This window comes from Aegilops tauschii, chromosome 6 (genome assembly GCF_002575655.3).
Source record: "Aegilops tauschii subsp. strangulata cultivar AL8/78 chromosome 6, Aet v6.0, whole genome shotgun sequence".
Lineage (NCBI taxonomy): Eukaryota > Viridiplantae > Streptophyta > Magnoliopsida > Poales > Poaceae > Aegilops > Aegilops tauschii.
This window is the reverse complement of record NC_053040.3, coordinates 331639114-331711202: the sequence shown is the minus strand read 5'-3', so window position 1 is coordinate 331711202 and position 72089 is coordinate 331639114. Positions and strand designations below refer to the sequence as shown.

The 72089-nt window shown below is 44.4% G+C and overlaps 2 protein-coding genes across 3 annotated transcripts; both read right to left on the bottom strand.

Annotated features, from left to right (window-relative positions):
- Positions 1 to 28903: 28903 nt before the first annotated feature.
- Positions 28904 to 32523, bottom strand: LOC109746318 (bifunctional nitrilase/nitrile hydratase NIT4). Of its 2 annotated transcripts, XM_020305437.4 has the most exons (5): positions 32089 to 32523; positions 30912 to 31103; positions 29827 to 30120; positions 29356 to 29637; positions 28904 to 29226 (listed from the first exon to the last, which is right to left on the bottom strand). In XM_020305437.4, exons 1-5 carry the CDS (start codon positions 32231 to 32233, stop codon positions 29057 to 29059), a joined length of 1083 nt encoding a protein of 360 aa, XP_020161026.1. In that variant the 5' UTR covers positions 32234 to 32523; the 3' UTR covers positions 28904 to 29056. The 2 variants fall into 2 exon arrangements, with proteins under 2 accessions (XP_020161026.1, XP_073357634.1); XM_073501533.1 differs by having other exon boundaries at positions 28904 to 29637.
- A 518-nt stretch (positions 32524 to 33041) lies between these two features.
- Positions 33042 to 36710, bottom strand: LOC109746316 (bifunctional nitrilase/nitrile hydratase NIT4). Its single transcript, XM_040392584.3, has 5 exons — positions 36226 to 36710; positions 35063 to 35242; positions 34108 to 34401; positions 33584 to 33865; positions 33042 to 33361 (listed from the first exon to the last, which is right to left on the bottom strand). The coding sequence occupies exons 1-5, from the start codon at positions 36362 to 36364 to the stop codon at positions 33231 to 33233; spliced, it is 1026 nt and encodes a 341-aa protein (XP_040248518.1). The 5' UTR covers positions 36365 to 36710; the 3' UTR covers positions 33042 to 33230.
- Between the last annotated feature and the right edge of the window lie 35379 nt (positions 36711 to 72089).

The following is a 72089-nucleotide window of genomic DNA, read 5'->3' as shown; positions in this document are numbered from 1 at the left end:
CGGCGGTGGTCTTGTTTTATAGAAACTATTGTTCTCTCATGCTTCACTTATATTATTTTGAGAGTCCTACAAAACATCGTGGTAATTTGCTTAAATTGAGAAGGTAGTCCTAATATGATAGGCGTCCAAGATTAGTAAAAACTTTCTTATGAGTGCATTGAATATTATGAGAAGTTTGATGCTTGATAATTGTTTTGAGATATGAAGATGGTGATATTAGAGTCATGCTAGTTGAGTGGTTATGAATTTGAGAAATACTTGTGTTAAAGTTTGTGATTCCCGTAGCATGCACGTATGGTGAACCGTTATGTGATGAAGTCGGAGCATGATTTATTTATTGATTGTCTTCCTTATGAGTGGAGGTCGGGGACGAGCGATGGTCTTTTCCTACCAACCTATCCCCATAGGAGCATGCGCGTAATACTTTGTTTCGATAACTAATAGATTTTTGCAACAAGTATGTGAGTTCTTTATGACTAATGTTGAGTCCATGGATTATACGCACTCTCACCCTTCCACCATTGCTAGCCTCTCTAATACCGCACACTTTTCGCCGGTATCATACAGCCACCATATACCTTCCTCAAAACAGCCACCATACCTACCTATTATGGCATTTCCATATCCATTCCGAGATATATTGCCATGTAACTTTCCACTGTTCCGTTTGCTATGACACGCTTCATCATTGTCATATTGCTTTGCATGATCATGTAGTTGACATCGTATTTGTGGCAAAGCCACCTTTCATAATTTTTTATACATGTCACTCTTAATTCATTGCATATCTGGGTACTCCGCCGGAGGCATTCACATAGAGTCATATTTTTGTTCTAAGTATTGAGTTGTAAGTAAATAAAAGTGTGATGATCATCATTATTAGAGCATTGTCCCAAGTGAGGAAAGGATGATGGAGACTATGATTCCCCCATAAGTCGGGATGAGACTCTGGACGAAAAAAAAGAGATCATAAAAAAAAAGAGAAAAGGCCCAAATAAAAAATTGAGAGAAAAAGAGAGAAGGGACAATGTTACTATCCTTTTACCACACTTGTGCTTCAAAAGTAGCACCATGATCTTTATGATAGAGAGTATCCTATGTTGTCACTTTCATATACTAGTGGGAATTTTACATTATAGAACTTGGCTTGTATATTCCAATGATGGGCTTCCTCAAAATGCCCTAGGTCTTCGTGAGCAAGCGAGTTGGATGCACACCCCTTAGTTTCTTTTGTTGAGCTTTCATACACTTATAGCTCTAGTGCATCCGTTGCATGGCAATCCCTACTCACTCACATTGATATCTGTTAATGGGCATCTCCATAGCCCGTTGATACGCCTAGTTGATGTGAGACTATCTTCTCCTTTTTTGTCTTCTCCACAACCACCATTCTATTCCACATATAGTGCTATGTCCATGGCTCACGCTCATGTATTGCGTGAAAATTTAAAAAGTTTGAGAACGTCAAAAGTATGAAGCAATTGCTTGGCTTGTCATCGGGGTTGTGCATGATTAAATACTTGGTGTGATGAAGATAGAGCATAGCCAAACTATATGATTTTGTAGGGATAACTTTCTTTGGCCATGTTATTTTGAGAAGACATGATTGCTTAGTTAGTATGCTTGAAGTATTATTATTTTATGTCAATATTAAACTTTTATCTTGAATCTTTCGGATCTGAATATTCATACCACAAATAAGAGAATTACATTAAAAATTATGCTAAGTAGCATTCCACATCAAAAATTCTTTTTTTATCATTTACTTACTCGAGGACGAGCAGGAATTAAGCTTGGGGATGCTTGATCCGTCTCCAACGTATCTATAATTTTTGATTGTTCCATGCTATATTATATTATGTTTTGGATGATTAATGGGCTTTATTATACACTTTTATATTATTTTTGGGACTAACCTATTAACCGGAGGCCCAACCCAAATTGCTGTTTTTTGCCTATTTCAGTGTTTCGCAGAAAAAGAATATCAAGCGGAGTCCAAACGGAATGAAACCTTCGGGAACGTGATTTTTGGAACAAACGTGATCCAGAGGACTTGGAGTGGACGTCAAGCAACAGACGAGGAGGCCACGAGGTAGGGGGCGCGCCTACCCCCCCCCCCCCAGGCGCGCCCTCCACCCTCGTGGGCCCCTCGTGGCTCCACCGACCTACTTCTTCCTCCTTTATATACCTACGTACCCCCAAACCATCACAAGCACCCACGAAAACCTAATTCCACTACCGCAACCTTCTGTACCCGTGAGATCCCATCTTGGGGCCTTTTCCGGCGTCCTGCCGGAGGGGGCATTGATCACGGAACATCAACACCATAGCCTCTCCGATGATGTGTGAGTAGTTTACCTCAGACCTTCTGGTCCATAGTTATTAGCTAGATGGCTTCTTCTCTCTCTTTGGATCTCAATACAAAGTTCTCCTCGATTCTCTTGGAGATCTATTTGATGTAACTCTTCTTTTGCGGTGTGTTTGTCGAGATCCGATGAATTGTGGGTTTATGATCAAGAGTATCTATGAACAATATTTGAATCTCCTCTGAATTCTTTTATGTATGATTGGTTATCTTTGCAAGTCTCTTCAAATTATCAGTTTGGTTTGGCCTACTAGATTTATCTTTCTTGCAATGGGAGAAGTGCTTAGCTTTGGGTTCAATCTTGCGGTGTCCTTTCCCAATGACAGCAGGGGCAGCAAGGCACGTATTGTATTGTTGCCATCGAGGATAAAAAGATGGGGTTTATATCCTATTGCATGAGTTTATCCCTTTACATCATGTCATCTTGCATAAAGCATTACTCTGTTCTTATGAACTAAATACTCTAGATGCATGCTAGATAGCGGTCGATGTGTGGAGTAATAGTAGTAGATGCAGAATCGTTTCGGTCTACTTGTCACGAACGTGATGCCTATATACATGATCATACCTAGATATTCTCAGAACTATGCTCAATTCTATCAATTGCTCGACAGTAATTCGTTTACCCACCGTAATACTTATGCTATCTTGAGAGAAGCCGCTAGTAAAACCTATGGCCCCCGGGTCTATTTTCCATCATATTAATCTTCCGCCAATAAGCTATTTCTATTGCCGTTTATTTTGCCTTCTTTACTTTTACTCTTTATCATAAAAATACCAAAAATATTATCTTATCATATCTATCAGATCTCACTCTCGTAAGTGACCGTGAAGGGATTGACAACCCCTTTATCGCGTTGGTTGCGAGGTTCTTATTTGTTTGTGTAGGTGCGTGGGACTTGAGCGTAGTCTCCTACTGGATGGATACCTTGGTTCTTAAAAACTGAGGGAAATACTTATGCTACTTTACTGCATCACCCTTTCCTCTTCAAGGGAAAACCAACGTAGTGCTCAAGAGGTAGCAACCATCATAGAAAGATGAGCGGGTCTCCGGGATCCTCGAATCTGCAGCCAAACTCATCCTCTTGAATCTATATTCATACTCACAGTTTTGGTTTTGTAGGTCATAGATCTGGGCTTGGAGGTGCTCGATTTTCTCATGAAGCTTGAAGATGACCTCCTCAATGCTCTTGGGGTCCAGCTTGTGCTTGTTGGTGAACTCCACGATCATCATGTGGTTGCCGTTGAGTCCACGTTCTACCATCCCTTGACACTTGAAAACTTGCTGCTCCATTGCTTCGAGTCTTGTCTCCATGCTTCCGGTCTTCTTTGGCCCCTCAACATCATGGATGTGCAACACCCCTCATGCATCTCAACGGCTTGAGGGTGTCGCAGCACCTCCGCAAGGTAGGGGTTGATGACCTTCTAAAAAAACTTGTCCTTGGGGGCACTTGGAGACGTCATGGTGATCTAGATCTGTCAGAAAAACAATTCGAAACAAAAACAGGAGATATTGTCGTGGTACGGTGGTCAAAACCTTCAGGAAATTATATAATGAATTTTTACCGACCAAAAGAAGTATCATGCAAGAAAATGGAGTTCAGAGGGCACACACAAGGACGGGGGGCGCGCCCTCCACCCTTGTGGACGCCTCATGTCTCTTTCAGACTACTTTTAATTTTCCTAATTTTCTTAAATATTCCAAAACGGAGAAAATTTATCATTGAAAACATTTTGGAGTCGGTTTACTTACCGAGTTACCGTACCACATACCTATTCCTTTTTGGAGTCTGAAACGTTCTGGAAAGTGTCCCTTATGTACTCCTCCGGTGTTACGGTATTAATTATATGGGATTTTTATTTCTGTGCCCTTGGTTCGTTAGTTGTACTCATTCATCCCCACTCTGTTAACTTTTTCTCACTTTCCCCACTCCCTTGCCCGAAACACTCAGAACAGGTTACAACGAACGTTGCTGTCAGGTCAATGCCTTTGACCGTTAACTCTGACAAGTGGGGCCGCGTAGGGCCGAGTACACCTTTGACCGTTTACCCGTATAGTGGTTTCATATGCTGACCGTACAGTAGTATTCGTATATGTGGGCGCATGCAACTGACCGCGGTCGTGGGGTAGCACGTGTCCATGGGACATGCCCCGAAACGTCCCATCGTATAAAAGAGGGGGAACCACCTCGCGGCGCATCGCCCCTACCATTTCCCCCAGGGTTTCCCCCCAAATCCACTCCTTGCCGCATCGTCTTTCTCTCCCCCACCGGAGTCGTCTCGCTCTCCTCCACTGCCTCCACCGCACCGTCTCGCTCTCCCCCACCGCATCCTCTTCCTCACCTTCATCGCCTCCATCTATCCGATGGACGAAGCTCGTGGCGACGTCGGCGCAGCGGCCGGAGATGTGGTGGAGCTGCAGGGCGCGGTGACCGCGGATGTCGGCGACGTCCATGGCGGTGCGGGGAAACTCGCAACCGCTGCGGATGTGGAGAAGGAGGTGGCGGGCTCCGCCTCAGCGCTGCAGAAGGTGACAGCGTCAAGCGGTGCAGTCCATCCCGATACCCCCGATGCGCAGCCTGGCGAGGAGCAGGAGGTATTTGCACTTGCTTTAGGATATTATCTTGTAGAGTTAGTCCCTAGTTCCATTGGTTAGATTGTGATTCATACGGTAGTTCAGATGGTTAGAGTAGTTGGTTTGACGGATGGCCCGGGGTGTTCTGTATTGAGGGGTGGGGGTTTTTGTACTAGGGTTTGTTGGATAAATTCGTTGCAAAAATGATAGATAGATCTGTATGAGAGATAGGGATCTCTATGCTTCAATGCTACACAGATGTATGCTTATTAGATTTGTTTTTTATGCTCACAAATTGGGGTTTTTAATGCTACAGACATGTATGCCTATTAGATTGGGTCCCTATTAGATTTGTTTTTGAATGCTATTTAGGTTGGGGTTTTGAATGTCATATGCCCAAATGGAATCCATTGATTAAGAAGTTATTTGATTCATTAGTATATAAATTTGTCCACATTATGTAGTTATATTAGCTTTGTTGTTCAATGTGTGTGCATGACAATGGAAAATGCAAATAGGATCATAGTATATTGGGAGTATATTAGCCCTATGATCAATGTGTCATGTGTGCATATCTACATTTTCAATTGGCTTCTGTATTTACTATTGATGGATGTAATTGTATATTCAGGAGGATGATGGTTGGTGGGGGGGAGAGGAAGCTGGCCCAGTACGATCTAGAGTTTAGTGACGACGAAGAATATGAGGTAAGCCTACTTGAAATTTTGATTGTTCATTTAGTTCCTTTGACGTGGTGTATATGAATCTATAATGTACTAATGTAACTCATTCATGTGTGCAGTATGATTCTGGAGAAGATGTGTACAAGGGCAACGTCGCGTCCTTCACAGCCAAGGAGGTGGTGAAGATCAAGGCCAAGGGAGTTGCTTCCTTCTACAACCGCAAGATCAAGAAGTGGAACTGCCCCTACTGCACCACCAAGCCAAAGCCAAAGGATGGCCGCTTCGATCACCTTCTGTCTCATGCAGATGATGTAGCGATTCGCGGGGAGGACTACATGATCAGGGGGCAGCATGCTGCTCTCGCGAAGGCCCCGACTCCGGCGTGATGTGATGCTGTGATGAACTAAATCTTTATCTTTATCTTTTGGGTAAACTGAATGTGGCTGTTTATGGTGTGTTGAACTGAATCTATGGTGATGCTAGTAATGTATTATGCTATCTATATTTGGTTGTCCTTAAATTTGCCTATGGTGTATGGTTAGTTCTGTTTAGATGTTGTGAACTGTGAGTTTAGGTGTTGCAATGATCACACATGTTGTTTCAGTGTTGCTTCACTGATCAGACATGTTGTTTCAGTGTTGCTTCATTGATCACACATGTTGTTTTAGTGTTGCTTCACTGATCACACATGTTGTTTCAGTGTTGCTTCACTGATCACACATGCTTTTTCCCACCAGCATGTTTGTCTAATTATCTAATCATTTTTCTCATGTTTATTAATCAAATCAAATGCATGCCTTTTTCCCACCAGCATGTTTCATTATCCGATGTTTTGAACTGACATTCGACAGGACAATATAAATTCAAGAAAATGCAAAAAAAAACTTGGCAAACTATCTATGTTTGTGTAGGAGATCATGTGTGCAAAATTTGAGGTGATTTAGAGGAGGTCAAAGAAATTTGAATTTGAGAAATGTGCTCCAAATGAGCTCCCAGGCTAGGGTAAACAACCCATTTGTAATCAATTATTTTTGGACCTACTCTAAATGAGCCAAATGTTTTTATTAACACCTATTCAATCTATATAGTGTAGATTCGAAGTCTCACTATTTTTTGAATTAATCTTCATATTTTTACATTTTCTTTTAAAAAATATGCTTTAATATAAAAACTATTAAAAACACGTTTAAAATATGAAAATGGAAAACTAAGTTCAGATCCTTCTTATTCACTTTGAAATAAAGCTTTGTGATTTTTTTGATTTTTTTAAATTTTTCAAAAACAGAAGGTAACCCTACCTCCTCTCCTTGAACTCTATGAAATCTTGTATGTGATAGCTCATATGTGTGAAAGTTTTCTTATGAAAATGACCATAGACCAAGTTTATGATTTTTGGTTGGTAACATGTCACATAAGAGAACATTGTGCACATGTTTTATATATTTTTTTGATTTTTTTAAATTAATGGTGCTCATTTGACCTCGATCGTTCCAGCTAGGGTTTTTTTTCATGAAAATGACCATAGACCAAGTTTAGTATTTTTCCTCGTTAGTGTGTCTTACAAAACAACGAACGGTGAAGGTTTCATATTTTTTTGATTTTGTTTAAATTAGTTATGCTTAGTCAAAGCCTTCGAAACCCCGTTGACCAGCTCAAAACCCCTCTAAACCCTACGGGGTTTCGCCTAACCCTAGCTTCGAACGTCAGCCATCCGATCATACCCTGGCGCCAAGCGACAGCCCTCAGATGTGGTCTTCTAGAAGGAATTCGGTGGGCAGGCTGCATGCAGGCTCCGCGCCGTTGGATCACAAGGACGGCTCCGCATCGTTGGATCATGGGGCGATCCACGAGAGGCGATCCTGTTGGTTGTGCTCGGCTGCTCGCCCACCACTGACTCCGCGAAAAAAACATTGTTGTTGGGCCCAAAAGGAAACCAAGCTCTCGTTGGGCCGTCGAATTGCGTCATTTTTTTGCATCGTTTGCTCTGTTTTTTGTGAACGTGTTGGCTCTGTTTTTTTGCATCGCTTAAAATTACACAACAATTGACATTGCGTAGAAAATTTAGTTCTTTTTGTTCTATACAAATGCAAAATGACCAAATTTATAAGGGCCAAATTTATTTTTATCATGCAAAATGGCCACAAACTATTCAAAAATTGTCTCTTTTTGTTCATATAATATATATGACCACGGATTCCCACGCGTGCAATTACTTTCTTTTTCTTCTTCTTTTCAAACCACCATTTCCCATGCGTGTACACTCCTGATGCTGCGGTGGGATTGAAAACGGGCTACTTCACATTTGACCCCGTTATTACCACGGCCAAATAACACGTAGCACTACGGCTATTTAAGCCATCCTCTGCCTCTGTCATCCCTCATCCATCTCCCATCCTCTGCCATCTGCCCTTCTTGCTCTTCGATCCCTTCTCCTTCTTCTGCACATCCCTCAGCCATGGAGTACACCGGACCAACCTACCGCTTCCCACCCACCGTGCCAGAGAGGCTCTACCCTACCGGCGTGTACGTTGATCACACACTACGCGTGTGGGCGATATCAAGGTTGAGGACCGCAAGGAACTTCACCGAGTTCTTCCTCGCATCCGGCTACCACCACCTCCCGCGGGGATCTCCAACGATGTTCTGCTTCGAGGAGGTCATCCAAAACCGGGTGATGGTTGCTCTCCTTGCCCACTTCACCAACACATTCGACGCCTTCTACCTCCTCGGCCGGGTGTTTTGGTGTGGCTCCGAGTTCATCACTTTCACCACCCACAACAGGTTCACGGAGTACACCAACATCTTCCCCACCGTGACGCGCATGCACACTCTTTCGTACCCCATCGACAACGCCCCGGAGGAGCAGTGAAAAGGGCGCCCGGAGGAGGAGTGAGGTGGAGAAGGCGGCGGCTAGGGTTCTAAACCCCCTGCCTTTTTTTAGTCTATGTTATGTTAAGTTGTAATTGAACTATGTTGGAGTTGCTATGGGCTTGTTGGCCCTTTTATCATGTTCTATTATTAAGTTTTCTATCTATTCTATTATTAAGTTCTTCCTAGTTTGAACTATGAGATCATGCTATGGGCTTGTTGGCCCTATCTACATATCGGGACTACATATTTGTTGATTGTTTTCTTAGAGAGCTCGCTTTGTTTGTAGGGTTCCCTTGTTAGTAACCACCTAATGCATGCAGCCACAACGAAATCTTTTTTACACAAGGCACAAATATGTAGCCACCTAGCTAAAAGAGAGGAACCAGCGGCAGTGACCGTTGCTGCATCCGTGGCGGCTGGCAAGCAAGAAAGCTGCTCGGTCAGTGCATCATGGCGGATGCATCAGCACATGCAGGCTCGGTCGGCGCATCGTGGCATCGACGCATGTAGGCTCGATCGATGCATGCAGGCAGGCTTTGCTGGGTGCATGCATAGCAGGCTTCTGTCCTGGCAGCGCGCGCATGCGTTTAATGCAAGGGACGGCCCAACGAAACCACAACCCAATGGTCGAACAGTGACACCACCCAACGCGGCTCCACTTGTTAGGTCCAACGGACAACACAGTCCAGCGCGGCCCCACTTGTCAGGGTTAACGGCCAAGCCTTTTACCCAATGGCAACGTCTGTTTTAACCAGTTCTGAGGGTTTCTGGCAAGGGAGTGGGGAAAATTGAGCAAAATTAGGAGCGCGGGGATGAATGAGTAGAGCTAAGGAACCAGGGGCACAAATGTAAAAACCTAATTTTATTGGTCTCAACATTTATGGGAGTACCTGAGATATAATGCTTGATTTTTTGACCGTTTACCACCTTCGGATTTGTGCCTTTGTCATTGTTAATTTTTATGGCACCAGAACGATAGACCTCGTCGATAATGTATGGACCTTACCATTTAGAGAGAAACTTTCCTGCAGAAAATCTTAAAGAGAGTTGTATAGCAAAACATGATCACCTACATTAAACTCACACTTTTGTATCCTTCTGTCATGCCATCTTTTAACTTTTTCTTTAAAATACTTGGCATTCTCATAGGCTTGGGTTCTCCATTCATCAAGTGAGCTAATGTCAAATAACCTCTTCTCACCGGCAAGTTTAAAATCATAATTGAGATCTTTAATAGCCCAATATGCCTTATGTTCTAGTTCGAGAGGTAAAAGACATGCTTTTCCATAAACCATTTTATATGGAGACATACCCATAGGATTCTTATAAGCAGTTCTATAAGCCCACAAAGCATCATCAAGTTTCTTAGACCAATTGTTTCTAGATCTATTAACAGTCTTTTGCAAAATTAATTTAATCTCTCTATTGCTCAACTCTACTTGACCACTAGACTTAGGGTGATAAGGAGATGCAATTCTATGATTAACATCATACTTAGCAAGCATTTTACGGAAAGCACCATGAATAAAATGTGAACCACCATCAGTCATTAAATATCTAGGGACTCCAAACCTCGGAAGAATAACTTCTTTAAGAATCTTAATAGAAATGTTATGATCAACACTACTAGTTGGAATAGCTTCTACCCACTTAGTAACGTAATCAACAGCAACTAAAATATGTGAATACCCATTAGAGGAAGGAAAAGGTCCCATATAATCAAAGCCCCAAACATCAAATGGTTCAATAACAAGTGAATAGTTCATAGGCATTTCCTGACGTCTACTAATATTACCAATTCTTTGGCATTCATCACAAGACAAGACAAACTTACGGGAATCCTTAAAGAGAGTGGGCCAATAGAACCCAGATTGTACCTTATGTGCAATTCTATCTCCGGCATGGTGCCCTCCGTAGGCCTCGGAGTGGCACTTGCGTAGGATCTGTTCCTATTCATGCTCAGGTACACAACGTCTAATAACACCATCTACTCCTTCTTTATAAAGGTGTGGGTCATCCCAAAAGTAATGTCTTAAATCATAGAAAAACTTTTTCTTTTGCTGGTATGTGAAACTAGGTGGTATAAATTTAGCAACAATATAATTAGCATAATTAGCATACCACGGGGTACTATGAGAAGCATTTATGACATCTAATTGCTCATCAGGAAAACTATCATCAATAGGTAGTGGGTCATCAAGAAAATTTTCTAATCTGGACAAGTTGTCTGCAATGGGGTTCTCAGCTCCCTTTCTATCAATAATATGCAAATCAAATTCTTGTAGCAAGAGAACCCATCTAATAAGTCTAGGTTTAGCATCTTTCTTCTCCATAAGATATTTAATAGCAGCATGATCAGTGTGAACAGTTACTTTAGAATCAACAATATAAGGTCTAAACTTATCACATGCAAATACAACTGCTAAAAATTCTTTTCAGTGGTAGCATAATTTCTCTAGGCGCTGTCTAGAGTTTTACTAGCATACTAAATAACATTTAATTTCTTATCAACTCTTTGTCCTAGAACAGCACCAACAGCATAATCACTAGCATCACACATAATTTCAAAGGGTACATTCCAATCAGGTGGCTTAACAATAGGTGCAGAAATCAAGGCTTTCTTAAGTATTTCAAATGCTTCTACACAATCATCATCAAAAACAAAAGGACATCTTTTTGTAAGAGATTGGTGAGAGGCCTAGAAATTTTAGAGAAGTCTTTAATAAACCTCCTATAGAAACCAGCATGACCAAGGAAACTTCTTATACCTTTGATATCTTTAGGACATGACATCTTTTCAATAACATCTACTTTAGCTTTATCAACTTCAATACCTCTTTCAGAAATTTTATGCCCCAGGAAAATGCCTGCATTAGCCATAAAGTGGCACTTCTCCAATTCAAGACAAGATTAGTTTCTTCACATCTCTACAAAACTCGATCAAGGTTGCTTAAGCAATCATCAAAAGAAGTTCCGTAAACGGAGAAATCATCCATGAAAACCTCAACAATATTTTCACAAAAACCAGAGAATATAGCTATCATATATCTTTGAAAGGTAGTAGGTGCATTGCATAAACCAAAAGGCATACATCTATAAGCAAAGGTACCGAAAGGGCAAGTAAAAGTGGTTTTCTCTTGATCCTCTTTTGACACAGGTATTAGAGAGAAACCAGAATAACCATCTAGAAAGCAAAAAAGAGTATGTTTGGATAGTCTTTCTAGCATTTGATCGATAAAAGGTAGAGGGTAATGATCTTTTCTAGTAGCTTTATTCAATTTTTGAAAATCAATTACCATTCTATAACCTGTAACAATTCTTTGTGGAATCAATTCATGCTTATCATTAGGAACAACAGTAATACCTCCTTTCTTAGGGACACAATGAACATGGCTTACCCATTGACTATCAGCAATAGGATAAATTATACCTGCCTCCAGAAGCTTTAGTATTTCATTGCTTACCACTTCTTTCATCTTAGGATTTAATCGTCGTTGATGATCAACAACTGGTTTAGCATCTTTTTCCAATTTTATCTTGTGCTGGCACAGAGTGGGACTAATGCCCTTAAGATCATCAAGAGTATATCCAATAGTGGCACAATGCTTCTTCAGAGTTTTCAATAATTTCTTTTCTTCATGCGCTGAAAGGTTAGCACTAATGATAACAGGATATATCTTCTTTTCATCAAGATAAGCGTATTTCAGAGTATCAGGTAATTGTTTAAGCTCTAACATGGGGTCACCCTTAGGTGGAGGAGGATCCCCGAGGATTTCAACAGGCAAAGTGTGTTTCAGAATAGGTCCCTGATTAAAGAATACTTCATCTATGTCCCTTCTTTCATTCATAAACATATCATTTTCATGGTCTAGCAAATAGTGTTCTAATGGATCAGCAGGAGGCGCGACAATAGAAGCAAGACCAATAATTTCATCCTTACTAGGCAATTCTTTATCATGAGGTTGTCTATGAAATTTAGAGAAATTAAAATCATGAGACATATCTCCTAAACCAACAGTAACAATATCTTTCTCGCAGTCTATCTTAGCATTAACAGTATTCAAGAAAGGTCTACCAAATATAATGGGACAAAAGTTATCTTGTGGGGAACCAAGAACAAGAAAATCAGTAGGATATTTTATCTTCCCGCACAAGACTTCAACATCTCTAACAATCCCAACTGGTGATATAGTATCTCTATTGGCAAGCTCAATAGTAACATCAATATCTTTTATCTCAACAAGTGCAATATCATTCATAATTTCTTTATATAAGGTATAAGGAATTGCACTCACACTAGCACCAACATCACATAAGCCATGATAACAATGATCTCCTATTTTAACAGATAGCACGGGCATGCCCACAACAGGTCTATGTTTATCTTTAGTATCAGGTTTAGCAATTCTAGCGGCTTCATCACAGAGATAAATAACATGCCAATCAATATTATTAACCAAGAGATCTTTAACCATAGCAACACTAGGTTCAACTTTAATTTGCTCAGAGGGTTTGGGTGTTCTAATATTACTTTTGTTGACCACAGTTGAAGCTTTAGCATGATCCTTTATTCCAACAGGGAATGGTGGTTTCTCAATATACGCAGTAGGTGTTGGGTAACGTAGCAATAATTCAAAATTTTACTACGTGTCACCAAGATCAATCTAGGAGATGCTAGCAACGAGAGAGAGGGAGTGCATCTTCATACCCTTGAAGATCGCTAAGCGGAAGCGTTACAAGAACGCGGTTGATGGAGTCGTACACGCGGCGATTCAAATCGCGGAAGATCCGATCTAGCGCCGAACGGACGGCGCCTCCGCGTTCAACACACGTACAGCCCGGGGACGTCTTCTCCTTCTTGATCCAGCAAGAGGAGAGGAGAAGTTGAGGGAGAACTCCAGCAGCACGACGGCATGGTGGCAATGGAGCTCGTGGTTCTCCGGCAGGGCTTCGCCAAGCACTACGGAGGAGGAGGAGATGTATGAGGAGGAAGGGGTTGCGCCAAGGGAAGGGTGTGGCTGCCCTCCCACCCCCTCACTATATATAGGGGAAGGGGAGAGGGGGCCGGCCCCTCTAGATGGATCTAGAGGAGGAGGCGGCGGCCAGGGGAAACCCTAGATGGGTTTGGGCGCCCCCACCCCCGAGGAAACTTGCCCCCCAAGCCGGGAGGGGTGGCTGCCCTAGGGGTGGCGCCCCCACCTCTCCTGGTTACGTGAGAGGGGTTGGGAGGGGCGCACAGCCCCTTAGTGGGCTGGTTTGCCCCTTCCCCTTGGCCCATAAGGCCCCCCAATGCTTGCCGGGGCCTCCGAAACCCCTTTCGGACATGCTGGCCATAGCTTGTTACCCCCGGAACAATTCCGGACTCCAATACCCTTCGACCAATATACCGATCTTCACCTCTGGACCATTCCGGAGCTCCTCGTCATGTCCGGGATCTCATCCGGGACTCCGAACAACCTTCGGTAACCACATACTATTTCCCACAACAACTCTAGCGTCACCGAACCTTAAGTGTGTAGACCCTACGGGTTCGGAAACCATGCAGACCTGACCGAGACACCTCTCCGGCCAATAACCAATAGCGGGATCTGGATACCCATATTGGCTCCCACATGTTCCACGATGATCTCATCGGATGAACCACGATGTCGGGGATTCAATCAATCCCGTATACAATTCCCTTTGTCTATCGGTATGTTGCTGTCCGAGATTCGATCGTCGGTATCCCAATACCTCGTTCAATCTCGTTACCGGCAAGTCTCTTTACTCGTTCCGTAACGCATGATCCCGTGGCTAACTCATTAGTCACATTGAGCTCATTATGATGATGCATTACCGAGTGGGCCCAGAGATACCTCTCCGTCATACGGAGTGACAAATCCCAGTCTCGATTCGTGCCAACCCAACAGACACTTTCGGAGATACCTTTGATGCACCTTTATAGCCACCCAGTTACGTTGTGACGTTTGGTACACCCAAAGCATTCCTACAGTATCCGGGAGTTGCACAATCTCATGGTCTAAGGAAACGATACTTGACATTAGAAAAGCTCTTAGCAAACGAACTACACGATCTTGTGCTATGCTTAGGATTGGGTCTTGTCCATCACATCATTCTCCTAGTGATGTGATCCCGTTATCAATGACATCCAATGTCCATGGTCAGGAAACCATAACCATCTATTGATCAACGAGCTAGTCAACTAGAGGCTTACTAGGGACATGTTGTGGTCTATGTATTCACACATGTATTACGGTTTCCAGTTAATACAATTATAGCATGAACAATAGAAAATTATCATGAACAAGGAAATACAATAATAACCATTTTATTATTGCCTCTAGGGCATATTTCTAACAGTCTCCCACTTGCACTAGAGTCAATAATCTAGTTCACATCACTATGTGATTGTAATGAATCCAACACCCATGGGGTTTGTTCATATCTCGCTTGTGAGAGAGGGTTTTAGTCAACGGGTCTGAACCTTCCAGATCCGTGTGTGCTTTACAAATCTCTATGTCATCTTGTAGATGCAGCTACCACGCGCTACTTGGAGCTATTCCAAATAACTGCTCTACTATATGAATCTAGTTTACTACTCAGAGTCATCTGGATTAGTGTCAAAGTTTGCATCGACGTAACCCTTTACGACGAACTCTTTTACCACCTCCATAATCGAGAAAATTCCTTAGTCCACTAGTTACTAAGGATAAGTTCGACCGCTGTCATGTGATCCATTCCTGGATCACTCTTGTACCCCTTGACTAATTCATGGCAAGGCACACTTCAGGTGCGGTACACAGCATAGCATACTGTAGAGCCTACGTCTAAAGCATAGGGGACGACCTTCGTCCTTTCTATCTCTTCTGCCGTGGTCAGGTCTTGAGTCTTACTCAATACTCACACCTCGTAACACAGCCAAGAACTCCTTCTTTGCTGATCTATTTTGAACTCCTTCAAAATCTTGTCACGGTATGTATTCATTTGAAAGTACTATTAAGCGTTTTCGATCTATCCTTATAGATCTTGATGCTCAATGTTCAAGTAGCTTAATCCAGGTTTTCCATTGAAAAAACACTTTTCAAATAACCTTGTATGCTTTCCAGAAATTCTACATCATTTCTGATCAACAATATGTTAACAACATATACTCATCAAAAATTCTATAGTGCTCCCACTCACTTCTTTGGAATTACAAGTTTCTCATAAACTTTGTATAAACCCAAAATCTTTGATCATCTCATCAAAGCGTACATTCCAACTCCGAGATGCTTACTCCAGTCCTTAGAAGGATTGCTGGAGCTTTGCATACTTGTTATCATCTTTCAGGATTGACAAAACCTTCTGGTTGTATCACATACAACCTTTCCTCAAGAAAATCGTCGAGGAAACAATGGTTTTTGACATCCTATCTGCAAGATTTCATAAATAATGCAGTAACTGCTAATATAATTCCAACAGACTCTTAGCATCGCTACGAGTGAGAAAATCTCATCGTAGTCAACTCCTTGAACCTGTCGGAAAACATCTTAACGACAAGTCGAGCTTTCTTAATGGTGACACTTACCATCATTGTCCGTCTTCCTTTTAAAAACCATCTGCACCCAACAGCCTTACGACCATCAAGTAGTTCTTCCAAAGTCTATACTTTGTTTTTATATATGGATCCTCTCTCGGATTTTACGGCCTCGAGCCATTCGTCGGAATCTGGGCCCACCATCGCTTCTCCATAGCTCGTAGGTTCATTGTTGTCTAGCAACATGACTTCCAAGACAGGATTACGTACCACTCTAAAGTAGTACGCATCCTTGTCGACCTATGAGGTTTGGTAGTGACTTGAGCCGAAGTTTCATGATCACTATCATAAGCTTCCACTTCAATTGGTGTAGGTGCCACAGGAACAACTTCCTGTGCCCTGCTACACACTAGTTGAAGTGATGGTTCAATAACCTCATCAAGTCTCCACCATCCTCCCACTCAATTCTTTCGAGAGAAACTTTTCCTCGAGAAAGGGCCTGTTTCTAGAAACAATCACTTTGCTTCCGGATCTGAAATAGGAGGTATACCCAACTGTTTTGGGTATTCTATGAAGATGCATTTATCCGCTTTGGGTTCGAGCTTATCAGCCTGAAACTTTTTCACATAAGCGTCGCAGCCCCAAACTTTTAAGAAACGACAGCTTAGGTTTCTCTAAACCATAGTTCATATGGTGTCGTCTCAACGGAATTGCGTGGTGCCCTATTTAAAGTGAATGCGGTTGTCTCTAATGCCTAACCCATAAACGATAGTGGTAATTCGATAAGAGACATCATGGTATGCACCATATCCAATAGGGTGCAGTTATGATGTTCGGACACACCATCACACTATGGTGCTCCAGGCGGTATTAGTTGTGAAACAATTTCCACAATGTCTTAATTGTGTGCCAAACTCGTAACTCAGATATCTCTATGATCATATCATAGACATCTTATCCTCTTGTCACGACGATCTTCAACTTCACTCTGAAACTACTTGAACCTTTCAATAATTCAGACTTGTGTTTCATCAAGTAAATATTCTTAGCATCTACTCAAATCATCTGTGAAGTAAGAACATAACGATATCCACTGCGTGCCTCAGCACTCACTGGACTGCACACATCAAATGTATTACTTCCAACAAGTTGCTCTCTTGTTTCATCTCACTGAAAACGAGGCCTTTCAGTCATCTTGTCCATGTGTTATGATTTGCATGTCTCAAGTGATTCAAAATCAAGCGAGTCCAAACGATCCATCTGTATGGAGTTTCTTCATGCATATCTACCAATAGACATGGTTCGCATGTCTCAATCTTTTAAAAAACGAGTGAGTCCAAAGATCCATCAACCTGGAGCTTCTTCATGCGTTTTATACCAATATGACTCAAATGGCAGTGCCACAAGTATGTGGTACTATCATCACTATTTTATATCTTTTGGCATGAACATGTGTATCACTACGGTCGAGATTCAATAAACCATTCATTTTAGGTGCAAGACCATTGAAGGTATTATTCAAATAAACAGAGTAACCATTATTCTCCTTAAATGAATAACCGTATTGTGATAAACATAATCCAATCATGTCTATGCTCAACGCAAACACCAAATAACAATTATTTAGGTTTAATACCAATCCCGATGGTAGAGGGAGCATGCGATGCTTGATCACATCAACCTTGGAAACACTTCCAACACATATCGTCATCTCACCTTTAGCTAGTCTCAGTTTATTCCGTAGCCTTTTATTTCGAGTTACCAACACTTAGCAACCGAACCGGTATCTAATACCCTGGTGCTACTAGGAGTACTAGTAAAGTACACATTAATATAATGTATATCCAATATACTTCTGTCGACCTTGCCTGCCTTCTCATCTACCAAGTATCTAGGGTAGTTCTACTTCAGTGACCGTTCCCCTCATTACAGAAGCACTTAGTCTTGGGTTTGGGTTCAACCTTGGGTTTCTTCACCAGAGCAGCAACTGATTTGCCGTTTCATGAAGTATCCCTTCTTTCCCTTGCCCTTCTTGAAACTAGTGGTTTTACTAACCATCAACAATTGATGCTCCTACTTGATTTCTACTTTCGCGGTGTCAAACATCGCGAGTTGCTCAAGGATCATCATGTCTATCCCTGATATGTTATAGTTCATCACGAAGCTCTAATAGCTTGGTGGCAGTGACTATGGAGAACCATCACTATCTCATCTGGAAGATTAACTCCCACTCGATTCAAGCGATTATAGCACTCAGACAATCTGAGCACATGCTCAACGATTGAGCTTTTCTCCCTTAGTTTGCAGGCTTAAGAAACTTGTCAGAGGTCTCATACCTCTTGACGTGGGCACTAGTCTGAAATCCCAATTTCAGTCTTTGGAACATCTCATATGTTCTGCGATGTTTCAAAAACGTCTTTGGCACCTCAATTCTAAACCGTTAGCATTACGCACAGAACTATCACGTAGTCATCAAAACGTGTATGTCAGATGTTCGCAACATCCACAGACGACGCTCGAGGTTCACACACCGAGCGGTGCATTAAGGACATAAGCCTTCTGCGCAGCAATGAGGATAATCCTCAGTTTACGGACCCAGTCCGCATAATTTCTACTATCAACTTTCAACTAAATTTTCTCTAGGAACATATCTTAAACAGTAGAACCAAAGCGTAAGCTATGACATAATTTGCAAAGACCTTTTGACTATGTTCATGATAATTAAGTTCATCTGATTATTTAATGAACTCCCAATTAGATAGACATCCCTCTAGTCATCTAAGTGATACATGATCCGAGTCAACTAGGCCGTGTCCGATCATCACGTGAGACGGACTAGTTATCATCGGTGAACATCTTCATGTTGATCGTATCTACTATACGACTCATGTTCGACCTTTCGGTCTCTTGTGTTCCGAGGCCATGTCTGTACATGCTAGGCTCGTCAAGTCAACCTAAGTGTTTCGCATGTGTAAATCTGGCTTACACCCATTGTATGCGAATGTTAGAATCTATCACACCCGGTCATCACGTGGTGCTTCGAAACAACGAACCTTCGCAACGGTGCACAGTTAGGGGGAACACATCTCTTGAAATTTTAGTGAGGGATCATCTTATTTATGCTACCGTCATTCTAAGCAAATAAGATGTAAACATGACAAACATCACATGCAAATCATAAAGTGACATGATATGGCCAATATCATCTTGCGCCTTTGATCTCCATCTTCGAGGCGCGGCATGATCACCTTCGTCACCGGCATGACACCATGATCTCCATCATCGTGTCTTCATGAAGTTGTCTCGCCAACTATTACTTCTACTACTATGGCTAACGGTTAGCAATAAAGTAAAGTAATTACATGGCGTTTTTCATTGACACGCAGGTCATACAATAAATTAAGACAACTCCTATGGCTCCTGCCGGTTGTCATACTCATCGACATGCAAGTCGTGATTCCTTTTACAAGAACATGATCAGTCTCATACATCACATATATATAATTCATCACATCCTTTTGGCCATATCACATCACATAGCATACCCTGCAAAAACAAGTAACGGCAAGCAAATTGAACAAATCATCGCCCACAACTACTTTGTGTTCTACTCGTGCATAGAATCTACGCATAAACCTAGCTCATGATGCCACTGTTGGGTAACGTAGCAATAATTCAAAAATTTCCTACGTGTCACCAAGATCAATCTAGGAGATGCTAGCAACGAGAGAGAGGGAGTGCATCTTCATACCCTTGAAGATCGCTAAGTGGAAGCGTTACAAGAACGCGGTTGATGGAGTCGTACACACGGCGATTCAAATCGCGGAAGATCTGATCTAGCGCCGAACGGACGGCGCCTCCGCGTTCAACACACGTACAGCCCGAGGACGTCTCCTCCTTATTGATCCAGCAAGGGGAGAGGAGAAGTTGAGGGAGAACTCCAGCAGCACGACGGCATGGTGGCAATGGAGCTCGTGGTTCTCCGGCAGGGCTTCGCGAAGCACTACGGAGGAGGAGGAGATGTATGAGGAGGAAGGGGTTGCGCCAAGGGAAGGGTGTGGCTGCCCTCCCACCCCCTCACTATATATAGGGGGAAGGGGAGAGGGGGCCGGCCCCTCTAGATGGATCTAGAGGAGGAGGCGGGCGGCCAGGGGAAACCCTAGATGGGTTTGGGCGCCCCCACCCCCTAGGAAACTTGCCCCCCAAGCCGGGAGGGGCGGCTGCCCTAGGGGTGGCGCCCCCACCTCTCCTGGTTACGTGAGAGGGGTTGGGAGGGGCGCACAGCCCCTTAGTGGGCTGGTTTGCCCCTTCCCCTTGGCCCATAAGGCCCCCCAATGCTTGCCGGGGCCTCCGAAACCCCTTTCGGACATGCTGGCCATAGCCTGGTACCCCGGAACAATTCCAGACTCCAATACCCTTCGTCCAATATACCGATCTTCACCTCCGGACCATTCCGGAGCTCCTCGTCATGTCCGGGATCTCATCCGGGACTCCGAACAACCTTCGGTAACCACATACTATTTCCCATAACAACTCTAGCGTCACCGAACCTTAAGTGTGTTGACCCTACGGGTTCGGGAACCATGCAGACATGACCGAGACACCTCTCTGGCCAATAACCAATAGCGGGATCTGGATACCCATATTGGCTCCCACATGTTCCACGATGATCTCATCGGATGAACCACGATGTCGGGGATTCAATCAATCCCGTATACAATTCCCTTTGTCTATCGGTATGTTACTGTCCGAGATTCGATCATCGGTATCCCAATACCTCGTTCAATCTCGTTACCGGCAAGTCTCTTTACTTGTTCTGTAACGCATGATCCCGTGGCTAACTCATTAGTCACATTGAGCTCATTATGATGATGCATTACCGAGTGGGCCCAGAGATACCTCTCCGTCATACGGAGTGACAAATCCCAGTCTCGATTCGTGCCAACCCAACACACTTTTGGAGATACCTGTAGTGCACCTTTATAGCCACCCAGTTACGTTGTGACGTTTGGTACACCCAAAGCATTCCTACAGTATCCGGGAGTTGCACAATCTCATGGTCTAAGGAAACGATACTTGACATTAGAAAAGCTCTTAGCAAACGAACTACGCGATCTTGTGCTATGCTTAGGATTGGGTCTTGTCCATCACATCATTCTCCTAATGATGTGATCCCGTTATCAATGACATCCAATGTCCATGGTCAGGAAACCATAACCATCTATTGATCAACGAGCTAGTCAACTTGAGGCTTACTAGGGACATGTTGTGGTCTATGTATTCACACATGTATTACGGTTTCCAGTTAATACAATTATAGCATGAACAATAGACAATTATCATGAACAAGGAAATACAATAATAACCATTTTATTATTGCCTCTAGGGCATATTTCCAACAGTAGGAACAATAGGATCACATTGTAAGTAATAGTTTCTTCTTCAACTTTAATAGGTTCTACTACTTTAACTTCAATGGGAGGATTATATTTAAACCACTTCTCCTTACGGAGATCAACATGAGTAGCAAAAGATTCACAGAAAGAAGCTACTATCTCGGAGTCAAGTCCATATTTGGTGCTAAAATCACGAAAAGCATCGGTATCCATAAAAGATTTAACACAATCAAACTTAAGGTTTATACCCGACTCTTTACCTTCGTCGAGTTCCCAATCTTCAGAGTTGCGTTTAATTCTTTCCAATAAATCCAATTTGAATTCAATATCCTTCTTCATATAGGAACCAGTATAAGAAGTTTCGAGCATGGATCGATCATTATGATAAAGTCGAGCATAAATTTTTTGAATAATAATTTCTCTTGAGAGCTCATGATTGGGGCATGAATATAACATTGACTTAAGCCTCCCCCAAGCTTGATCGATACTTTCTCCTTCACGACGCCAAAAATTATATATATAATTCGAATCACGATGAACGAGATGCATAGGATAAAACTTCTGATGAAATTCCAATTTCAATCGGTTGTAGTTCCATGATCCAATATCATCCAATAGCCTATACCATGTCAATACCTTTCCCTTCAAAGATAAAGGGAAGACCTTCTTCTTGACAACATCCTCGGGCATACCTGCAAGCTTAAATAATCCACAAACTTCATCCACATAGATTAGGTGCATATCAGGATGTAATGTTCCATCTCCTGCATAGGAATTAGCTAGCAGTTTCTCTATCATACCCGAAGGAATTTCATAATAAATATTTTCAGTAGGTGCAGTAGGTCGAGGAGTGATATGTCTCCAACATATCTATAATTTTTTATTGTTCCATGCTATTATATTATCTGTTTTGGATGTTTAATGGGCTTTATTAAGCACTTTTATATTATTTTTGGGACTAATCTACTAACCGAAGGCCCAGTGCAAATTGCTGTTTTTTTGCCTATTTCAGTGTTTCACAGAAAAGGAATATCAAACGGAGTCCAAACGGAATGAAACCTTCGGGAGAGTTATTTTTGGAACAAACGTGATCCAGAGGACTTGGAGTGGACGTCAAGAAAAAACCGAGGAGGCCACGAGGCAGGGAGGCGTGCCTGCCCCCCTGGGCGCGCCCCCACCCTCGTGGGCCCCTTGCAGCTCCACCACCTACTTCTTCCCCCTATATATGCGCATATACCCCGAAAACATCCAGGAGCACCACGAAACCCTATTTCCACCGCCGCAACCTTCTGTACCCGTGAGATCCCATCTTGGGGCCTTTTCCGGCGCTCCGTCGGAGGGGGAATCGATCACGGAGGGCTTCTACATCAACACCATAGCCTCTCCGATGATGTGTGAGTAGTTTACCACAGACCTTCGAGTCTATAGTTATTAGCTAGATGGCTTCTTCTCTCTCTTTGGATCGCAATACAAAGTTCTCCTCGATCTTCTTGGAGATCTATTTGATGTAATTCTTTTGCGGTGTGTTTGTCGAGATCCGATGAATTATGGGTTTATGATCAAGATTATTTATGAACAATATTTGAATCTCCTCTGAATTCTTTTATGTATGATTGGTTATCTTTGCAAGTCTCTTCGAATTATTAGTTTGTTTGGCCGACTAGATTGATCTTTCTTGCAATGGGAGAAGTGCTTAGCTTTGGGTTCAATCTTGTGGTGTCCTTTCCCAGTGACAGTAGGGGCAGCAAGGCACGTATTGTATTGTTGCCATCGAGGATAAAAAGATGGGGTATATATCGTATTGCTTGAGTTTATCCCTCTACATCATGTCATCTTGCCTAATGCATTACTCTGTTCTTATGAACTTAATACTTTAGATGCATGCTGGATAGCGGTCGATGTGTGGAGTAATAGTAGTAGATGCAGAATCGTTTCGGTCTACTTGTCGCGGACGTGATGCATATATACATGATCATGCCTAGATATTCTCATAATTATGCACTTTTCTATCAATTGCTCGACAGTAATTTGTTCACCCACCGTAATACTTATGCTATCTTGAGAGAAGCCACTAGTGAAACCTATGGCCCCCGGGTCTATTTTCCATCATATAAGTTTCCAATCTATTTTTACTTTGCATTCTTTACTTTCAGTCTATATCATAAAATACCAAAAATATTTACCTTATTATCTCTATCAGATCTCACTTTTGCAAGTGGCCGTGAAGGGATTGACAACCCCTTTATCACGTTGGTTGCAAGGTTCTTATTTGTTTGTGTAGGTATAAGGCGACTTGTGTGTAACCTCCTACTGGATTGATACCTTGGTTCTCAAAAACTGAGGGAAATACTTACGCTACTTTGCTGCATCACCCTTTCCTCTTCAAGGGAAAAACCAACGCAAGCTCAAGAGGTAGGAAGGAGCAACTCTTTGCTCTTCTAGTCGAGGTGAAGATACCCCGAACAAGCCCCTCAAAGAATTATTTTCCATAGTAACAAGTGACAGTAAATTTCAGCACACTATATAAATGATTCCTTACCAAAGGCGCTTCACTCCCCGGCAACGGTGCCAGAAAAGAGTCTTGATGACCCACAAGTATAGGGGATCTATCTTAGTCCTTTTGATAAGTAAGAGTGTCGAACCCAACGAGGAGCAGAAGGAAATGATAAGCGGTTTTCAGCAAGGTATTCTCTACAAGCACTAAAATTATCGGTAACAGACAGTGTTGTGATAAAGATAAATCGTAACGGGTAACAAGTAAATAAAGTAACTAAGGTGCAGCAAGGTGGCCCAATCCTTTTTGTAGCAAAGGACAAGCCTGGACGAACTCTTATATAAAGCAAAGCGCTCCCGAGGACACATGAGAATTGTTGTCAAGTTAGTTTTCATCATGCTCATATGATTCGCGTTCGTTACTTTGATAATTTGATATGTAGGTGGACCGGTGCTTGGGTGCTGCCCTTTCTTGGACAAGCCTCCCACTTATGATTAACCCCTCTCGCAAGCATCCGCAACTACGAAAGAAGAATTAAGGTAAACCTAACCATAGCATGAAACATATGGATCCAAATCAGCCCCTTACGAAGCAACGCATAAACTAGGGTTTAACCTTCTGTCACTCCAGCAACCCATCATCTACTTATTACTTTGCAATGCCTTCCTCTAGGCCCAAATAATGGTGAAGTGTCATGTAGTCGACGTTCACATAACACCACTAGAGGAAAGACAACATACATCTCATCAAAATATCGAACGAATACCAAATTCACATGATTACTTATAACAAGACTTCTCTCATGTCCACAGGAACAAAAGTAACTACTCACAAAGCATATTCATAATCATAATCAGAGGAGTATTAATTATCATTAAGGATCTAAACATATGATCTTCCACCGAATAAACCAACTAGCATCAACTACAAGGAGTAATCAACACTACTACAACCCACAGGTACCAATCTGAGGTTTTGGGACCAAGATCGAATACAAGAGATGAACTAGGGTTTGAGAGGAGATGGTGCTGGTGAAGATGTTGATGGAGATTGACCCCCCCCCCCCCTCGATGATAGGATCGTTGGTGATGACGATGGCGATGATTTCCCCCTCCCGGAGGGATGTTTTCCCGGCAGAACAGCTCCGCCGGAGCCCTAGATTGGTTCTGCCCAGGTTCCGCCTCGAGACGGCGGCGCTTCTTCCCGAAAGCTTCCTTCTAATTTTTTCAGGTCAAAACACAACATATAGCCAAAGATGGGCACCAGAGGCCTGTCAGGGGCCCATAAGGACGGGGGCGCGCCCAGGGGGGTAAGGCGCGCCCTCCACCCTTGTGGCCGGCTGGTGGCCCCCCTCTGGTTCTTTCTTCGCCCAATATTTTTTATATATTCCAAAAACCTGCTCCGTGAAGTTTCAGGACTTTTGGAGTTGTGCAGAATAGGTCTCTAATATTTGCTCCTTTTCCAGTCCAGAATTCCAGCTGCCGGCATTCTCCCTCTTCATATAAACCTTATAAAATAAGAGAGAAAAGGCATAAGTATTGTGATATAATGTGTAATAACAGCCCATAATGCAACAAATATCAATATAAAAGCATGATGTAAAATGGACGTATCACAGCGCAGGTGGTCTCCCTCGGCCGCGGCTTCCCTGTGGTGGTTCTGGTCTGCCTCGAGCGCGATCTAGGGGCTCACACTGGTTGGTTGTGGTGTTCTCAGGCCGACTTCCCGTGGCGGTTGGGCGCGCCCTGCTAGCTATGGCTCCCCTCCCCCGACCCTCATCCCCCTTTGAGCTTTGGGTCAGCCTCTTCGGGAGGCAGCCATGGATGAGGTTGGTTGTGCGCGGCGGTTGCTACTCCTTGCACTACGTCAGAAGGGTGATTTGGTTCGCGAGTCCCCTTCACCCTCCCCCCGACAAGGGTGGCTTCGTCCCAGCAGCCGTGGACCTGTGCCCTACCCGCATTCATGGTCGGCCATGCACGGCTTCGGGCCAAGCGAGCCCTGGGAGCTGCGCTCTTTTTGGCTCCTTTGGCTCGCTGGCTCCTCAGCGTCTTCACACCACCACCACCCTATTGGTGCCCTGGTTGGTCGTCCATCCCGGTGCATCTTTGTCTCCGGCACGCTATGGGAGTTGCGTCCCCTTCCGGCTCCTCGGGCCCGTAGGCATCTCTGTTGCTCCGGTCCAGGTTGCTTGGATCTACGTTCCCTTATAGATCCTGGCTCGTCCGGGGCTCCGGCCATCGTCGCATCCCGGTCGCCTCTCATTCCGCTCATGCAACCTCGCCCTCCTCCGAAGCTCGCATGTCCGGTAGTGCCCGGTGCCTCCTTCAGCGTCTGGCGTGGCTCCCCTTCCTGCAGTTGCTGCTCCGACCTATGCTCGACTGCCTCTTCTCCGGCGGCTTGGGCTTGCTCAAAATTTGGCCAGGGCAAAATCCATGCATCTTATGCTGGCAGCGGCGACACCCGCGAGTGTCATCCCCTTATTGGAGGCGCCGCCATGGCCATTATCTATGCCCCTCTTCGAGCATCAGGGAAAACCTAGGTCTTGTTTTTCAAATCGGACGACTACGGCGTCTTGGTGTCGTTCTCCTTTGTGAAGGTGTTCTCTTGTTTTGCTCGCAATGTCCTTGGTGTTGGACTTGGAGATGTTGGTCGTCTAATTGGTTAGATCACTTCTCTGGTCTATGAGTTAGTTGTGTTCTTCAATGTTTGGGTCGAGTATCTCATGTCTCTTGGCTTCAGGCAGCATGTTCACGCCACTTGCGTTGGTTCATGTGTTGTACCACCTCATATACTCATTCAAATTTCTTCTATAAATGAAGTGATATGCAAGCTTTGCGTACTCATGAAAAAATGTTTAAAAATTCATTTATTTCGTCCGAACCATATTTGTGTGGGATTTTGGACAAGGTTAGCGAGCGCCTGGGCGCCCGTTTGTACCGTCGAGCGTTATACCATTTATAGAAAGTCTAACTGGTCCATCTGCATACACTTCCAAAAAAGGAAGCACTTTTGCTCCCTACCACCACCTTTTTCGTGCACACGTGATACTGAAACCTTACCAGCCTAAATCTTGTTCCCATGTGCATTTATTTGGGGTTCAAAAGGTTTAAAAACTCATAACTTTTGATTCAAGCGTCAAAATCCAGTTTCGTTTTCACCGTTGGGTTTCTCGCGACGAGTTCTTCAAAACTAGATCCCATATTGGTAGGTTTTGTCGAACTTTTTTTGAGACAACTTTGGGTGCGATGGAGGAAACTTTAGTGCTATAGGGAAGCAACTTCATTTTTTCCCTAGTAGGACTGCCTATTAGTTGGTTTGTGTACAAATGAAAAAATCACACAAAACATGAGGCACCTTGATTCCCCCCTCCCCCCCCCGCCTTAGCAACTCGATGTCATATTGTGTGCAACTCCTACTCATCTTGCGTGTATGCAACTATACACATATGCATATAACAGTTGTTCTAGCAAACTCTAAGGCAACTGCCCACCCCCCCCCCCCCCCCCAAAGCAGAAATCTGCACAACTGTTCTACCAAGATCCAAAGCAACTATTCCTTGTAAAAATCCAATCAATTATCCTAGCAAATCTAAGCAATTATATTACCAAAACACAATGCAAAACCGTTTCAGGCAAAACCAAGCAAATGTATTACCAAATCACAATGCAAAATTGTTCTAACAAAATCGGACAACTATCCTACAAAACCAAGCAACTGTACTATTCAATCCAAGCAACTGCATTACTAAAAAACAACTATGGAAAAATTGCCCTAGCAAAACCAAGCAACTTGGTTCTGGTCTGCATTAGTACTTAGATTGTCTGCTTTAGGCAGAAAAAATGTATGACCAACTTGAATAGGCTTTGTGGACAACTATCTGATCCCCCTCCCCATGCAACTTATCTATTCTAGCAAAATCCAAAACAACTCAATTATAAAGAAAACACAAAATAAAAAATTTGTTCTAGTAAAAAAACTCAAGCAACTTTCTAGCAAAACCAAGCAACTGCATTACAAAAAACATAAATGCAAAAGCATGTTCAAAACTAATCCGAGCAACTGCCCCTACAAATCACGAGAACTTAACAATGATAATTAATTGCCTAGCAATGATGACCGGTTGCATGTCATCGCTAATTAGTTGGCTACGGTACTAGTAGAAGTTGTCTGTCGGTGTAGCTCATGTTGCCTATACTCTAAAACATAGTGTTAGCATCCTCGATAGTGGGGTAGACAACTTATATGTGAATTTAGTGAACATGATAGTCATGGGAGGCAACTTATAAGGACTTCTTGTTGATAGGCAACCATAGTAGGCAAACTAAGAAAAGTTGCTTTACTATAGCACTAAAGTTGCCTCTGCAGCACCCAAAGTTGCTCTAACAGAAGTTCGTCTAGTTTCGAAGAACTCGTCACAAATAACCCGAAGGTGAAAACGAATCTAAATTCCGATACTCAAATAAAAAGTTATGACTTTTAAAATTTTATAAAACCCAAATAAATGCATGTATTTTTTTCTTTTTTGACTTGTGCAAAGTGGAGAGCGTTCCAAGCGACGAGGACCAGATAGTTTCTATCTTTGTAGTTTAATGATGACACGGGATGCTAATTACCTTTTATGATAGGTCTGCTCGGATGCACCCCATGCTGTGTGAATTTTTTGTTGTGTAGCGCGTACGCTCGGTTAACCCAATTAGTGCAGCTGCACTAATAAGCATTTTGGATTTTTCAGATAACAAAAGTGCTAAGCTTAGAGAAACTCCGTCACCAAATTATCCAGACCGGAACGTTCGGACAATTTTAGCCATTCAACAGCTGTCATCAAAATTGTCCGGACGTCCGAAAAATCGCCATCAAATTGGGTTCGGGGCACCCTCGGCAGTGGGCACTTCCTGCGCGTGGGCAGTGGGCAGCAGTAGCCAGTACTAGCAGGGAGGGGAACAAGTGTGAGGACACCCATAGTGGATATCAGATGCATCACACGGTGAACGGACCTCAGCTGATTGTCCCGTCACAAGCAGCAAAACTTATAGGGGCGTGCGGGTGATCCAAGCCTACATTTCATCGGCTTATTAAGCTATCAATCGATAGAGATCGTTTCACACAAAAAGAAAACTATCGATGATATTAACTGCTTGTGACTGAGCTGATGGTCGTCAGGGCTTTGCGGTGCCGTCGCTCTTGGCAGCCGGAGCCTTCTCCGCAGCAGAGGTGAATGACACCGGGCGGTGCGGCTGGTCATCCACTACCAAGCTCAGCACCTCAGGCCGAGAGTAGTGGCCCACCACGTCAAAATCAAACTTGGCCCGGACGATCTCTCCCATGTCTGCACAAGAAGGCATTTCATCAGAATCTTTCGGGACCAACTGCATGCGGGAATAAGTACAGTAGAGTAGAACCGGGTACAGAAACGTAGTATGCTGCACAAAGAGCATGTATCTGGTTACTGTCTTACCAAGGTCGGCTGTGATGAGCGCCTCTCCATCGTAGTTGGGACCTGCCAGGACTTCGCCTGACGGCGAAATGATAACACTGCCTCCAGGGCAAACAACGGTGTCCGGAGAAGGCTCTTCTCCCAAACCGGCAAAGGCGTACTCGGACGGCGGAGGGTAGTCCTGTCTGCGGCAGAACTGGTTTGCCGACAACACGAAGCATCCCCCCTCCATGGCGATGTGTGTCATGGAAGCTTGCCAAACTGGCCTTGAATCAGCCGTGGGAGCGCAGTATATCTCAATCCCTGCACACAACACAAGATGTGTTTGGAAAAACTCAAAGCAGTGCCAGTGCATATCTTCTACTACATTAACCTATCTGGCTTGTACACAGGGATGTATTTCAAGGTTATCAACTTATCATCTCATGAGGCCATGGCACTTCCAAGAATGCTGGCTCTAGGCTTTTTATTAGCATACATGAAAAGCCTTACCTTTACCATACAGTGCTGTCCTCAAAAGTGGCATCTTATTTTCCCAGCAAATAAGGGCTCCAATCTTTCCAAGTGGAGTGTCATACACAGGAATTGTTGATCCATCTCCAAATCCCCATATTATCCGTTCTAATGCCGTCGGCATGAGCTTGCGGTGCTTACCCAGGTACCGACCTAGAGGGTCAAAGAAGAGCACTGAACAATACAGTGTGTAACCTTCTCTCTCAATCACACCCATTACCAGAAAGACCTTATATTTCCCAGCCATAGCAGCTAAACGTGTCACCTCTGGACCTGCAGGTTCTTCTGTCAGTAACAACATACACAGTGCTAGTCGAAACAAACCATATGTCGACACTTGAGAGTAATGAAATAGCTGAAAAACTTGTTAGCTGAGCTAAAATAAAAATAGAGCATAAATGGAATATTAAAACAATTAATATGTAAGATGCAGAGTTGCTCGGTGACAATCAACGGCAGAGATTGAAGAACATGACCAGAAAATTTAGCTGGAGCTGCAGAACCAGGTATGAGGTATCAAATTATCAATGATCTACGGTAGACGGTTGTCCATACTTTTTGGGAAATTATATTCATAAACTGCATCAGGAAGACAACGAACGACCAGATACTAAGACTTTTTTTTTCTCAACAAACTAACTCGATGTCTAGCTTTGAGGATTTCATCCAACAATTTCTTCCTTCTCCGAACTCCTTGACAGTCTATTAGGAACCACATTTCTGTAGTGTTCACCGAAGTATGTGAAAAGATATTTGATTTTCCATTTCACAACCAAAGAGTGCCATGAAGAATATGCATTTGCAAAAATCAGTTCTTCCTCTGCCCAATACTAAAAAGGCATGACTCAGTTCTAAAGCAATTATTGATATGCAGATATGCTTCATGCTAAAGATGAAAAAAGCAGATGTCAGCTGTTCTCCAAATTACACATATGTCAGACACAAAAAAGAGACTAGAAACAGGAGCAGTTCAAGGAAAAATATATTAGGAAGATAATGCCTTAAAAGTTAACAATAGTCAACAATAAGAATAGAATATAATAGTCCATTACATTCTCACGTACCAGGCACGTCTATGGCGGCTGCATAATACTTCTGGAATTCACGCTTTCCTTTGTCTTTTGGATTAGTGATACTAATACTGATCCCAAAGCCAAAGGTGGATCCGCGAGGATAACCACCAACAAAAGCTTCCGGGAACACCACCAACTGTGAACCATATCCAGCAGCCTCTGCTATTAATCTCTCTGCTTTATCTGCGGTGGAAATAACGATATTACCAAAAGATACACATAGCCTATGCTGATAAATAACCATCTGGTCCTCCAAAATGTTAGTACTGACGCGCGGCGCGGGTCGATCTTTACGGAGGCCAAGCACATGTATCCAGAAAAAACAAACTATGAATTATGTCCCCGTGCCAGGCAATTGCAGAGGTGGTGGACATGAGAGATGCGACCATGATGTGGCAGCATACTAGAATGAAAACTGGGAAGTGCAGCGGTTTCATCGTTTTATTTGGCTTGGTACAGTAAATCTCTGTTAGGTTATGTCGATAGTGGTTTGAAAAAAAGAAAGGAACATCCTCGCTTCCCTTTAAACTTCCCATAACGCTAGCTAGCTTCATTTGACATCAAAAAGTATAAATACATGGTCAATAACAAGCCTTGAAAGAAGCTATTAGTTTTGAGTGATGACCATTGCTGCCTGCAGGCCACAATACTTTCAGCTGTGTGAATCAAACAGAACGAATATACAAGTCTAATTTTCGTACGCAGAAAACCAAGGAAGCACGAACAAGCTAAGACAAGGCTTATGCATCAAAATCAATGGATACAAGAGACAATGATCATTAACAGCCGTCTCCACCATTGCATTACTAATTTGCTATGTTTTGCAGCGAGATGGCAACCTTTTCTACCACTATACACGCCCTAAAGATGCAAACAAGAAGATTTGCCAATCATGGCAAAGCAACGGTGTATAACAAACTGGTGATTCCCATTGACAGAGAACACCAAGTCATCACAGCACCCGCGGATCACTCTGAAATGAACTGCGCCGAGAAAAGTTTAGACGCCATCATCTCCATGATCTCATCTCAGCTGATGGCAACTATAACTAATTATCCAACACGCTGGTGATTCTTCCAGAGGTAATCGAGCAGCAACAGGGCGGCTAACGAAAGAATTAAGTGGTTCGTTTAACAAGGCAGGGGAACCGGCGCGCGGGTAGTTATACCGAGAGTGGCGGGGGTGTCGTAGAAGACGGTGGAGGCCTGCACGACGGTGGCTCGCACGGTGGTGGCGCTCTGGTCGGCGCCGCCGTTCATCTCCACCTCGGCGATCACCGGCGCGCCGCCTGAGCCCGAGGGAACCAGAGCCATCAGTGTGGGCCCGGGAAACTCTCTCGATCGATCGCGCTACTTCCGACGCTGAGGCTTACGGACGAACTGGAGCTTGATGTGGAAGTTGGATTGGAAGCAGAGGTGGGCGTTGGAGGGGAAAGCGGGGATGGTGGGGACCGGGGAGCGCCGGAGCGGGTGAGCGAACTACTACTAGACAAAGAGAGCGCCAATCAATCCACGGCTCCACGCTGGTGTGAGTGTGACAGCGGTTGTTAGTACGACGACAAAGCGGAGGGAGTTGAATTCCACAGCGCATGATTGATGCTTCTAGGCCTCTCTTGCCTTGTCCGGTTATTTTCTTATTTTCCAAGCATTGTCCAGCCTTGTCCTCTCTTTTTCTGAACAGCTGTCTCGCTGTTTCCAGCTTCTAAATTGTCTTCCATTGATAAAATGATTCGCACTCTCTCTGTGAAGAAAATATAAAAGCGTTTATGATCTAAACGCTCCTATATTTCTTTACGAAAGAAGTAATTTTTAACAATGTCTACCTGTTTCCTTTATATATACGCGGCTAGCCATCACCTGTTTGTTCTCTAGCGATCGCGAGCGCCTAAATAAATTCGGAAGCCCTGATGCCGGATACTGGTATCTGTTCCAGTGATTGAATCAAATCGAAGATTTTTTTTTTTGAAAAAACATACAATGGGAAGGTGATGTTCGGTAAGCATCCACATCCCTGTATGCTAACAAGATGTTAAAGCTGATAGAAATTGTATATATGGCGGCCGGTGACTACGAGTGAGAGTGTGACAGCAAACCAGTAGAGAATGACCGATGACAAGACCTGTAGAATAGGGCATGTGCATGCCTTAATGCTAACAAGCATCTTCTCCGAATCTTTACAAGAAATATATGAAGCCACAATTATTGTTGTAATGCCGACAAAGACGTTGGACGAGAACTTTGTTATACACGACTACGGAAGACTACTGGACATCAGGTCTTCAAACTATCGTCCCTCTTTGCGCCTCGAATCTTATCCCACAGTAGAGGTGAAAGACACGGCGTGCTTCGGTTCGGTCTTCACAGTCAAGCTCAGCACCTCAGGGCGCGCGTAGTGTCCCACGACGTCGAAATCAAACTTGGCTCGAACAATTTCTCCAAGGTCTGCGAAACAGAACACCAAGTTTCTAGTAAGAATTTATATGCTTGTCATGTTTCGGTCACAATATGGATTTATGTAGGTGATAGCTGCAATACTGATAACTGTAGATTACTGAAAACATATGAATAGATAAATCCATACACCGTGTCGTACTGCGTATAAGTACCCAAAATGATACGAGTATGTGTTTAGCATAGACTTGGGAGTCATCGGTTTCTTCTTACCCAGGTCAGCTGTGAGGAGGGCCTCGCCTTCATAGTTGGGACCTGCCAACACTGTCCCGGATGGCGAAATGATGGCGCTCCCTCCAGGACAAACAGCGGTTTCTGGGGATGGCTCCTCCTCATGGCCACCAAAGGTATACTCAGGCGGGGGAGGAAAGTCTTTTCTGCGGCAGAACTGGTTTGCTGTCAGAACAAAGCATCCCCCTTCAAGCGCAATATGTGTCATGGAAGATTGCCAACTTGGCAGCGCATCCGCAGTGGGAGCACAATATATTTCAACACCTGGATAAGCATAGGAGTGCACGTCAGGGAAAATATAAACTCAACAACATGTCATGGTTCGTTGTCAGCATTTATCTCTAGTTTTAGATTTCATGCTGCCATTCTTTTGTACGTTAATGCGTTGAGCCAATCTAGTAACTCTTACGTGGGATCTCAGTTTCTGCCAATAAAAATTCAATAATCTTGATACGGAGGAAGTGTTGAAGTTGGGAAACATATTACATCGCAAGAACTTGGAATACCTTTGGCATACATCGCTGTCCTGATAAGTGGCATTCTGTTCTCCCAGCAGATGACGGCACCTATCTTTCCAAGTGGAGTATCATAAACAGGTATGGTAGATCCATCTCCACACCCCCAGAATACTCGTTCCAGTGCGGTAGGCATGAGCTTGCGGTGCTTTCCTAGGTACTTTCCCAGAGAATCAAAGGAGAGCACTGTATTGTAGAGTGTGTAGCCTGCCCTTTCAACAACCCCAATCACCAAGAAGACATTGTATTTTCCGGCCAATGCAGCTAAGCGGCTAACCTCTGGGCCTGCATTTGTCGTGCATGCTCACATTACTTTTTCACTATGCTCTGTTGTGATGATTTGGATTAAAAAATCAAATGTACGTGAATAATGAATTACGCCATCGACCAGGCACATAACAAAGAAAGTTAACAAGGTCAAAATCAAAGGTTTTGTCAATTATGGAGCTCTACTTTTTTTGGAAGAAGAGCTCTACTTCTTGAAATGCTGTAAAGCACGGAAAAGGGAACCAAATATCATGCACACTTCAGCTCAGTAATACCAGTTGTAACTTATCAGCTTGTGGTCTGAACAGCAAGTTTGAGGGTTTTTTCCATGATTGCTTTTCCATTTTTCAACAATGTAGGAAAAAGAAGTGATACATAGTCTTACATTATTTTGTGGTTTATACTTCATATCTAGCACTAAACTGTTCGAATATGTTGTCAATGTAACTGTAACTCATCAAAAAATAATTGTGTGCTTCAAAAATTTGTAGCTCAACATATGGATTGAATCTACAGTTCCAAAGCCGAACACAATAGTTTGATTCTAGGTGTATTTCTATTTATCAAAAGCAAAATGCACACTAGGAAATGATAAGCATCAAGCAAAATGATGAAGCACGGCGACTATTGTGAAAAACAATGTACAGTGAGTATATATATTGACAGTATCTTGGAATACCAGGCACATCTATGGCAGCCGCATGATACTTCCAAAAGTCTTCTTTTCCTTTGGCAGATCGACTGCCAATAGTCAGTCCAAAGGTAGACCCATGAGGGTAGCCACCAACAAAGACTTCTGGAAAAAGAACCAACTGTGAACCATATCCAGCAGCCTCCGCTATCAATTTCTCTGCTTTATCTGTCGACAATGCATTTACAAAATTAGCAGCGACAAAACATTGTCCAGTCCTGTAAGGAATTCATGTAAATAAATGGAGTACAAGATATCCTACCAACATGCATTTCCTATTTCAAATCCTTGAACTCTTTTGGCGTAATACTGTATTTATTTATTTTATTCTTCCCTCGATTTGGTGGCATAGCGTTTATTGCAGTTAAGTCATTAATGACTTTGTTAATTAAAAGACTAAGAAAAATGATACGAGGCCTCAACTCTCCAATAGATCTTGCTTAATAGGGAAGAACATAGAAATAAAAAGAAAAAACATGCAAGAAAACAAATAGATAATCGAATTTTATCGACCCAAAAGGAATCTCTCAGTAGGAGACTGCAAGTTAGTGTTCGCTTTCTTAAAGATTGACATCACAGCTCTGTGGCAAAACAAACAAGTTTGGTACTGCCTTCTATCCAATGCTCCTTCCGCATAACCACAAAGTGTAGAGCAATAATTGCTTCCATTCCACACATGTATAATTGAGAGAAAAAAAAAACTGGCATGAACATCTGTCCCCTTGGTATCCAAAGTGGATAGTTTATACTTTATACCACACCAGCACACAAACAACTTGTTTTCCGAGCAAGAAAGACTGGGACTTAGTAAATTGCCACTAAGAAAATTACACCAACTGCTATTGAAGAGAAGCTATCAATTCCGTTTTCATCTAGTCCACTAACGTTGAGAAAGCAAGGCAATTCCTTTGTATATACATCCAAGATCACAATAAGAAGGGAGAATAATATTACAGATCGGCGCACCATCCTTGCGATTCGAGGCATCAGTCTGATCGACTACAACAAGGCAAGTTCGTGCTAGTGAGACAAGAAGGCAAACACCTAGCGCTCAACACCCGATCCAAACAGACACACGAGCGAGACAAATGATCGAACACCATACGGGCTATACTAGCAACAACAGTAAACAAGAGGGTCGGAGCACGCACCGAGCGTTGCAGGGGTGTCGTAGAAGACGCTGCAGGCCTGCACGACAGTGGCCCGCACGGTGGTGGCACCCTGATCGGCGCCGGCGTTCATCTCCACCTCCGAAATCACCGGCCCGACGCTCGCGGGGGACAAAGCCATCGCCGACGAGCAGGAACGGCGAGAGATCGAGCGGACTGGGAGGGGGATGCCGTGGGGGGTGCGGGCTTACTTGTCGTGCTTCCTGCGTAGGTAGTCGCGGACGAATTGATCGCGGGCGAGCGTGCGCGCGCGCTGGGGCTCGATGTGGACGTAGGAGAGGTGAGCGCCGTAGGTGAGGAGCCCCGCGCCGAAGGCAAAGAGTGCGACGGTGGATAGCAGCTGCCGGGGAGTGGATGGGGAGCACCAGCCCATTCGTGGGGAGTTTGGTGGCGACTGGCGACTTTTAAAGGCAGGGCCAACGAGGAAGAGAGAGGAGAGGAGGAGGATGACGAGTTGACGATTGACTAGTCCTATAGATCTTCATCTCTCTTGGACTTGAGTATGTGATCTCGTGGAGTACTTTCGCATCTTTTTTTTAAAGATATACTTACACACATACATTACTTGTATTCGTTATAGTAACGACAGAGAGACGAAAGGCATACAAGCAACAAAAAATAAAAAAGATACAAGCGGTTGTACTATTGTATACCGTCCTTACCAACTACCGAGCACCCACGACCTTTGTTGTCATCAAAGAAGGGGAGCACCCGAAGCTGGTCCACATCGAAACCCCTAGGCAGGAGGCGTTAAGGAGCCTCACCGAAAGGCTGGATCTAACCCGATAAGGAACATCGGCCGAATGAGCCCTCCAAGCCCCTTCAACACCGGATCCAGGGCCAAGCAAATTCGCCCTTCACCAGGCGGTTAGATCCTCCACCGTCTTCTGCATGTTCGCAACAGTCATCACCGTCACCCTCCAAGAGCAACCCATCACGCCAAGGCACAACGCCAGATCGAAGCCGCCCCAACATTTTGGACTCCACAAGCCTCTCACAGGTGCCAACAACACCTCCGACGAGCAGGAGCATGGGCTGGAAGATAATTATTCCTATGAGCACCATCGGCATCAGCTCCGCCATGACACCGATGGAGGAAACTCAAAAAATCTAGAAACCATAGGACTTCTCGCCCGAACGAGAAACCTGCCCCCCCCCCTTCACGACGCCAAGACGGCGGTCGAAGAGGAAGGAGAGCGAAGGAATCACATGTAGCGCTCTTGGATCTAGAGGAACTGCCGGTTCCTGTTGATCGCGAGAGGAAACAGTTCCTGGTGAAACGGGGGCGATAGGCTTCTGTCGTGCCCTTATAGAGTCTTCATCTCTATCTATACTACTTAAACGGAAAGTAAGCTTTCATGTTTTACTTTTCTTCCAATCACCCCTTCGTACAACCTTCCACGTATGATAATCAATCATCTTAAATTACTTATCTTCTGAACCAATTTCACTTTAATTTACTTACCAAATTCCACCTCAAGACAGCGACGCTTCGCCCTAAAAGTTTCTCTTATTTTTGTTATAGGGCAAAAGGCTTCATATAGCAGAAGGAGGGCGTCGGAGGGCCGTCGTGGGCCCCACAAGGCATCAGAGCGCGTGGGCGAGGGAGGGGTAGTCGCGCCCTGTTTTCTTTCGTCGGGAATCCATTGCATCCGCCGCGAGGTGTGTCGTCGTTGCCTCACCGGAGGCGGTGCGGCCCGTGGGGCGTCCGAACGCGGTGGCAGATGCGCAACCCCTTCGTTGGCGCGCCGAGGCAGAGGTGAACACATGGGCATTGTCCGACGTAAACGTGGCCCGCCATGCGAGGCAGCGGGTGCAGGAGACAACGACGGCCCTCGCGACGGTGGACATTGGCGAGGCAGAGTCGCATTCTCCGGGGGCCCGCATGGTGCACAAGTCCGGGCACCGCAACCGCATCGTGGTGGATGTCGCCGACTCCTCCCCGGACGGATCCATCATCGATCCCACCTCCATCGGCACCGTCAGGGTTCCAGGCTCCGACAAGGGAGAGCGGGGCATGGGCGACGGCGACGCCTTGAGTCCCATGAGTCGGTCCATGTCCTATGGCCTACTTGAAGGAAATATGCCCTAGAGGCAATAATAAAGTTGTTATTTATATTTCCTTATATCATGATAAATGTTTATTATTCATGCTAGAATTGTATTAACCGGAAACATAGTACATGTGTGAATACATAGACAAAACAGAATGTCCCTAGTATGCCTCTACTTGACTAGCTCGTTGTTCAAAGATGGTTATGTTTCCTGACCATAACCATGTGTTGTCATTTGATAAACGGGGTCACATCATTAGAGAATAATGTGATGGACAAGACCCATCCGTTAGCTTAGCATAATGATTGTTAAGTTTATTGCTATTGCTTTCTTCATGACTTATACATATTCCTCTAACTATGAGATTATGCAACTCCCGAATACTGGAGGAACACCTTGTGTGCTATCAAACGTCACAACGTAACTGGGTGATTATAAAGATGCTCTACAGGTGTCTCCGAAGGTGTTTGTTGGGTTGGCATAGATCGAGATTAGGATTTGTCACTCCGAGTATCGGAGAGGTATCTCTGGGCCCTCTCGGTAATGCACATCACTATAAGCCTTGCAAGCAATGTGACTAATGAGTTAGTTGCGGGATGATGCATTACAGAACGAGTAAAGAGACTTGCCAGTAACGAGATTGAACTAGGTATGAGGATACCGACGATTGAATCTCGGGCAAGTAACATACCGATGACAAAGGGAATGACGTATATTGTCATGCGGTTTGAACGATAAAGATCTTCGTAGAATATGTAGGAACCAATATGAGAATCCAGGTCCCGCTATTGGTTATTGACCGGAGATGTGTCTCGGTCATGTCTACATAGTTCTCAAACCCGTAGGGTTCGCACGCTTAACGTTCGATGACGATTTGTATTATGAGTTATGTGTTTTGGTGACCGAAGTTTGTTCGGAGTCCCGGATGAGATCACGGACATGACAAGGAGTTTCGAAATGGCTGAGAATTAAAGATTCATATATTGGAAGGTAGTATTCGGACATCGGAATGGTTTCAAGTGGTTCGGGTATTTTACCGGAGTACCGAGGGGTTACCGAAACCCCCCGGGAAAGTATTGGGCCTACATGGGCCCTAAGGGAGAGATAGGGAAGCCCGCGGGGGGTGGCGCGCGCCCCCCTCCTAGGGAGTCCGAATAGGACAAGGAGGAGGGGCGCGACCCCCCTTTCCTCTCCCTCTCCTTCCTTTTCCCTCTGGTGAAGAAAGGAAAAAAGGGGGGGCGAATCCTACTCCTAGTAGGACTCCCCCCATGGCGCGCGCCCCCTGGCCGGCCTCCTCCTCCTCTCCTCCTTTATATACGGGGGCAGGGGGCACCCCATAGCACATCAATTGTTCTCTTAGCCGTGTGCGGTGCCCCCCTCCACAGTTTACTCCTCCGGTCATAGCGTCGTAGTGCTTAGGCGAAGCCCTGCGCGGATCACATCACCAACACCGTCACCACATCATCGTGCTGACGGAACTTTCCCCCGACCCTCTGCTGGATCAAGATTTCGAGGGACGTCATCGAGCTGAACGTGTGCTGAACTCGAAGGTGCCGTACGTTCGGTACTAGATCGGTTGGATCGTGAAGACGTTCGACTACATCAACCGCGTTAACCTAACACTTCTGCTTTCGGTCTACGAGGGTACGTGGACACACTCTCCCCCTCTCGTTGCTATGCATCTCCTAGATAGATCTTGCGTGAGCGTAGGAATTTTTTTGAAATTGCATGCTATGTTCTCCAGCAGTGGCATCCGAGCCAGGTCTATGCATAGATGATATGCACGAGTATAACACAAAGAGTTGTGGGCGATAATAGTCATACTGCTTACCACCAACATCTTACTTTGATTCGACGGTATTGTTGGATGAAGCGGCCCAGACCAACATTACATGACCACGTTCATGAGACTGGTTCTACCGACGTGCTTTGCACACAGGTGGCTGGCGGGTGTCTGTTTCTCCAACTTTAATTGAATCGAGTTTGACTACGGCCGGTCCTTGTTGAAGGTTAAAACCGCACACTTGACAAAAAAATCATTGTGGTTTTGATGCATAGGTAAGAACGGTTCTTGCTAGAAGCCCGTAGCAGCCACGTAAAACTTGCAACAACAAAGTAGAGGACGTCTAACTTGTTTTTGCAGGGCATGCTGTGATGTGATATGGTCAAGACATGATGTGATATAATTTGTTGTATGAGACGATCATGTTTTGTAAAAGTTATCGGCAACTGACAGGAGCCTTACGGTTGTCGCTTTATTGTATGAAATGCAATTGCCATGTGATACGTCTCCAACGTATCTATAATTTTTGATTGTTCCATGCTGTTTTATTATCAATCTTGGATGTTTCATAATAATTTTATAGTCATTTTATATCATTTTTTGGTACTAACCTATTGACATAGTGCCAAGTACCAGTTGCTGTTTTCTGCATGTTTTTTACATCGCAGGAAATTGATATCAAACGGAGTCCAAATGCCCCGAAACTATTTTTGTGATTTTTTATGAGCCAGAAGGAAGGCAATGGGCCCTAGTTGCACCTGCAAATTGCCCCCAGGGGGGCACAATACACCAGGGCGCGCCAGGAGGCCCAGGCGCGCCCTGGTGGGTTGTGCCCACCTCGGGCACCCCCCGGACCGCCTCTTTGCTCTATAAATACCCCAAAAATACCAGAACCCTGTTGGGGAACGTAGCAGAAATTCAAAATTTTCTACGCATCACCAAGATCAATCTATGGAGTAATCTAGCAACGAGGGGAAGGGGAGTGCATCTACATACCATTGTAGATCGCGATGCGGAAGCGTTGCAAGAACGCGGATGAAGGAGTCGTACTCGTAGCGATTCAGATCGCGGTTGATTCCGATCTAAGCACCGAACCACGGCGCCTCCGCGTTCAACACACGTGCAGCCCGGTGACGTCTCCCACGCCTTGATCCAGCAAGGAGAGAGGGAGAGGTTGGGGAAGACTCCGTCCAGCAGCAGCACAACGGCATGGTGGTGATGGAGGAGCGTGGCACTCCAGCAGGGCTTCGCCAAGCACTGCGAGAGATGAGGAGGGAGAGGGGTAGGGCTGCGCCAAGAGAGAGATGTTCTCATGTCTCATGGCAGCCCCAAAACCCCCACTATATATAGGGGAGGGGGAGGGGCTGCGCCCCCATCTAGGGTTCCCCCCCAAAGGGTGCGGCCAGCCCTAGATGGGACTTGGAGGGGCGGCCAAGGGGGGAGAGAGGGGGGCGCACCACTAGGTGGGCCTTAGGCCCATCTGAGCCTAGGGTTTCCCCCTTCCCCCCTTCCTGCGCCCTGGGCCCCTTGTGGGAGGCGCACCAGCCCACCTAGGGGCTGGTCCCTTCCCACACTTGGCCCACGCAGCCCTCTGGGGCCGGTGGCCCTACCTGGTGGACCCCCAGGACCCTCCCGGTGGTCCCGGTACGTTACCGATAGCACCCGAAACTTTTCCGGTGACCAAAACAGGACTTCCCATATATAAATCTTTACCTCCGGACCATTCCGGAACTCCTCGTGACGTCCGGGATCTCATCCGGGACTCTGAACAACATTCGGTAACCACGTATATCTATTCTCTATAACCCTAGCGTCATCGAACCTTAAGTGTGTAGACCCTACGGGTTCGGGAACCATGCAGACATGACCGAGACGTTCTCCGGCCAATAACCAACAGCGGGATCTGGATACCCATGTTGGCTCCCACATGTTCCACGATGATCTCATCGGATGAACCACGATGTCGGGGATTCAATCAATCCCGTATACAATTCCCTTTGTCAACCGGTATAGTACTTGCCCGAGATTCGATCGTCGGTATCCCGATACCTTGTTCAATCTCGTTACCGGCAAGTCTCTTTACTCGTTCCGTAACACATCATCCCGTGATCAACTCCTTGGTCACATTGTGCACATTATGATGATGTCCTACCGAGTGGGCCCAGAGATACCTCTCCGTTTACACGGAGTGACAAATCCCGGTCTCGATTCGTGCCAACCCAACAGACACTTTCGGAGATACCTGTAGTGCACCTTTATAGCCACCCAGTTACGTTGTAACGTTTGGTACACCCAAAGCATTCCTACGGTATCCGGGAGTTTCACAATCTCATGGTCTAAGGAAATGATACTTGACATTAGAAAAGCTCTTAGCAAACGAACTACACGATCTTGTGCTAGGCTTAGGATTGGGTCTTGTCCATCACATCATTCTCCTAATGATGTGATCCCGTTATCAACGACATCCAATGTCCGTGGTCAGGAAACTGTAACCACCTATTGATCTACGAGCTAGTCAACTAGAGGCTTACTAGGGACATGGTGTTGTCTATGTATCCACACATGTATCTGAGTTTCCTATCAATACAATTCTAGCATGGATAATAAACGATTATCATGAACAAGGAAATATAATAATAACCAATTTATTATTGCCTCTAGGGCATATTTCCAATAGTCTCCCACTTGCACTAGAGTCAATAATCTAGTTCACATCACCATGTGATTAACACTCACAGGTCACATCACCATGTGACCAACATCTAAAGAGTTTACTAGAGTCAACAATCTAGTTCACATCACTATGTGATTAACACTCAATGAGTTCTGGTTTGATCATGTTATGCTTGTGAGAGAGGTTATTAGCCAACGGGTCTGAACCTTTCAGATCCGTGTGTGCTTTACGAATATCTATGTCATCTTGTGGATGCTACCATGCGCTACTTGGAGCCATTTCAAATAACTGCTCTACTATACGAATCCGGTTTACTACTCAGAGTCATCCAGATTAGTGTCAAAGTTCGCATCGACGTAACCCTTTACGACGAACTCCTTTTCACCTCCATAATCGAGAAAATTCTTTAGTCCACTAGATACTGAGGATAAGTTCGACCGCTGTCATGTGATCCATTCCCGGATCACTATTGTACCCCTTGACCAAATCATGGCAAGGCACACTTCATGTGCGGTACACAGCATAGCATACTGTAGAGCCTACGTCTAAAGCATAGGGGACGACCTTCGTCCTTTCTCTCTCTTCTGCTGTGGTCAGGTCTTGAGTCTTACTCAATACTCACACCTTGTAACACAGCCAAGAACTCCTTCTTTGCTGATCTATTTTGAACTCTTTCAAAATCATGTCAAGGTGTGCGTTCTTTGAAAGTATCATCGGGCGTCTTGATCTATCTCTATAGATCTTGATGCCCAATATGTAAGCAACTTTATCCAGGTCTTCCTTTGAAAAACTCCTTTCAAACAACCCTTTATGCTTTCCAGAAATTTTACATCATTTTGGATCAACAATATGTCATTCACATATACTTATCAGAAATGTTGTAGCGCTCCCACTCACTTTATTGTAAATACAAGTTTCTAACAAACTTTGTATAAACCCAAAAACTTTGATCACTCCATCAAAGCGTATATTCTGACTCCAAGATGCTTGCTCTAGTCCATGGAAGGATCGCTGGAGCTAGCATACCTTTTAGCATCCTTAGGACAAAACATTTCTTATTGTATCACATACAACCTTTCCTTACGAAAACTGGTAAGGAAACTTGTTTTGACATCCATCTGCCAGATTTCATAAATGTAGCTAATGCTAACATGATTCCGACGGACTTAAGCATCGCTACGGATGAGAAAATCTCATCGTAGTCAACTCCTTGAACTTGTGAAAATTCTCTTTGCCACAAGTCGAGCTTCATAGACGGTAACATTACCGTCCATGTCCATCTTCTTCTTAAAGATCCATTTATCTCAATGGCTTGCCGATCATCGGGCAAGTTCACCAAAGTCCATGCTTTGTTCTGATACATGGATCCTATCTCGGATTTCATGGATTCTAACCATTTGTCGGAATATGGGCCCACCATCGCTTCTCCATAGCTCGTAGGTTCAGTATTGTCTAACAACATGATATCTAAGACAGGATTACCGTACCAATCAGGAGTAGTACATATCCTTGTCGACCTACGAGGTTTGGTAGTGACTTGATCCGAAGTTTCATGATCACTATCATAAGCTTCCACTTCAATTGGTGTAGGTGCCACAGGAACAACTTCCCGTGCCCTGCTACACACTAGTTGAAGTGACGGTTCAATAACCTTATCAAGTCTCCACCATCCTCCCACTCAATTCTTTCGAGAGAAACTTTTCCTCGAGATAGGACTCGTTTCTAGAAGCAATTACTTTTGCTTCCAGATCTGAAATAGGAGGTATACCCAACTGTTTTGGGTATTCTATGAAGATGCATTTATCTGCTTTGGGTTCGAGCTTATCAGCCTGAAACTTTTTCACATAAGCATCGCAGCCCCAAACTTTTAAGAAACGACAACTTAGGTTTCTCTAAACGGTGTCATCTCAATGGAATTGCGTGGTGCCCCTTTTAAAGTGAATGCGGTTATCTCTAATGCCTAACCCATAAACGATAGTGGTAATTCGATAAGAGACATCATGGTATGCACCATATCCAATAGGGTGCAGTTATGATGTTCGGACACACCATCACACTGTGGTGTTCCAGGCGGTATTAATTGTGAAACACTTTCCACAATGTCTTAATTGTGTGCCAAACTCGTAACTCAGATACTCATCTCTATGATCATATCACAGACATTTTATCCTCTTGTCACGACGATCTTCAACTTCACTCTGAAATTACTTGAACCTTTCAATAATTCAGACTTGTGTTTCATCAAGTAAATACACTCAGCATCTACTCAAATCATGTGTGAAGTAAGAACATAACGATATCCACTGCATGCCTCAGCACTCATTGGACTGCATACATCAAAATGTATTACTTCCAACAAGCTGCTCTCTTGTTCCATCTTACTGAAAATGAGGCCTTTCAGTCATCTTGCCCATGTGGTATGATTTGGATGTCTCAAGTGATTCAAAATCAAGTGAGTCCAAACGATCCATCTGCATGGAGTTTCTTCATACCAATAGACATGGTTCGCATGTCTCAATCTTTTCAAAAACGAGTGAGTCCAAAGATCCATCTACATGGAGCTTCTTCATGCGTTCTATACCAATATGACTCAAATGGCAGTGCCACAAGTATGTGGTACTATCATTACTATTTTATATCTTTTGGCACGAACATGTGTATCACTGCGATCGAGATTCATTTTATGTGCAAGACCATTGAAGGTATTATTCAAATAAATAGAGTAACCATTATTCTCCTTAAATGAATAACCGTATTGCGATAAACATAATCCAATCATGTTTATGCTCAACGCAAATACCAAATCTCAATGGTAGAGGGAGCATGCGATGCTTAATCACATCAACCTTGGAAACACTTCCAACACATATCGTCATCTCACCTTTAGCTAGTCTCCGTTTATTCCGCGGCTTTTATTTCGAGTTACTAACACTTAGCAACCGAACCGGTATCTAATACCCTGGTGCTGCAAGGAGTACTAGTAAAGTAAACATTCATATAACGTATATCCAATATACTTCTGTCGACCTTGCCTGCCTTCTCATCTACCAAGTATCTAGGGTAGTTCTGCTTCAGAGACCGTTCCCCTCATTACAGAAGCACTTAGTCTTGGGTTTGGGTTCAACCTTGGGATTCTTCACTAGAGAAGCAAATGATTTGCTGTTTCATGAAGTATCCCTTTTTGCCCTTGCCCTTCTAGAAACTAGTGGTTTTACTAACCATCAACAATTGATGCTCCTTCTTGATTTCTACTTTCGCGGTGTCAAACATCGCGAGTTGCTCAAGGATCATCATGTCTATCCCTGATATGTTATAGTTCATTACGAAGCTCTAATAGCTTGGTGGCAGTGACTATGGAGAACCATCACTATCTCATCTAGAAGATTAACTCCCACTCGATTCAAGCGATTGTGGCACTCAAACAATCTGAGCACATGCCCAACGATTGAGCTTTTCTCCCTTAGTCTGCAGGCTTAAGAAACTTGTCAGAGGTCTCATACCTCTTGACGTGGGCACTAGTCTGAAATCCCAATTTCAGTCTTTGGAACATCTCATATGTTCTGCGACATTTCAAAACCGTCTTGTCGCCACAATTTTAAACCGTTAGCATCACACACTGAACTATCACGTAGTCATCAAAACGTGTATGTCAGATGTTTCGTAACATCTACAGACGACGCTGAGGTTCAGCACACCTAGCGGTGCATTAAGGACATAAGCCTTCTGTGCAGCAATGAGGACAATCCTCAGTTCACGGACCCAGTCCGCATAATTGCTACTATCAACTTTCAACTAAATTTTCTCTAGGAACATATCTTAAACAGTAGAACTAAAGCGTAAGCCATGACATAATTTGCAAAGACCTTTTGACTATGTTCATGATAATTAAGTTCATCTGATTAATGAACTCCCACTCAGATAGACATCCCTCTAGTCATCTAAGTGATACATGATCCGAGTCAAACTAGGCCGTGTCCGATCATCACGTGAGACGGACTAGTCATCATCGGTGAACATCTCCATGTTGATCGCATCTACTATACGACTCATGTTCGACCTTTCGATCTCTTGTGTTCCGAGGCCATGTCTGTACATGCTAGGCTCGTCAAGTCAACCTAAGTGTTTCGCATGTGTTCCGAGGCCATGTCTGTACATGCTAGGCTCGTCAACACCCGTTGTATTCGAACGTTAGAATCTATCACACTCGATCATCACGTGGTGCTTCGAAACAACGAACCTTCGCAACGGTGCACAGTTAGGGGGAACACGTCTCTTGAAATTTTAGTGAGGGATCATCTTATTTATTCTATCGTCGTTCTAAGCAAATAAGATGTAAACATGACAAACATCACATGCAAATCATAAAGTGACATGATATGGCCAATATCATCTTGCGCCTTTTGATCTCCATCTTCGAGGCGCGGCATGATCACCTTTGTCACTGGCATGACACCATGATCTCCATCATTGTGTCTTCAAGAAGTTGTCTCGCCAACTATTACTTCTACTACTATGGCTAACGGTTAGCAATAAAGTAAAGTAATTACATGGCGTTTTTCATTGACACGCAGGTCATACAATAAATTAAGACAACTCCTATGGCTCCTGCCGGTTGTCATACTCATCGACATGCAGGTCGTGATTCCTATTACAAGAACATGATCAATCTTATACATCACATATATCATTCATCACATCCTTTTGGCCATATCACATCACATAGCATACCCTGCAAAAACAAGTTAGACGTCCTCTAATTGTTGTTGCATGTTTTACGTGGCTGCTATGGGATTCTAGCAAGAACGTTTCTTACCTACGCAAAGGCCACAACGTGATATGCCAATTTCAATTTACCCTTCATAAGGACCCTTTTCATCGAATCCGATCCGACTAAAGTGGGAGAGACAGACACCCGCTAGCCACCTTATGCAACTAGTGCATGTCAATCGGTGGAACCTGTCTCACGTAAGTGTACGTGTAAGGTCGGTCCGGGCCGCTTCATCCCACGATGCCGCCGAATCAAGATAAGACTAGTAACGGCAAGTAAATTGACAAAATCGACGCCCACAACTACTTTGTGTTCTACTCGTGCATAGAAACTACGCATAGACCTAGCTCATGATGCCACTGTTGGGGAACGTAGCAGAAATTCAAAATTTTCTACGCATCACCAAGATCAATCTATCGAGTAATCTACCAACGAGGGGAAGGGGAGTGCATCTACATACCATTGTAGATCGCGATGCGGAAGCGTTGCAAGAACGCGGATGAAGGAGTCGTACTCGTAGCGATTCAGATCGCGGTTGATTCCGATCTAAGCACCGAACCACGGCGCCTCCGCGTTCAACACACGTGCAGCCCGGTGACGTCTCCCACGCCTTGATCCAGCAAGGAGAGAGGGAGAGGTTGGGGAAGACTCCGTCCAGCAGCAGCACAACGGCATGGTGGTGATGGAGGAGCGTGGCACTCCAGCAGGGCTTCGCCAAGCACTGTGAGAGACGAGGAGGGAGAGGGGTAGGGCTGCGCCAAGAGAGAGATGTTCTCATGTCTCATGGCAGCCCCAAAACCCCCCACTATATATAGGGGAGGGGGAGGGGCTGCGCCCCCATCTAGGGTTCCCCCCCAAAGGGTGCGGCCAGCCCTAGATGGGACTTGGAGGGGCGGCCAAGGGGGGAGAGAGGGGGGCGCACCACTAGGTGGGCCTTAGGCCCATCTGAGCCTAGGGTTTCCCCCTTCCCCCCTTCCTGCGCCCTGGGCCCCTTGTGGGAGGCGCACCAGCCCACCTAGGGGCTGGTCCCTTCCCACACTTGGCCCACGCAGCCCACTGGGGCCGGTGGCCCTACCTGGTGGACCCCCGGGACCCTCCCGGTGGTCCCGGCACGTTACTGATAGCACCCGAAACTTTTCCGGTGACCAAAACAGGACTTCCCATATATAAATCTTTACCTCCGGACCATTCCGGAACTCCTCGTGACGTCCGGGATCTCATCCGGGACTCCGAACAACATTCGGTAACCACGTATATCTATTCCCTATAACCCTAGCGTCATCGAACCTTAAGTGTGTAGAGCCTACGGGTTCGGGAACCATGCAGACATAACCGAGACGTTCTCTGGCCAATAACCAACAGCGGGATCTGGATACCCATGTTGGCTCCCACATGTTCCACGATGATCTCATCGGATGAACCACGATGTCGGGGATTCAATCAATCCCGTATACAATTCCCTTTGTCAACCGGTATAGTACTTGCCCGAGATTCGATCGTCGGTATCCCGATACCTTGTTCAATCTCGTTACCGGCAAGTCTCTTTACTCATTCCGTAACACATCATCTCGTGATCAACTCCTTGGTCACATTGTGCACATTATGATGATGTCCTACCGAGTGGGCCCAGAGATACCTCTCCGTTTACACAGAGTGACAAATCCCAGTCTCGATTCGTGCCAACCCAACAGACACTTTCGGAGATACCTGTAGTGCACCTTTATAGCCACCCAGTTATGTTGTGACGTTTGGTACACCCAAAGCATTCCTACGGTATCCGGGAGTTGCACAATCTCATGGTCTAAGGAAATGATACTTGACATTAGAAAAGCTCTTAGCAAACGAACTACACGATCTTGTGCTAGGCTTAGGATTGGGTCTTGTCCATCACATCATCCTCCTAATGATGTGATCCCGTTATCAACGACATCCAATGTCCATGGTCAGGAAACCGTAACCATCTATTGATCAACGAGCTAGTCAACTAGAGGCTTACTAGGGACATGGTGTTGTCTATGTATCCACACATGTATCTGAGTTTCCTATCAATTCAATTCTAGCATGGATAATAAACGATTATCATGAACAAGGAAATATAATAATAACCAATTTATTATTGCCTCTAGGGCATATATCCAACAAACCCTAGGGGAGTCGACGAAATATTCAACCAGCCGCCGCAGAGTCCAGAACCACCAAATCCAATCTAGACACCATCACGGAGGGGTTCACCACTTACATTGGTGCCTCTCTGATGATGCGTGAGTAGTTCTTTGTAGACCTTCGGGTCCGTAGTTAGTAACTAGATGGTTTTCTCTCTCTCACTGAATTCTCAATACAATGGTCTCTTGGAGATCCATATGATGTAACTCTTTTGCGTTGTGTTTGTTGGGATCTGATGAACTTCGAGTTTATGATCAGTCATATCTTTTTATATCCATGAAAGTTATTTGAGTTTCTTTGATCTCTTATATGCATGATCTCTTATAGCCTCGTATTTCTTCTCCGATATTTGGGTTTTGTTTGGCCAACTTGATCTATTTATCTTGCAATGGGAAGACGTGCCCGGTAGTGGGTTCGATCTTACGGTGCTTGATCCCAGTGACAGAAGGGGAACCGACACATATGTATCGTTGCTACTAAGGATAAAAAGACGAGATCTATATCTACCGCCATATAGATAAATGGATCTTGTCTACACCATGTCATCGTTCTTATTGCATTACTCCGTTTTTCCATGAACTTAATGCACTAGATGCATGCTGGATAGCGGTCGATGTGTGGAGTAATAGTAGTAGATACAGGCAGGAGTCGGTCTACTAATCTTGGACGTGATGCCTATGTATTGATCATTGCCTGGATATCCTCATAATTATTTGAAGTTCTATCAATTGCCCAACAGTAATTTGTTTACCCACGTTTGCTATCTTTTTCGAGAGAAGCCACTAGTGAAACCTACGGCCCCCGGGTCTTCTTTCTCATATATTTGCCTTGTGATCTATTTTTCCTTTGCGTTTTTATTCAGATCTATTCAACCAAAAAATACAAAAATACCTCGCTGCATTTTATTTCTATTTATTTTATTTGTGATCTACTATTTCAATCTATCACAATTTCCTCCCGTCTCCTTGCCGATTTCTGGCGCCGTACCCCGGAAGGGATTGACAACCCCTTTAACACGACGGGTTGCGAGGTGTTGTTTTTGTGTGCAGGTGCTGCTTACGTTGTGTTGCTTGGTTCTCCTACTGGTTCGATACCTTGGTTTCATAACTGAGGGGAATACCTACCGTTGTTGTGCTACATCATCCTCTCCTCTTGGGGGAAATACCGACGTAGTCCTAGCGACATCATCAAGTAGAATTTCTGGCGCCGTTGCCGGGGAGGATCTTCAACATAACCAGGTTCCTAATCACAAATCTCATCTCCTCGCAATTTACATTATTTGCCAATTGCCTCTCGTTTTCCTCTCCCCCACTTCACAAAAATTTGTCGTTTTATTCGCCTCTTTTTTTCCATTCGCCGTTTTCTTGCCAGATCTGTTTTTGAGTGCGATCTTGTTGTGTGGTCATCATGACTCAAGAGAACACCAAATTATGTGATTTCTCAAATACCAACAACAATGATTTTATTGGCACTCCGCTTGCTCCTCCGCCACTAGTGCGGAGTCTTGTGATATTAATACTACTTTGCTGAATCTTGTTATGAAAGACCAATTTTCCGGTACTCCTAATGAGGATGCCGCGTCCCATCTTAATACCTTCATGGAATTATGCGGTATACAAAAGAAAAAGATGTGGACAATTATGTGGTCAAGATGAAATTATTTCCATTTTCTTTGCGTGATTCTGCGAAAATTTGGTTCTCTTCTTTGCCTCGCAATAGTATCGATTCTTGGAACAAGTGCAAAGATGCTTTTATCACTAAGTATTTTCCGCCCGCAAAAATTATTTCCCTTAGAACCCAGATCATGAATTTTAAGCAACTTGAACATGAGCATGTTGCGTAATCTTGGGAAAGGATGAAAGTGATGCTAAGGAACTGCCCAACTCATGGGTTGAATCTTTGGATGATCATATAAAATTTTTATGCGGGGTTGAATTTTGTTTCTCGTAATCTTTTAGATTCCGCCGCGGGTGGTACTTTTATGGAAATTACTTTGGGTGAAGCCACCAAATTGCTTGATAATATCATGGCAAATTATTCACAATGACATACCGAAAGAGCTCCTACTAGTAAAAAAGTTATTCCGTTGAAGAAATTTCTTCTTTGAGTGATAAAGTTGATGCTCTTATGAAATTGGTTGCTAGTAAAAATGCTCCTGCTAATTTTAATGATATGCCTTTGTCTACTTTGATTGAGCAAAATAGTAATGCCATTGATGTGAATTTTATCTCTCGCAATAATGTCAACAACAATGCTTATAGAGGAAATTTTAATCCTAGGCCTTTTCCTAGTAAGTCCTTTAATAATTATGGTAATTCCTATGGAAATAAATCTTATACTAATAATAGAAACACCTCTAAACTTGAGAATAATATTAAAGAATTTATCAACACGCAGAAAGTTTTTAACACTTCCATAGAAGAAATGTTGAACAAGATTGATGATTTGTCTAGAAGTGTTGATAGAATTGCTCACGATGTGGAAAATCTCAAGATGAAATTTTTTGTGCCTAAAGTTGATGAATCAATTAAAGCTCTTTATGTTTCTATGGATGAAAGTAAGAAAAGAACTGCTATGCTTAGAGCTAAAAGAGAATTTTTAGAAAAGGCTTTTTCTAGTGATTATTCTCGCAAAAATGATGAAGATCTTAAAATGATTGGGGTTTCTTCTATTGATTCCTTGTTTAGTAAAGTTAAGAATGGTGAAAAAGGGACTGGAGAAGAGTCAACTTTAGGTAGAAGGCGTCCCAATACTTCGGAGGGTGAAAATCTTGTTGAGAAAATTGATAAAAGTGGGTTTGGAGAGGTCAAAACTTTAACTAGTGATGCACCCACTATTTTGGATTACAAAGACTTTAATTATGATAGTTGCTCTTTGATAGATTGTATTTCTTTGTTGCAATCCATGTTAAATTCACCCCATGCTTATGAACAAAACAAAGCTTTTACTAAACATATTGTTGATGCTATGATGAAAGCTCTTGAAGAAAAGTTGGAATTAAAAGTTTCAATTCCTAGAAAATTGCATGATGAGTGGGAACCTACTATCAAAGTCAAGATTAAAAATTATGAGTGTTTTGCTTTGTGTGACTTGGTGTAACGCCCACGATGCGGCTATATCTCCCACGTGTCGAGGCACGACTAGGAGGCATAACCGCATGGTGGTTTTGTCGCAAGAAGGGTCATCTTCACACAATCCCATGTAATGAACAAGAATGGGATAAAGAGTTGGCTTACAATCGCCACTTCACACAATACATAAATTAAACATACATCATTCAGAGTACAATCAAGGTCCGAGTACGGAACCGAAATAAAAGAAGACAACCCCAAATGCTAGATCCCCGATCGTCCCAACTGGGCTCCACTACTGATCATCAGGAAACGAAACATAGTAACGACAAAGTTCCTCGTCGAACTCCCACTTGAGCTCGGTTGCGTCACCTGCACTGGTATCGTCGGCACCTGCAACTGTTTTGGTAGAATCTGTGAGTCACGAGGACTCAGCAATCTCACACCCGCGAGATCAAGACTATTTAAGCTTATAGGAAGGATGGGGTAATGAGGTGTAGCTGCAGCAAGCACTAAGCATATATGGTGGCTAACATACGCAAATAAGCGCGAGAAGAGGAGCAACGCAACGGTCGCGAAGCTAGAAGTGATCAAGAAGTGATCCTGAAACTGCTTACGTTCATACATAACCCAAACCGTGTTCACTTCCCGGGCTCCGCCGAAAAGAGACCATCACGGCTACACACGCGGTTGATGTATTTTAATTAAGTCAAGTGTCAAGTTCTCTACAACCGGACATTAACAAATTCCCATCTGCCACGTAACCGCGGGCACGGCTTTCAAAATATAATACCCTACAGGGGTGTCCCAACTTAGCCCATCACAAGCTCTCACGGCCAACGAAGGATATTCCTTCTCCCGGGAAGACCCGATCAGACTCGGAATCCCGGTTACAAGACATTTCGACAATGGTAAAACAAGACCAGCAAAGCCGCCCGAATGTGCCGACAAATCCCGATAGAAGCTGCACATATCTCGTTCTCAGGGCACACCGGATGAGCAAGACGTCGGGTTGGCATAGACCCTGGTTGCCCATGGGGCGCCGGACATCGCCCAGTTTGGACCAGCACTCGAAGGAGCACTGGCCCGGGGGTTAAAATAAAGATGACCCTCGGGCTCGCGAAAACCCAAGGGAAAAAGGCTTAGGTAGGCAAAAGTAAAACCAAGGTTGGGCCTTGCTGGAGGAGTTTTATTCAAGGCGAACTGTCAAGGGGGTCCCATAAATCACCCAACCGCGTAAGGAACGCAAAATCAAGGAACATAACACCGGTATGACGGAAACTAGGGCGGCAAGAGTGGAACAAAACACCAGGCATAAGGCCGAGCCTTCCACCCTTTACCAAATATATAGATGCATTAATTAAATAAGAGATATTGTGATAAGCCAAAATATCCATGTTCCAACATGGAACCAACTTCAACTTCACCTGCAACTAGCAACGCTATAAGAAGGGTTGAGCAAAAGCGGTAACTTAGCCAACCAACGGTTTGCTAGGAAAGGATGGTTAGAGGCTTGACATGGCAACATGAGAGGCATGATATAGCAAGTGGTAGGTAGCGCAGCATAGCAATAGAGCGAACAACTAGCAAGCAAAGATAGAAGTGATTTCGAGGGTATGGTCATCTTGCCTGCAAAGTTCTGAGAGTTGTTGAAAGCTTGATCCTCGTAAGCGTTCTCAACAGGTTCCTCGTAAGCGTTCTCGTCTCCCGACTCTACCCAAAGCAAGAACACAAGCAAGGGACCAACAATAAATCACGGGAAAAGCACAAGCAACATGATGCAATACATGGCATGATATGCGAGATGTGATATGCAATGCATATGCGTGCTCCGGAAGGGAAAAGATGAACAAGGCATCAACTTGGCAAACCAAGTATGCCGCTGGAAAAATGAGATGATTTCGGTTGAAATCGATATAAGGATCACCGGAATCGGATGCACGGTTTGCAAATGACAAGCAAAACAAGGATGGCACAATTCTGCGATTAACAGCACGATGCCACTTAGTATGCAACAAGAAGCTAAGCTAATGCACTCCAACATAACAACAAAGCATATGACAGTGATGTACTCAAGATGCTTGACAAAACATGAATACTGAGCTATGGCTAAATCACACCAGAACAGGTTCAAACAAGCATGGCAAAAGTGCAAAAGATATCAGCTTCACAGACTTGGTGAAAATACTAACATGCCAGAAATAACATCAGGAAGCCATGTTTAGAGCAAGCAAATAGCATGCTACAGGAACATATCATAGTAAATAAAGGCATGGAATAAATCTACTAAATGCATAGAACAAAAGTCCCTTAATTATCATGAGCCAAAAAGGCATAGAAGATATGATGGCACCCATATAAACATAGCAAGTTTTATTACCAGATTCAGACTTAGCAGAAAACAGAGCATGGCATTAACATAATTATGAAGGCATCTTTGTGAGCTCGATTCACTCATCACAAGGCATTGCAAGACAAGATAAGCATAGAATCAGCAAGAAGACATGTTCATGAAAATAACCATGGCAAGAACAAGCTCATAGCATGCAAGGATCAACTACAACAACCTTGGCAAAATTGATTAACATGTAAACAATCTGCCAGGAACATTTTATAGCAAAAGTAGAGTAAGATTGAGACATGCTAGGGCACTCCATAATAGCAAACAGGGGCATGGATGGATAGAGCACATCTATATGTCCAAAACATCCTTAATGAACATACTCAAAAGAAGCATGGATCTCACTGTAGCAATATGGATACATGGCATCAAAATAACAGCAGGAAAAGGACTTGGCAAAATCCTAAGTCCCTGAAAACAGCAACATCACGAAGCCTAGTTTGCATGCTTGTGCTAGTCACCACATAGATCACAAAAATACATGGAAAGCACCTCTGTAAAGATGGCATGACCTAGATCAAAACACATGTAGAGCTCATGCTCATAAGATGCACACATCAAATGCAACAAAAATGACAAAACATCATAATCTGATAACTAACAACAGTAAACATTTTATAGCACTCTTGCATCAATGAAAATGGCATCAATATGAACTCAAACAAGCATGGCACAATGGAACAAAATGAAGAGCATCTCATGATGAACAGTTTGACATATTATATGCACAAATCGGAGCACCGAGCGTGGAGATATGATGTGATGAACAGGGCAACATAATGTGAGAATTTCGGGACTTGGAGAAAAACGAGGGGGGGATTCAACCTCAGATCTAGGGTTCGTCGGGGTGCGCCAACCGAGGCGGGGCCGGCTCGCCGGAGACGAGCAGCGCGGCGGCCGGAGTGGACGGGGGAGGTCGGATCTGGCGCGGACGGCGGCGAGGGCGAGGAAGGGCGCGGGGGTGGCGAGGCCGAGGCGGCGGAGTCGAGGCGGCGGGGGTCGCCGGCGGAGGCGACGGCGCTCCGGCGTGGCGGCGGACGAGGTAGGTCGCGGGGCGGCGGATGCGCGACCCGCGCGCGGCGGCGGCGGTTGGGCTCGGGGGGCCCCTCGCGGGCCTGGCGGCCGGCGGCGGCGGGCGGTGGCGGAGGCCATGTGGCGGCGCCTGATTGGTGCGGGCGCGGCGGCGGTTTCGTCCGGCTCGGGCCGGACGTGTCCGGCGGCGGAGAGGGGAAGGGGCTAGGGTTAGACTGCGAGATTTTCGGAGGGGATCACATATTTATAGGTAGAGGGAGCTAGGAGACTCCAAATGAGGTGCGGTTTTCGCCCACACGATCGTGATCGAACGACGGAGAGCATGGAGGGGGCTTAGATGGGTTATTGGCTGTTTTGGAGGGGTGTTGGGCTGCAACACACACGAGGCCTTTGCGGTTCCCCGGTTAACCGTTGGAGTAACAAACGGCCTCCAAATGGAACGAAACTTGACGGGTGGTCTACCGGTGGTGTACCAAGGCCACTTGGCAAACCTCGATCCATTCCGAGAATTTTTAACACCCGCTCACGAAAAGAGACAAGAGGGGCGCGCCGGTGCATGTGGGAGTGTAGGATTGCAAAACGGACAACGGGGAAAATGCTCGGATGCATGAGACGAAGACGTATGCAAATGCGATGCACATGACGACATGATATGAAATGCATGACAAGAACAAAATACAAAACGAAGACAAAACCCAACCACGAAGGGAATCTCATAACTTAAAGCCGAAAATGGCAAGAGTCGGAGTACAAATATGGCAAGTTACATCCGGGGCGTTACACTTGGGTGCTATTGTTTCTATAATTTCGAAATCTTTATGTGATGTGCTTGGTCTTACCAATCTTGAAGAATGTTCCTTGAATTTGCACTTGCGGATTCTACTATTAAAAAGCCTATGGGAAGAATTAATGATGTTCTTATTCTTGCAAATAGAAATTATGTGCCCATAGATTTTATTGTTCTTGATATTGATTGCAATCCGTATTGTCCAATTATTCTTGGTAGACCGTTTTTACGCACTATCGGTGTCGTGATTGATATGAAAGAAGGCAATATCAAGTGCCAATTTCCTTTGAGGAAGGGCATGGAACACTTCCTAGAACAAAAATTAAGCCACCTTATGAATCAATCATGAGGGCATCTTATGGATCTCGAACCAAAGATGAAAAAACTTAGATCCTTGCCTTACGCCTAGCTAAGGGCGTAAAACTATAGCGCTTGTTGGGAGGCAACCCAATGAATAAAATTTATTTTTAATTTTTGCTTTCTGTACTTGAGTGTTTACACAATTATGCTACTGGTATGATTGTGCTCTTTATGTTTTAATTAGTTTTTGTGCCAAGTAAAGCCTATAGGATCTTCTTGGTTGATAGTTGTTTGATCTTGCTGAAAAAGACAGAAACTTTGTGCTCACGAAAACAATTTTTAAAAATCACCAGAACGTGATAAAATGCCAATTCTTTTTGCAGAAGATTAATATACAAATTACCCAGGTCGTCCTATTTTGGTAGAATTGTTTGAGTTACAGAAGTATTCGCCAAAGTCAGATTACTACAGATTGTTCTGTTTTGACATATTCTGTTTTCTTTGATGAGTTTTTGCCATAGAAAAGTTGGAATACAGTAGATATAATACAAAAATAAAATATGAATTGGTTTGATACAGCACTTATAGTAGTAGTTTGCTTTCTTATACTAACGGATCTCACGAAGGTTTTGCTGAGTTTTGTGTGATTGAAGTTTTCAAGTTTTGGGTTATCTTACGATGGATGAAGGAAGGATGTAAGAGCCTAAGCTTGGGGATGCCCCGGCATCCCAAGCTATTATCCAAGAATGAGCAACCAACTAAGCTTGGGGATGCCCCCAAGTGGCACCCCCGCTTTCTTCCAACAACTATCGGTATTTTACTCGAGGCTATATTTTTATTCGTCACATAATATGTGTTTTGCTTGGAGCGTCTTGTATGATATGTGTCTTTTCTTGTTTTATTTTATGTTTTAAGTTATCAATCCTTGCTGGACACACCTATTTGAGAGAGCCAAATTATATCATGACTTGTTAGAATTTCTCTCTTTGCTTCACTTAAATCTTTTATGAGCTAGGACTTGCTCTAGTGCTTCACTTATATCTTTTTGAGCACGGTGTGCTTAGTTTTTTTTTGAAAAAAATGCTCTCTTGCTTCACTTAGATTTATTTGAGAGTTAGTAAAACTTTAAAGAAATTCTCTCTTGCTTCACTTAAATTATTTTGAGAGAAAGAAAATTTGTTATGCTCATGATCTTCACTTATATTTGTTTGAGCTTATGAAAAGCAACACATAAAAATTAGTCCCAAAGTGCTAGATATCCAAGAAGGATAAAGTAAAAAAATGTCATGAAGATCATTGGACAAAATAAACTTGATTCTTAGTAATAGTTTTGAGATTGAGATATGATGATGTGATATGTGAGTTATGTTGATGAGTAATTGTGCTCTAGTAAGAATATTGGTGTTAAGGTTTGTGATTCCCTACGCATGCACGAAAGTCAATAATCATGCAATGAAAATTATATCCTACTTGTGGTGCATTATTCGGTGTTAATTATGCTTAATGCTTGCTTTACGAAATTATTCATTTCTTGGTTGGTCGCTTCTCAATCTTTTTGCTAGCCTTCATTTTGCACCAAGTATGATCTCTACTTGTGCATCCAAAATCCTTTAAACCAGATTTGCCACATGAGTCCACTATATCTACCTATATGCGGTATTCTTTTGCCGTTCTAAGAAAATTTGTATGTGCCATCTCTAATTTTCAAAATAAACTTCTCTTTTGTGTATTTTGTTTCGCTCGCGGAACGGTAACGGGTGGCTAATATTTTCCATGTTGCATGTGTTATTCTCAAGATGACTGTTTATTCACTTGTCATTGCACGAGAGTAAGGCAAAGTTTTTAGGGATTCCCAGTCCCGAATTGCAAAAATGAATTTACTTTATTTTGTCAAATAATAAATTCCTTGGAAAGTGTTGGTATGGAAGGCACCCGTGGATGCGACTAGCCATGGAAAGTGAAAGTATGGTGGAAAAAGGAATAAAATTTATTTTCTGTTTGGGAACCGCCTATGGCATATCTAGCATGTAAAGTGTTCGTAGCTCTACGTCGTTTTCGTTGGTGGGATGGATGCACCTCCCAAAATGTTTTTATCTCAAATTTTTCACTTTGAGCTCTGGCACCTCTACAAATCCCTACTTCCCTCTGCGAAGGGTCGTTCTTTACTTTATGCAATTTTTATTTTGAGTCTCCATCTTCTCTTGGGTATAGCTAGTATTCGAATGTGTTTCATGAATGGATCAATGTTTGAGCACGATGGGCTAGGGATAACTTGTTGTAGCATTGATATTTTGAAAGACATGATTGCTTGTTGATATGCTTGAGTATCTAAATTATTATGTCCAAACTAGACTATTGCTTTGAATCACATAAAAGTCCAAATGTCCATGCTATAAAGAAAAGAATATGATATGACTTGATGAACAACACTCCAGATCAAAAATTCTGTTTTTATCACTTACCTACTCGAGGACGAGCAGGAGTTAAGCTCAGGATGCTGATACGTCCCCAACATATCTATAATATTTGATTGTTCCATGTTGTTTTATTATCAATCTTGGATGTTTTATAATCATTTTATATCATTTTTTGGTACTAACCTATTGACATAGTACCAAGTGCCAGTTGCAGTTTTCTGCATGTTTTTTACATCGCACGAAATCGATATCAAACGGAGTGCAAATGCCCCGAAACTATTTTTGTGATTTTTTATGGGCCAGAAGGAAGGCAATGGGCCCTGGTTGCACCTGGGAAGTGCCCTGAGGGAGGCACAATACACCAGGGCGCGCCCTGGTGGGTTGTGCCCACCTCAGGCACCCCCAGGCCCGCCTCTTTGCTCTATAAATACCCCAAAAATACCAGAACCCTAGGGGAGTCAACGAAATATTCATCCAGCCGCCGCAGAGTCCAGAACCACCTGATCCAATCTAGACACCATTACGGAGGGGTTCACCACTTCCATTCGTGCCTCTCCGATGATGCGTGAGTAGTTCTTTGTAGACCTTCGGGTCCGTAGTTATTAGCTAGATGGCTTTCTCTCTCTCGCTGAATTCTCAATACAATGGTCTCTTGGAGATCCATATGATGTAACTCTTTTGCGGTGTGTTTGTTGAGATCTGATGAACTTTGAGTTTATGTTCAATCATATCTTTTTATATCCATGAAAGTTATTTGAGTTTCTTTGATCTTTTATATGCATGATCTCTTATAGCCTCGTATTTCTTCTCCGATATTTGGGTTTTGCTTGGCCAACTTGATCTATTTATCTTGCAATTGGAAGAGGTGCCTAGTAGTGGGTTCGATCTTACCGTGCTTGATCCCAGTGACAGAAGGGGAACCGACACGTATGTATCGTTGCTACTAAGGATAAAAAGACGAGATCTATATCTACCGCCATATAGATAAATGGATCTTGTCTACATCATGTCATCATTCTTATTGCATTACCCTGTTTTTCCATGAACTTAATGCACTAGATGCATGCTGGATAGCGGTCGATGTGTGGAGTAATAGTAGTAGATGCAGGCAGGAGTCGGTCTACTAATCTTGGACGTGATGCCTATGTATTGATCATTGCCTGGATATCGTCATAATTATTTGAAGTTCTATCAATTGCCCAACAGTAATTTGTTTACCCACGTTTGCTATCTTTTTCGAGAGAAGCCACTAGTGAAACCTACGGCCCCCGGGTCTTCTTTCTCATATATTTGCCTTGTGATCTATTTTTCCTTTGCGTTTTTATTCAGATCTATTCAACCAAAAATACAAAAATACCTCGCTGCATTTTATTTCTATTTATTTTATTTGTGATCTACTATTTCAATCTATCACAATTTCCTCCCGTCTCCTTGCCGATTTCTGGCGCCGTACCCCGGAAGGGATTGACAACCCCTTTAACACGTCGGGTTGCGATGTGTTGTTGTTTGTGTGCAGGTGCTGCTTACGTTGTGTTGCTTGGTTCTCCGACTGGTTCGATACCTTGGTTTCATAACTGAGGGAAATACCTACCGTTGTTGTGCTACATCATCCTCTCCTCTTCGGGGAAATACCGACGTAGTCCTAGCGACATCATCACCATGTAATTGCTTTACTTTATCACTATGTGGTAGTGATAGTTGTAGAAGCAATAGTTGGCGAGACAACAACGACGCTACGATGGAGATCAAGGTGTCAAGCTGGTGACAATGGAGATCATGACGGTGCTTTGGAGATGGAGATCAAAGGCACAAGATGATGATAGCCATATCATGTCACATATTTTGATTGCATGTGATGTTTATCTTTTATGCATTTTATTTTGCTTAGTACGGCGGTAGCATTATAAGATGATCCCTCACTAAATTTCAACGTATAAGTGTTCCCCCTGAGTATGCACCGTTGCTACAGTTCGTCGTGCTGAGACACCACATGATGATCGGGTGTGATAAGCTCTACGTTCACATACAACGGGTGCAAGCCGGTTTTTGCACGTGCAGAATACTTGGGTTAAACTTGACGAGCCTAGCATATGCAGATATGGCCTCGGAACACTGAGACCGAAAGGTCGAACGTGAATCATATAGTAGATATGATCAACATAGAGATGTTCACCATTGAAAACTACTCCATCTCACGTGATGATCGGACATGATTTAGTTGATATGGATCACGTGATCATCTAGATGACTAGAGGGATGTCTATCTAAGAGGGAGTTCTTAAGTAATATGATTAATTGAACTTTAATTTATCATGAACTTAGTCCTGATAGTTTTTGCATATCTATGTTGTTGTAGATCAATAGCCCGTGCTATCGTTCCCTTGAATTTTAATGCGTTCCTAGAGAAAGCTAAGTGGAAAGATGGTGGTAGCAACTACATGGACTGGGTCCGTAACTTGAGGATTATCCTCATTGCTGCATAGAAGAATTACATCCTGGAAGCACCGCTAGGTGCAAGGCCCGCTGCAGGAGCAACTCCGGACGTTATGAACGTCTGGCAGACTAAAGCTGATGACTACTCGATAGTTCAGTGTGCCATGCTTCATGGGTTAGAATCGGGACTTCAAAGACGTTTTGAACGTCATGGAGCATATGAGATGTTCCAAGAGTTGAAGTTAATATTTCAAGCAAATGCCCAAGTTGAGAGATATGAAGTCTCCAACAAGTTCTATAGCTGCAAGATGGAGGAGAACAGTTCTGTCAGTGAACACATACTCAGAATGTCTGGGTACCATAACCACTTGACTCAGCTGGGAGTTAATCTTCCTGATGATAGTGTCATTGACAGAGTTCTGCAATCATTTCCACCAAGCTATAAAGGCTTCGTGATGAACTATAATATGCAAGGGATCGAAAAGACAATTCCCGAGCTCTTCGCGATGCTAAAGGCTGCGGAGGTAGAAATCAAGAAGGAGCATCAAGTGTTGATGGTTAACAAGACCACTAGTTTCAAGAAAAAGGGCAAAGGGAAGAAGGGGAACTTCAAGAAGAATAGAAAGCAAGTTGCTACTCCTGGGAAGAAGCCCAAGTCTGGATCTAAGCCTGAAACTGAGTGCTTCTACTGCAAAAAGGGACTGGTCACTGGAAGCGGAACTGCCCCAAGTATTTGGCGGATAAGAAGGATGGCAAAGTGAAAGGTATATTTGATATACATGTTATTGATGTGTTCCGTACTAATGCTCGTAGTAGCGCCTGGGTATTTGATACTGGTTTTGTTGCTCATATTTGCAACTTGAAATAGGGGCTACGGATTAAACGAAGATTGGCTAAGGACGAGGTGACGATGCGCGTGGGAAATGGTTCCAAAGTCGATGTGATCGCCGTCGGCACGCTACCTCTACATCTACCTTCGGGATTAGTTTTAGACCTGAATAATTGTTATTTGGTGCCAGCGTTGAGCATGAACATTAGATCTGGATCTTGTTTGATGCGAGACGGTTATTCATTAAATCAGAGAATAATGGTTGTTCTATTTATATGAGTAATATCTTTTATGGTCATGCACCCTTGAGGAGTGGTCTATTTTTGTCGAATCTCGATTGTGGTGATACACATATTCATAATATTGAAGCCAAAAGATGCAAAGTTAATAATGATAGTGCAACTTATTTGTGGAATTGCCGTTTAGGTCATATTGGTGTAAAGCGCATGAAGAAACTCCATACTGATGGACTTTTGGAATCACTTGATTATGATCACTTGATGCTTGTGAACTATGCCTCATGGGCAAGATGACTAAGACTCCGTTCTTCGGAACAATGGAGCGAGCAACTGACTTATTGGAAATAATACATACTGATGTATGCGGTCCGATGAGTGTTGAGGCTCGCGGCGGGTATCATTATTTTCTGACCTTCACAGATGATTTGAGCAGATATGGGTATATCTACTTAATGAAACATAAGTCTGGAACATTTGAAAAGTTCAAAGAATTTTCAGAGTGAAGTGGAAAATCATCGTAACAAGAAAATAAAGTTTCTACAATCTGATCATGGAGGTGAATATTTGAGTTACGAGTTTGGTCTTCATTTGAAACAATGTGGAATAGTTTCGCAACTCACGCCACCTGGAACACCACAACGTAATGGTGTGTCTGAACGTCGTAACCATACTTTATTAGATATGGTGCGATCTATGATGTATCTTACCGATTTACCACTATCATTTTGGGGTTATGCTTTAGAGACAGCTGCATTCACGTTAAATAGGGCACCATCTAAATCTGTTGAGATGACACCATATGAACTGTGGTTTGGCAAGAAACCTAATTAAGCTGTTGTTTCTTAAAGTTTGGGGCTGCGATGCTTATGTGACAAAGCTTCAACCTGATAAGCACGAACCCAAATCGGAGAAATGCGTCTTCATAGGATACCCAAAAGAAATTGTTGGGTACACCTTCTATCACAGAACCAAAGGCAAGATATTCGTTGCTAAGAATGGATCCTTTCTAGAGAAGGAGTTTCTCTCGAAAGAACTGAGTGGCAGGAAAGTAGAACTTGATGAGGTAGTTGTACCTTCTCCCGAATTGGAAAGTAGTTCATCACAGAAATCAGTTCCAGTGATGCCTACACCAATTAATGAGGAAGTTAATGATGATGATCATGAAACTTCAGATCAAGTTACTACCGAACCTCATAGGTCAACCAGAGTACGTTCCGCACCAGAGTGGTACGGTAATCCTGTTCTGGAGGTCGTGTTACTAGACCATGACGAACTTACGAACTATGAGGAAGCAATGATGAGCCCAGATTCCGCAAAATGGCTTGAGGCCATGAAATCTGAGATGGGATCCATGTATGAGAACAAAGTGTGGACTTTGGTTGACTTGCCCGATGATCGGCAAGCCATAGAGAATAAATGGATCTTCAAGAAGAAGATTGACGCTGACGGTAATGTTACTGTCTACAAAGCTCGACTTGTTGCGAAAGGTTTTCGACAAGTTCAAGGAGTTGACTACGATGAAACCTTCTCACCCGTAGCGATGCTTAATTCTATCTGAATCATGTTAGCAATTGCCGCATTTTATGATTATGAAATTTGGCAAATGGATGTCAAAACTGCATTCCTTAATGAATTTCTTAAAGAAGAGTTGTATATGATGCAACCAGAAGGTTTTGTCGATCCTAAAGGTGCTAACAAAGTGTGCAAGCTCCAGCGATCCATTTATGTACTGGTGCAAGCCTCTCGGAGTTGGAATATACGCTTTGATAGTGTGATCAAAGCATATGGTTTTATACAGACTTTTGGAGAAGCATGTATTTACAAGAAAGTGAGTGGGAGCTTTGTAGCATTTCTGATATTATATGTGGATGACATATTGTTGATTGGAAATTATATAGAATTTCCAGATAGCATAAAAGGTTACTTGAATAGGAATTTTTCAATGAAAGACCTCGGTGAAGCTGCTTATATATATTGGGCATCAAGGTCTATAGAGATAGATCAAGACGCTTAATTGGACTTTCACAAAGCACATACCTTTATAAAGTTTTGAAGAAGTTCAAAATGGATCAGTCAAAGAAAGGGTTCTTGCCTGTGTTACAAAGTGTGAAGTTGAGTCAGACTCAATGCCCGACCACTGCAGAAGATAGAGAGAAAATGAAAGTCATTCCCTATGCTTCAGCCATAGGTTCTATCATGTATGCAATGTTGTGTACCAGACCTGATGTGTGCCTTGCTATAAGTTTAGCAGGGAGGTACCAAAGTAATCCAGGAGTGGATCACTGGACAGCGGTCAAGAACATCCTGAAATACATGAAAAGGACTAAGGATATGTTTCTCGTTTATGGAGGTGACAAAGAGCTTGTCGTAAATGGTTACGTCGATGCAAGCTTTGACACTGATCCGGATGACTCTAAGTCGCAAACCGGATACGTATTTATATTGAATGGTGGAGCTGTAAGTTGGTGCAGTTCCAAGCAGAGCGTCATGGCGGGATCTACGTGTGAAGCGGAATACATAGCTGCTTCGGAAGCAGCAAATGAAGGAGTCTGGATGAAGGAGTTCATATCCGATCTAGGTGTAATACCTAGAGCATCGGGTCCAATGAAAATCTTTTGTGACGATACTGGAGCAATTGCCTTGGCGAAGGAATCAAGATTTCACAAGAGAACCAAACACATCAAGAGACGCTTCAATTCCATCCACCATCAAGTCAAGGAGGGAGACATAGAGATCTGCAAAATACATATGGATCTGAATGTTGCAGACCCGTTGACTAAGCCTTTTCCACGAGCAAAACATTATCAGCACCAAGACTCCATGGGTGTTAGAATCATTACTATGTAATCTAGATTATTGACTCTAGTGCAAGTGGGAGACTGAAGGAAATATGCCCTAGAGGTAATAATAAAGTTGTTATTTATATTTCCTTATATCATGATAAATGTTTATTATTCATGCTAGAATTGTATTAACCGGAAACATAGTACATGTGTGAATACATAGACAAAACAGAGTCTCCCTAGTATGCCTCTACTTGACTAGCTCGTTGATCAAAGATGGTTATGTTTCCTGACCATAAACATGTGTTGTCATTTGATAAACGGGATCACATCATTAGAGAATGATGTGATGGACAAGACCCATCCGTTAGCTTAGCATAATGATCGTTAAGTTTTATTGCTATTGCTTTCTTCATGACTTATACATATTCCTCTGACTATGAGATTATGCAACTCCTGAATACCGGAGGAACACCTTGTGTGCTATCAAACATCACAACGTGACTGGGTGATTATAAGGATGCTCTACAGGTGTCTCCGAAGGTCTTTGTTGGGTTGGCATAGATCGAGATTAGGATTTTTGTCACTCCGAGTATCAGAGAGGTATCTCTGGGCCCTCTCGGTAATGCACATCACTATAAGCCTTGCAAGCAATGTGACTAATGAGTTAGTTGCGGGATGATGCATTATGGAACGATTAAAGATACTTGCCGGTAACGAGATTGAACTAGGTATGAGGATACCGACGATCGAATCTCGGGCAAGTAACATACTGTCGGTGTCAAAACCGGACGATCTCGGGTAGGGGGCCCCGAACTGTGCGTCCGAGGATCGAAGGTAACAGGAGGCAGGGGACACGATGTTTAGCCAGGTTCGGGCCCTCTTGATGGAGGTAATACCCTACTTCCTGCTTGATTGACTTTGATGAGTACAAGGGTTACAAGAGTTGATCTACCTCGAGATCGTATTGACTAAACCCTAGATGTCTATCCTGTATGATTGTGTTAGCTCTACGGACTAACCCCTCCGGTTTATATAGACACCGGGGAGGGCCAGGGCTGTACAAAGTTGGTTTACAGAGAAAGGAAACCATACGACTAGCCGCCAAGCTTGCTATCCACGCCAGGAAGAGCTCCATCCGGACACGGGAAAAGGCCTTCTATCTTGTACCTTCACGGCCCATTAGTCCGTCCCACGTCACATAGTCCGACCATCCGAGGACCACTTAATCCAGGACTCCCTCAATAGCCCCCGAACTTGCCTTCAATGACGATGTAGTATCCGGCTTTATGTCTTCGAGGACGATAGTTCGGCTTCCCATTAAATACCATTTCTTTATTGTTGTCGCCTCGGCTTCCACGTGTCAATGAATGTGAACAGTCTTGGTGTTTTTACAAAGAACCCCTCGACTAGGCGGGAAAGGTGCCTATATAAAGAGATTGGATCCCAGCAACCATTCCCCACCACGCGGAAATCCTTAGAGCTTGCCGTAGGAAATCGCCCAAACATGGCCAGCGTCCCCAGCTCCTCCTCGCGCCCCAACGGCACTCAAAAAGGTGACTGGGAAAGTTGTCCGGTATCCCATGCCCATCTGAGCATACTTCAGATGCAGGGGTACCTTCCTCCCGCGGATCTAGTCTCCGTTCGGGCTGGATTAACTTCCATCGACGGTGAAGCCTTGGCGGAGAATTTCCCCAATCCTTCTAAAGAGGAGCAGGTGTGCTTTGTTTCCTTCCTCTTGAGAGGCGTAGGATTTCCTATTCATCATTTGCTCAGATGTCTACTGGAGTATTACGGCCTCCAACTGCACAACCTGACGCCGGGTTCCATCCTGCATATCGCGGGCTTCGTTGCTCTTTGCGAGCTATTCCTGGGCTGCGAGGCCCATTTCGAGTTATGGCGGAAATTTTTCTGCCTCGTCCCCCTGTCCCAAAAGGGATCTATATTCGAGGTGGGCAGCGCCGAAGTATGGCGCATAGCCGGGACTGGATACCTGTCCGGCACTCCGAAGAAGGCATCTGAAGAGTGGCCCTCGGAGTGGTTTTATATTGAATACATCATTCTTTCAGACCCAATCCGGCACGGTCTTCCCGAATTCTCCAGCGCTCCCTTAAAGAAGCGCGCCTGCTGGCGTCCCCGAAGCCTCGAAGAAGAAGATAGTGCGGAGGTTTCAAGACTGACAAGCAAGACCAGAGTACTCGCCAACTCCGGGCTGTCTATAATTGAGGTAATGGCAATTACCTTAGCCCGATGCGTTCAGCCGCTCCAATCTAGAGGCCTCCCCATGTGGAATTATAACGGGGAGGACGACGCTTCCCGTTGTCTGCGCAAAGGTCCAGATAATTTTGCTGCCCTGGCCGCTATCTTAACCGATCTATACAAAGGGGAGAAGGAAGACTTCGCTCGTTTAACGTGTCGGGAAGGCTTTTCCATGTATAACCCCGTCCCCTGGGTGAGTTCTCCAATTATTGGCTTTACTCAACCTTTCTCCAGAGTCTATGTTAGTCGAATTTAATCCGGCTGCTTTTTGACAGGAATGGAGAAAGATCGTGAGACGTCCATTTTGCATCATGTTTTTATATCGATATTTATTGCATTATGGGCTGTTATTACACATTATGTCACAATACTTATGCCTATTCTCTCTTATTTTACAAGGTTTACACGAAGAGGGAGAATGCCGGCAGCTGGAATTCTGGGCTGGAAAAGGAGCAAATATTAGAGACCTATTCTGCACAACTCCAAAAGTCCTGAAACTCCACGAAAGTCAGTTTTGGAATATATATAAAATACTGAGCAAAGAAAGCACCAGAGGGGGGCCACCCACCATCCACGAGGGTAGGGGGCGTGCCCTACCCCCCTGGGCGCGCCCCCCTGCCTCGTGGGCCCCCTGGCAGGCCTCAGGTGCCCATCTTTTGCTATATGAAGTCTTTTGCCCTGGAAAAAATCAGAAGAAAGCTTTCGGGACGAAGCACCGTTGTCTCGAGGCGGAACCTTGGCGGACCCAACCTAGGGCTCTGACTGAGCTGTTCTGACGGGGAAACATCCCTCCGGGAGGGGGAAGTCATCACCATCGATCCTCTCATGAAGAGGGGGTCAATCTCCATCAACATCTTCACCAGAACCATCTCATCTCAAACCCTAGTTCATCTCTTGTATCCAATATTTGTCTCAAAACCTCAGATTGGTACCTGTGGGTTGCTAGTAGTGTTGATTACTCCTTGTAGTTGATGCTAGTTGGTTTATTTGGTGGAAGATCATATGTTCAGATCCTTTATGCATATTAATACCCCTCTAATTATGAACATGAATATGATTTGTGAGTAGTTACGTTTGTTCCTGAGGACATGGGAGAAGTCTTGCTATAAGTAGTCATGTGAATCACTACAAAAAAAAGACACATCTGTGACATTTTGGGCCGAATGAATTTTTTATGTCATACATATGACACTTCTATGACGATAATTGTGACAAAACCCGGTATCATCATAGATGTGGTGGGCTCCTACTTCTATGACAAAAAATCATGACAGAAAATGGGCTTTTCGTCCTGGGCGGGCCGGAGACGCAGCTGCATGACATTCTTTGGGCCGTCCATGACGGAAAAAACCATGGTAGAAGCGAGGGGGAGGAAAATTTCGGGGAGTTCCCGGTTACGGTGGGAGGTCGGGGGCCGAGCGATGCGCGTTTCTCTCGTACACGTACACGCGTGTGTGCGAGGCGTTGGCTCTAATTGAACCCGAGCGAGGCGTTGGGCTCTAACTGAACCCGAGCGATTGCACTGCAGGCTACGCGTTACTGAACCCGAGCGATCGATCGATGGTTGTTAACTGAACCCGTTCGAGCGATTCCTTCGTTACTGCTGCTAACTGAAGCCGATCGATTGGATGAACAGTGACCGTTGCGGGGGGGGGGGGGGGGGGTTGGATGAACAGTGAGCGGTGGCGTTGCCTCTGGATGAACAGGACCCCGTGGTGTGGTGGAGGGCTCGATGAACAGTAGATGGTGGAGGGGTGCCCGTGGAGGGGTGGTTGAACAGGACTCCGTGGTGTGGAGGGCTGGATGAACAGTAGACGGTAGAGGGGTGCCCGTGGAGGGGTGGTTGAACAGTAGCCGGTGGAGTAGCGCGCGGTGGAGGCTGGATGAACAGGAGCCCGTGGAGGCTGGAGGAGGTCGACGGTAGCCCGTGGAGGCTGGAGGAGGTCGACGGTGGAGATGAACAGTATCCCGTGGAGTCCCGTTTTGCGGTACGCCACACCCCTCCCGATGAACAGGACCCCCGTTTCGACCGTAGGAGGTCCGTTTCGTCCGTTTTGCGGTACGCCACACCCCTCCCGATCAACAGGACCCCCGTTTCGACTGTAGGAGGTCCGTTTCGTCCGTTTTGCGGTACGCCACACCCCTCCCGATCAACAGGACCCCCGCTTCGACCGTACGAGGTCCGTTTCATCTGTTTTGCGGTACGCCACACCCCTCCCGATCAACAGGACCCCCGTTTCGACCGTAGGAGGTCCGTTTCCTCCGTTTTGCGGTACGCCACACCCCTCCCGATCAACAGGACCCCGTTTCGAACGTAGGAGGTCCGTTTCCTCCATTTTGCGGTATGCCAGGCCTCGTTTCCATCGCCTGTTCCGTCCAAGCCCTCCCGATGAACACGACCACTCATTCCGTTCCGACCCAACCGGTTGGCTCCCACGCGTTCCGTTGCCTCCTGATGAACACGACGCATTCCGTTGCCTCCCGATGAATACGACGCATTCCGTTGCCTCCCCATGAACACGACGCATTCCGTTGCCTCCCCATGAACACGACGCATTCCGTTGCCTCCCCATGAACACGACGACGACGCTGTTTCTCCGTTCCGACCCAGCCATGTACACGAGCCCTGGCCGTACGTATGCGTGAGTAGGCGTTCGAGACCCTGCCCTTATGTACACATACGTGGCCGTATTTTCTTTCTTGCACCTTGGCCGCTGTACGTACGTGTACATGCTACGTGCGCGCCTCTACTACGACACGTGCGCGCCTCTACATCGACCAGTATGTACGTACACGTTCGCGACCAGAATGACAATGCTACGTATGCTTCGACCAGGTGGGTCCCGACTGTCAGGCACTTCCTTGCCCGCGAAGATGTAGCTGGTGGGTCCCAGCAGTCAGGGGGGTGAATCGTTTTTTTTGCCCAGACGCACTTCCTTGCGTGCGAAGGTGTAGCTGCTGGGTCCCAGCAGTCAGGGGGGCGAATCATTTGTTTTTGCTCGGACGCACTTCCTTGCGTGCGAAGGTGTAGCTGGTGGGTCCCAGCAGTCGGGGGGCGAATCGTTTTTTTTCGGACGCACTTCCTTGCGTGCGAAGATGTAGCTGGTGGGTCCCAGAAGTCAGGGGGGTGAATCGTTTTTTTCGGACGTACTTCCTTACGTGCGAAGATGTAGCTCGTGGGTCCCAGCAGTCAGGGGGCGAATCATTTTTTTCGCGAAATACGGTGGCCCGTCCGGTGGGTCCCCGCTGTCAGGTGGAGGAATAATTATTTTGTGCGTAATAAGGAGGCACTTCCTTGTGGCTGCCGTGGACCCAGCTGTCAGCCTCTCCACGTACAGTCCACATCCGATGGAAGTCGTTCCTTGACCATGTTGACCACGCCGCGCCAAGAGCACCAGGGCGGTGGACGACGGCGAGGCCTAGGAAGGGGACGACGCGGAGCCGGGGAAGACGCGGTAGTGGATGCACACGCGGAGAAGAGTAAGAGGGTTCACTGGTTTGGCTGCGCTGCCGTCGTCGCAGAATAACAGGGGGTGTGGGTGAGTGGAGGGATGGCCTGGCCAGCGGTGGGAGTAGTAGGGGGCGGTGAGGCCTCCGCGGCAGCACAGTCGGCCACGGGAGGCAGGAGCAGGCGGCACGACCGGCGCTGCTTTGGGCAGCTGGAGCAAGAAGACCAGAGGTTGAAGAAGCACGATGGTCGTTGGATGGACATCATACGGTCACTGCAGCTAGAATCGTTTATATTGACTAAGTTGACAAAGCCCTTGGTACGTCAACTTAGTAGGCCCACAGGTCAGCTTCCAAAACGGTGCGCCCCAGATGTCAGGGGGAGGAATCATTTTTTAGGCGGGT

Bases quoted from the DNA above. Each gene is read 5' to 3' on its own strand.
- LOC109746318 (XM_073501533.1), bottom strand. From the start codon at position 32,233: ATGGCTCTGGTTCCCTCGGGCTCAGGCGGCGCGCCGGTGATCGCCGAG. The intron at 30,121-30,911 runs GTACGTGAGAAT...AAGAACCTGCAG, and splicing joins AGCCGCCATAGACGTGCCTG to GTCCAGAGGTGACACGTTTA. The intron at 29,638-29,826 runs GTAAGGCTTTTC...TGTTGTGTGCAG, and splicing joins GACAGCACTGTATGGTAAAG to GGATTGAGATATACTGCGCT.
- LOC109746316 (XM_040392584.3), bottom strand. From the start codon at position 36,364: ATGGCTTTGTCCCCCGCGAGCGTCGGGCCGGTGATTTCGGAGGTGGAG. The intron at 35,243-36,225 runs GTGCGTGCTCCG...CATTGTCGACAG, and splicing joins CGACACCCCTGCAACGCTCG to ATAAAGCAGAGAAATTGATA. The intron at 34,402-35,062 runs GTATTCCAAGAT...CGACAAATGCAG, and splicing joins GGCTGCCATAGATGTGCCTG to GCCCAGAGGTTAGCCGCTTA.